Below are 72,089 nucleotides of genomic sequence, written 5' to 3'. Positions count from 1 at the left end.
ATTCCACTATATTTATGGCATATTTCTATTCACGATTGTAAATCTAAGTTGTAGTTTCTTATTTAAAGCGAAACAGGTCATAATGGCACATTGTACCTCCTGCTGTTAAAGTCTATTCGTAACTTATGTACAGGATAAACTATATCCACAACCACTAAAACACTAAGCTATTAACGATATTCTCCCTAACACGGTTCTAGAATATTTCATTATCATCACGTTTAATACCTACACGTCTGACCTTCACAACTCCTACGGCGAAACAACTGCGCAATAATAACAAACTAAAATAACAATCCTTTAACAGGTAAACTTTTTCAATAAAACACACGATAACACCCGTGGCGACGGCTTGATGTTGACGTTTAATACACTAGTCATTATAAAATAAACATTACGAAATTGTTAACAACATTACCATTATTATTCGCTTACAAATATTATTATACAAAATGAAATAAATAATATGTGCTAGGTACACCTAATATATCATTTGTACCTTCATGTTTGCGTGCGGTTTCGCGGATCTAATTTAATGATTATTAAACTAACGGTCTGAAATAAACGAAATAATTATATTTATTTCGCCATAAAGTGATGTACACACATAACGGACGTTAAATAAAATCAATACATGTAACAAAAATGTAACGGGTCGCTGTCTGTACATTTAAGATGTATGAGAAAAATACTATTGGGACATTTATCAACCCAACCCACAGGCCGAAAACGGAACAATAGCGTCTTCGGTGCGGCAAAGCTATCTGCCGGTCCTGCGGTCACCAACCCGTCGCCCAGCATGGTGACTATGGGTAAAACACATGAGTTCACGCCATTTTTGGCGCGAACTTTTGGAGGCCTGTCCAGCGGTGGACTGCGATAGGCTGTAGTGATGAGTACCTATAGTTTGAATGGGGTGTTGTTATTTGATGATAGCTTTCCATAGAGAAGATGTCTTGAACATTCCTTTTTCTCTTAATATTTTTATGAGTACCCACTCATAGCTTTAAAAATATTGTGCAGAATTTACCAAGCATCGACAACTTTAGGCCCTGTTTCACCGGTTGTAGATAACATTATTTGACCGATGAGGGTAAACTAAAGATAATTTTTTTTTTTTGATATATTATTCATTTACCCATTTACCATCGAATTCCAATATATATAAGTGATATTTCAATTCGCAAATATGAGTATAAAAGATGTAGTTTATTTATTAAGTAGCGACAGGTCCTAATATCCTACCTCCTCCTGTTAAAGTATGTTCGTAACTTATTTGCAGGCTAAACATTATCCACAACCGGTTTACAGTTAAACATAACAATATACATAACTACGTATATCTCTTAATAAATATTTTTTGGCACTAAGATTAAATAGGTAACTGTCAGATAAAGTATCTGTCAGCATTTTTATACAAAACCCATGTATAATAAAGGTTAATAGGAATATCAGTTACTTACATATGTAGAATTTTTTTTCAGCAACCCGTGAATCAGGCCTATATGATAATGTTATTAAGATGAGCGAATCATGTTCAAAACGAATTTACAAAAACAACAATCATTGTTTATCATGGTTTAAAAATTTTGTTTACCAAAAACAACACGTAACAGGTGTCAAATCTCAAATTATCTAATTAATAAAAGCATAATTAGAACAATTACCAAGTTTAGCGAACTATCCGCATTGTAATTACAAGCTATTTGATCGACAATGACGGAAGCGCCTTAACGATAATTCCTGCAGATAACGATGAGTGGTTTAGCTGCTACATATTACAATCTGGCCATTAGATTGTGTACAATAGAATAAAATGTATGACCCAAAAAATATAAAGGCTGTACGTAAAAAAAATTATTGTTACATCGGATAATACATAAAACTAATCTGTTTATAGTTATTTTAAAAGATAAATCTTTATTATAGGGACGTGTAAGGTCTATTAAAATTAAAAACTGGGTAAGCATTAAGTAATTTTGTATACTTTTTTAAGAAAGCTCCATCTAGTAACGATTTTTTAACCCAATCACGTTAAAATCCAGTTTAAATTTACAGATAAAAAATACAATAATCGATTTGACACGATATCGATTCTTTTGATCGGTAAATATTGAATACGTTGCTATTGTATTAACTTGAAAGGCATGTTTTACGTTATGTTAAAGGTAAAGTTTATAGTGTATTGTTCTTTTCACTAAGCTCCTAAATATCTGTCAAATATTTCTATTTGCAATTTGTCACTACAAAAATTTTAATTTATTAATTAGGGCGAACTAGGCATCAGTTAGCAAATTTATCTGTTGCTGATCTTAACTTACTACTTAACTCTACTTATGTGTAAAAAAAACTTTCTCGGTAACTGATAAGCCAGATCCTAACAATATTAAGATTTTACAATATATCTTATTAGAAATAAAAAATCAGTAGAAATCATGGGATGTAGTTACTTGTATAGTATTGCTTTGAATTAAAGTTTTTAAACTCAAAAATAACAGTCAAATTTTCTATATTTAAAATTCGTACATTTATTTTAACTTTTTATTGACAGTAATAACTGTCAAGTTACAAACATTTTTTTTAACTTATTCATATTATCATTTTGTCCCAAGGATATTTTTTTTTCTTGTAATATATTATTACGTAAAGTGTATCTAATTAAATTTAATACGTAGGAATAGCGTATAGAAAGACGCATTGCCATGTCAGTGACAAATACACGTAACGCATTTACGCCGCGTCGCGCGACGGCGGGAAGCCTGCGCAATCCGGAGGCCGGGCTGTTATCTCGTTAAGGCACTGCGGCGGGCGGGAACTGGGGCAGCGGCGCTGAAAGCTCGAGCCGCTGGATGCCGCGGCCGCCGCCGGGCGCCGCGCGGGCCGCAGTGACGCATTGCAGGTGCGCGGTGGCCGACCGGCGCGCGCCGCCGCACCCATCGATATAAAACCGACTATCCTTTGCAGATCAAATCTAATCCCGTGCCGTGCGTCCCGAGACATGGACTACGTTCGTAACGTGCATTGAATCGAAACGTAGACGAGACCGAGTGAGAATCGAGAACGGTCATGAGAGTGCGGTTATTCGATTGAACGATTCCGAACGATTCGCGCGGCGCACGGAGTGTATCGCGGTCGCGAGTTTCTCGGCGCCACCGCTCGCGCGAGTGAGGGCGGCAGTATCGTTTCAAACGTCGGTCCGTGCGGTCGCTTTAGCGGCGTAGTCTGTGATTTTTAGTGTAGCTCCGGATAATCCAAGTTAATCTACAATGGTGAGTGTTTTTTCGTCAAAACGAAAGCGACAGTGTCATCGAGGGATCCGTCCGAATCTTCTCCGGGGTATATTTTTCGGTTGTGGTGCATCGGTGTTTATAGTGATGACGGCCTCCATTATTATTGTGATTACGTTTTTTTTACCGCAATGCGGATTGCCATCGTAGCCGAAGTAGTAATGGAAATTTCGAGTAAGTCTTATTAGAACCGTCGGAACATTATTGATGAAAGAAAGGGGGCCGGTCCGTCGAAACGACCGTTACGTCTCGAGAAACATCGGTCGCCATAGTTTTGTTAGGTGTAACCGATGAAATGACGTTACTACGTGCGGTGGCTAATTTTCGGGCGGTTTTTTCGTCGATGTTGTTCAGGGCAAGTTGTGGCGAGTGTTTTTCGATGAGAAGCTACGGGGCCGTCGCGCCCTGCTGACGAACGATCGATGGCCGGGCGCACCTGTCAAACGCCCGTTGACTCATCGCAATGTTAGCTTACATTTTTCATACGCAATTCATTAAACGGGTTCCGTTAGCTTTCCTCGCTACTTGAAGCACGGCGACAACCATGGTAGGTGCTTCTACGTCGCATTAATTTTCATAGCCAAAAGTGCCGGTGTTCCTATGAAGCCATTGACGTTAGCGGGTTTTTAATGTCTTCGAAACCTTAATTTCAAATCATTAATTCGAATTAATAACAATGATTTAGTATATACTACAAGCTTATTATCACACAGGTATACAAAGGTAAGCGTAGTTATATGAGATCTAACAAACGTAATATCATAGTTTTAAGTGTGCTAAAAGTTGTTGCCGAGTTCATAGTTACAAAGCAAATTCAATGTAATAAAAAAATTTCTCTTAGAAGCATACATAAATGCCAGAAATGTTATTATTTGAAATGTCCTTATATTATTATTCTTTATCCTGGCAGCTGCAACATTCCCCTAGTGATACAACAATATATTTTTACGTACCATTGTTATACCATATACCATACTTGAGGAAAATAAAATTCTTAATAAATAATGAAATAATTCTGGGTGTGTACCCTCCTGCAAATATACAACTTCTTAAATAATAATTCTGTTTTGCTTCTTTTGTATGTTTTATTTAATTTTATTTAATGATTTCCGTTAATTAAATATATTTATGTAGAATTTCGCTCATTGTTAAAAGAATTATAGTAATGAGATTAGTATGAATCATTAAAAATAATGTCATGGTAGTAAAATACAATTCACTGGCATTATTGAAATAAGAAACAGACCAACTTATGTTATTACTATTATGTATGGAATGTAAGACAGCTTTGTGAATAACAATATCTAATAATAATAGTAGTTGAATTAGAACATTATTTAAAAAAAAAAATTGGAAAATTCATGAGTGCGAGCAACCAATTTATATTTATAAAATAATCGAGATTTACACTCATAAAAATACAGTTTATAACTTAGTTTTTGTATAGTTAACAATTGAGTTACTTGTCGGAAGATAATTTATAAAAAATTATTGTAAAAAATGTAAAGAAATTTTCAGCCTTCATATTCAAGTTAATAGTTTTCTAACATAATAAAAATTACAGCTTATCTCTTTCAAGTGGTTCTCGCTTTATTTTGCTTTCATCCGTACATCCAAAATATTGTCGACCAATGTCTTTTTTTTTTATTAATTCTTTTTACTATAATAGTATTCATAACAGATTTCAAAGGATATTTAATCTATAGCTTGATGTGTATTCTGAATAAAAGTGTGTATTTTGTAGCATATTAATGTATTGTTATTAAAATATAGAGGCTCAAGGGTAAATGATTATCGTACTTATCATTTTTTGAGAATAAAGCACAGCCTCCTTGGAGGCTTGTTATAATATAAACTTGAAATAAAACTGTTTATTCTCAATTAATATAGTTAATTTTGAAACATATTCTGATACTCATAGTAATATTGCTGCTTTACGAGGGCCACTTATAATGTTATTAAGATATGGTAACCTTACCTTAGTCACAAGCTAGTATTAAAATATGCTTTAAAGTGTCCACAGAGTAATAAAATTATATATTTGCGATTATATTGCCTTTGTTATCAATATAGCATATAGTTTTTTTAAATGGTTATATAGTTATATAACTTTTTGGTAAATAATTTATTATAACCCTGCAATAAAACAATACTTTTATCAATCTTACAAACTGATTGTGATTTAAACATTTTTGAATATCATATCAAAAATTGACCGCTCCAGTGGAGTTCGAACCCACGTCTCCCGACTGACTGTGTCTAGCCAATTATTTGATTGGCTAGAGTGGTCAATTTTTGATATGATATTCAAAAATGTTTAGGATTCCTAATGTGTGGGTAACACAAAAATAAAATCGTAGATATGATTGTGATTTCTATTGAAAAAAAAAATTATCACATATTTAGAATTTTCTCAGTAATGCCAAAAATTTTTGTAATCTCCTTTTTATCTTTGGAAGTTGAATTTGCAGAAAATATTAAATTGAATAACAGATTTTGTCTTCAATTCTTGAATTTTAGTTAATTCACAGTTTGAAAATAGTTCAAACAATATAACTTGAGCTTGAAAACACAATTATCAATATAATTGTGTTTTCAACGAAAAACTAACTTCAATTATATTGACAAGTAATACAACGTAGGTAGACGAAAAAATAGTCAAGTAAATACGCATTATCAAAAATTACTCTTAAAAGTTGTAATCAGACCTCGGTGTAATTTAAACGTGACCACATGATAAACATCGGCCTTCGATTAAATTTAAAATCATCAAAATCGGTACACCCAGTAAAAAGTTATGCGGATTTCGAGAGTTTTCCTCGATTTCTCTCGGTCGAATTGAGTAACCTCCTCGTAATATTCGTTTATTTATTTGGTCAAACATTAAATACAAGCGGAGTATGGGCCGCAAGGTACGTATTCGATACGAAAAACTGACAATAAACTTAATTTATCATTAAAATGTCTGTATGTTTAATTGAAATCTTTTGATACTCTTTGAAAACAGGAAAATAATAGGACAGTATTTAAGCTTTTAAAAGTATTAAGTTTTTATGGTAACTATCAACGTTTTTGCTCGTACGGAACTTTGCGGCTTTCATTTTGAAACTCCGAACCACGGCATCTACTATTTCGGCAGTTTCAAAATGACGGTAAGTAAAATTAGTAAAAGTATTTCAAGAGTGTAAACCTTGCTGGAATTCTTTTGAAATACGCGAATACACGAGTGTCGTGTATCAGAAATTAATTCGAACGTATATTGATTATATTTGTAATGAAAAATTATCGCAGCATGTAGGTATATCGATTGTGCCATTGTAATACTGCAGTACTTGATATCTCGCGTTATCTGAAGTGGTCCGCAGTGTGACGTGTCGACTAACCAAATAGTAATTACTTGTTTAATCTTCGTAATCGTGTTATCAAAAGAATGAATTAATGTATCATTAACTGTTAGGCCTCGTTGTCGCGCTGTTCTGTCAAAATGGTTGTTACAGCGGTAAATATGAGTAGCGATTTCGTTTTTTTCCTCGTCAATAAATAATCTAAATATTGACTGAATTTCCTTGTTGGTGGATTGTTTTGTATTGAATATATTCACGCCATTTATTGTATATATTCGTGTTTCAGGCGGATCAACTGACGGAAGAACAAATCGCAGAGTTCAAGGAGGCGTTTTCACTGTTCGATAAAGACGGCGATGGCACCATCACCACCAAAGAACTGGGCACCGTGATGCGCTCGCTAGGACAAAACCCCACAGAAGCTGAACTGCAAGACATGATCAATGAAGTCGATGCGGACGGTAAGTGAACCGCTATTACCACCTATATCAACAGAATACCTCTAAATTCTAGTTTCTATATATTAAGAAAACGTCTTAAAACATATTTGTTAGGAATTTAACGGTTAGTAAAAAAACGAATCGTTTTCTGAATAAAAACGAGCTAAAATTACCGATTACCTACTCATACATACTCGCATTCCACTTAGTCACTGCTATCTTATCTCTATTTATTCTATTACTCCTTAAAACATTGTTCGATATTTCCTTACAGAATGTTTTTATAATAGCCTATAACATTATGTAGTTCCTTTAAAAATGTTTATCTTCGAAATTTGAATGAGGAGAAAAAATGAGGGTATATCAAAATTATTTATTGTTACTTGTTATCAACTTAATAAAGTTGGTATCATAAAATCAGTTGGGGCCTATTTCACTAGTTGTGGCTATTTGATGTAATATTCTTTTTCACCACCGAACTCTATTGTATTTAGGAGATATTTCTATTGGCAAATAAATATCTAAAACTTTTATTTTATTAATTGAAGTGAAATAGGTCTTAGTGATCTCTTACACCTCCTGCTGTTAAAGATTAATCGTAACTTATTTGCAGGATTACCTTTATCCACAACTTGTGTTACAGGCCCCAAATCTGACGTATTTTATCTTTTTTAAATATCACGTAATACCACCTGTCTGTTGTACGGAGTTGCAAAGTTATCGCCGGTCGATATCGTTCGAAATATTTATTACTGATAACTGTTGTTCATTGGAACGACAGTTATCAGTTGAAGGTTCTAGTTTTAATATCTAAATTACTTTCAAAAAAAAATCTATTAAAACATTATGTAAACCGTTCCAGTAACTAAAATTTGAGCCGTTACTTTTTTATATTGTCTTTTTACATGCAGGTAGTTGATCTTTAAAAATAATTAAAAGAAGAAAAAAAAACATTGAACTACATGTAATTTAGTAATTAGTAGTGTAGTGGTGCTTGAGCCACGTACGCGCCAAACACCGAGTGTTTGCGGGTTCGAGTCCCGCTCGTGATGGATATTTGTACATGTATTTCTTTGCGGTTTGGATGTCTGTCCTTACGGATCTCCCTACCGTAACTCATAGAGTAACCGTAACATATAGACGTGATAGCGATCGTTAGTCACAGTAGGGAATATATCCGCCAACCCGCAGTGGAGCATCGTGGTTGATTAAGATTCAATCCTTCTCCTACATGGAGAAAGAGACCTATGCCCAGCATGGGATGTTACAGGCTGAATCGTGATCGATCTTGTTCTGATCAGGACACTTAAATGTACTCATAGTTGCATATTAGCTGATAGTTCAAATAACTTTTTAAAATAGGAAAATATGACTAGGTAGCTATTAAAACTAAATTTTCCTAGATTTCGTAAAGCGAGGGTGAATATCTTGCAAACGGGGTCAGTCGCAGTAGTAAATCGGTATTAAGTAAAATTCAAGTGAAGAAAACTTTCGCGAAACTCGCGAGCCCGCGATAAACTACTTTCCTATATAATTTGACGCGTACTATCTCACCAACCTCGATGGAAAGTTGGAGGGTATATATAAAATTTATACAGATACTTGTGAAGAGGCAAGTTAATCTTATCGCCGTGCTAATATTGTTGTCTATTTCTGGTCGGAGAGTATTAAATCATCTATTTTCGATATCGTTAAACAAAAGTTTTCAAACGGCTGATAAATCAGTGTGAACTATGTTAGGATCGTCGCAGCTGGCACCGATCCTCGAATCTACCTTTTGCGGACAACGTTGATCACTTATTTCCTTCAACAAACGAGTGGGCGTCCTAATATATTATGTCCATTTACGTAGGCCGTAGTTTACATCGTACTTTATCTGATTGTAAATATTTTTTCAAACTACCCACAACGCCAGAATTAGTTGTTACGTGGCACTCGCAAAATGTGATACTATAATTTATAGTTTAGCTGCCGATGTCATAACGCCTATAAATAGCGAAGTGGCACCGGTAAACAAATATACATATACATACATACTTTTAAATTTGCTTCGTAATAATTTGACATTGCGTTAATTTGAATGTAACTGGCTGTACTGATGTAACTGATGAGTACTTCCCAACGCGTGTTGATTGAAGGTTACAAAACAATATCGCATAATGTTTCAGGAACTGTGGCGTTGAATTAATGTTTGCTGACAAATGTCTTGTATGTATATACAGCTGAGAGGCGTTCTGATTTCGAATCACGTGTTTGTAATTAGCGCTTGATAGTACATAATTACGATCACACGGACTTATTTCATTTTCTCGCTCTTATTTGTGTTAAATTAAGTAAATATTTTGATTGAAATAATGCGTCAGCGTGTGCCGCATGATTTACGCGAAGAAAGACGCTAAATAAACTTTGGTTTAAATAAAATATAATGTTATGATCATAAATTAATGATAATAATTTTATATAACATCCAGCGGGTTCTGTGAGCACAGCCAGTTCTGCGTCTATAAAATACCAGTTACGATTTTCTCACGTTAAGACAATTTCACGAAAGATAATTACATCCCCACGTCCAAAAACACGTTTCATTGCTCGAATTTTGTAAAGGCGAACGACTTTAGTAATCGTCGATGATTTGATTCGAAATCGTATAATTATTTGGCAAACGATGTCATTTAATGGCGTCGGTTTATTTATTCGAAGATGATATTCGATAATGTAAAAAAATATGCATAATATAAAAGAGAAACCATCTGTACAGCAAATATTCCCCACAAGCGAGCAACCTCAACGATACATCATGTGCTGCGAGCTGTATCGAGTCGGTCTCAACTTGACGGTATTTTCGGTATTGTTTACACTATATTGTACGAGCCGTGCGCGACGTGAGACGACCTTGACATCACATGTTATCAACGTGGCGTCAGTAAGAACTGATACTTTATTAATGCGATGGTATTTATAAAGATACGCATTCACCTGGCTGATGTTTTGGCGCTTGTGAGGTGTCTCCACAGCCCGCCCGTTCAGTCAACGTACGGTACTCCGCCAAAACATCGACAATCGGGAAAGCCAGAGCTATATTTGATACGACACCCTCGTATAACGTCTCATACTACTAATGATAATCCCATGAAAATCTATTAAGACGCAGTAGCATTCCTTTTGTTTTCCTAATAATAATCTTAATACGGTATATAATCTTAAAATGTGCATATCGGAATTGGCACCTATCAGAATAAAACTAGCGCCACGCCAAATGACGAATTATTGATTACTTCTCGGTTTGTAACTTCAGAATTATTACCATACTAGCGACCCGCCCCGGCTTCGCACAGGTGCAAAAACTATCAGTGTTATTTTACTATATTATGCATGTATGTATTATACATATAAACCTTCCTCTGGAATCACTATTTACTAAAGAAAACCGCATCAAAATCAGTTGCGTAGTTTTAATGATCTAAGCATACATACAGCAGGAAACGACTTTGTTTTATACTATGTAGTGATTTGAATAATCAAATATCATGTCATGTCAAACTCCTGATGTTCGATCATCCTTGAAGTTACGGAATTTGCTCGAATCGAAAATCATGGGAACGAACGTCACACACTGTTTATTGTGCTTAGGCGCAGTTTGTTTAGATGGGCGTGAGATCCTTAATTGCCATAACAATTTAACATAATTTCTATGTTAAATGTAACACAACACTCGTGAAGATGCAGAACGACTGATACGATACCTGTCCATCATCATTGTCATCGTTGGCTCTGACGTCAGCTGAGGTCGCGCCTACGATCTCTGTGAGGCGATTGTTTACAAACCTGCATCTGAGTGATTATAAATATTTAAAATGTTATTTGCTTTGAAGTTGTTTATTGTAAATTATTTTCCATCGCGGTTTTAAATAATAACATCGCGACGAAAAAAATTTATCAAATCCATAATCGCAAAAATCTCGTTTTATTTATCATTTATTGTTATTATTATGTCGAACATACAAGTAACAAATTACATCCAAATTTTCATTATAGTCCCGTCACAGAGCAATGAAACTAAGGAAATGAGATGTTTCCCGTTCGGAAATAGTCGAGGGCGAATCTTCAAAGACGTTCTGACTACTTGAGACAATCGCTTTGTCCTGTAACAACTAGGCTGTCTATTCAAGTATCGTGTATCTTATGTGAACTATCCTTATTGGATATCTATCCTCAAAAGATTTAAGATCTACTAAAAGTTGCTAAGTAGAACGTGTCCATTGATTGTCAATCTACCCTCATTACAAAATGTGAATTTTAACTTGTAATGATTTATTTTAAGTTTGCAGTTTGGGTTGATTGTAATAATACGTACTTATTTGTATGGTTATTTTGCTTATTATTAAATTTGTTATTAAAATAACGCTAAATACCAAACCGATGCAGATAAACAATATTTGTCGTTTTCCCGCTCAGTTTGTTTGCAAAATACGAGAAATATAACTCGAATGTTCCATTTGTTTGAACATTGTTAGCGTAATCGACGTGTAATTAAATGTCGTTGGAATCACGCCTGTGATAAACTTCCTAAGACCGTTTGCTAATGCCGTTTTGATTACTTTTAAATATATATTTTGTTCTGTACCGACGTCAGACACCTAACTTTTTTTTATTTCTACTTTTGATTTTGTTCTATCAATAACGACAAATCGAATATTTTCAAACCAGCTGGATCGTCAAACATTGTTCTATCTTGTGAAATAGTTTACTTAATTTTTGATTACCTAATAATATTTTGCAACGTATTAGAAAAACTAAAAAAAAAAATATTACCCGCATCGGTGTAAACGTTCTCGACTTTTGCGCTTAGTGACATATTGAGCTACCATTTTTTATTGAAATCGACTTACGTATATGTACATTCAATTTTTAACGGTAATGTTGATTGCGGTCGGTTGCCAACGTTCGATAACTGCGCTTGTAAATTAATTTAAATAAATGAATAGCAGGATAGTCCTTGATAAACAATTGTATTTTTTCCTGTAAAAGAGCTTATCCTGTTTCGATAGCGAGCCAACCGCTAACTGTAGCAGTTTTAGACTATATCATAATGCTCATACGTTCCGGACCCAATATTGAATAATTGTGTTTGCTCGCAAACGAAAAAAAAAACCGACTTCAATTACATCGACAAGTAATACAACGTAGATCGACGAAAAAATAGTCAAGCAACTACGCGTTATCAAAGATTACTCAAAAAGAAGTTATCAGATCTCGATAAAATTTATATGTGACCACATGATAAACATCAGCTTTCGATTAAATTAAAAATTATCAAAATCGGTACACTCAGTAAAAAATTATTACGGATTTTCGAGAGTTTCCCTCGATTTCTCTGGGATCCCATCATCAGATCCTGATTTCCTTATCATGGTACCAAACTAAGGATATCCCCTTTCCAACAAAAAAAAAATGTCAAAATCGGTACATCCTATAGAAAGTTATGCGGTATAATACAACGTAGGTCGACGAAAAAAGCGTCAAGTAAAAACGCATTATTAGATATAACTCGAAAAGTAGTTGTCAGATCTCAAATAAATTTAAATGGGACAAATTGGCACACACCACCTTTCGATTAAAACAGAATTTGTCGAATTGAGAACCTCCTCCTTTTTTTGAAGTCGGTTAAAAATGTATTTAGATATAAGAAAAATTATCGCGTCTGTTTATTCTCATTTTGGTCTGATTCTCCAATACTTTTTTAGAATTGGACAATATGAGCTTGCTAAGACATATACTGTTAATGATCAGTACCTTTGTTGAAGGATTCCAGTTGAAAGCTGTACATCTGAACGTAGTTTATGTTTCATATGTATGTAAATAATCATTTAAACATCGTTCACAACTCGGCGGTCAGTCTTGACAGCTTGAGACGACTTCAAAACAACGTCTGGTCGTATACGTTACGCCATACCTATATCAATGCAGCCGGTCTCAACAAACTGAGCACAAATACTATTATTGAACATGCATACGATCGCTTCCAACAATATTTAAAGTTTACGGTTTATTTTAAATATTTGTAGAAAAACTAATCGGCCATAATTTGACATGACAAGTAGTGATGATGTTGATTTGGCGAACGTGATGTCTTGCAATTAACTTTTGTTTATAATCCTTGGCCCTCGCGTCTACGCTTTTTGTCATTTGTCTTCACTACGACGATACTCAAAATCGATTTACATTTACCAAGAGATGTTCTCACCTTGACGACGCAGCGTCTCGGAGATAGCTTAATATCGGAACGTGAAGTTCAATTTCATTTCGCGATTTATAAAATGTTGACCGTCTTGGAGATCGCTGCGAATGCGTGGGTTAACTCCAGCCGCTATCGGAAGCCAGCTTGCATCGCCAAGTTTCATTGACCCCCTCTTCAGTAATCGAGAACGTTTTATGAGTAGATAACGACTTTATGCGCATGGAGATCGCTGAAATGAACGCGGTGCAGGAATGTTATAGCCGGGAGTCGCGAAATACCCAATGCACTTCTGAGTTCCCAGGAAGTGTAGCGGTCCAGTTGATTGCCCATAAATTCCGCGGATAACATATTTAATGGAGAGTAAAATTTTATTGACCGCCCGAAATCATTTTAAAACAAATGTTTGGCGTGCTTATGAAATCAATATCAATAATGCCACTTGTTGTTTTCTTATGTTTACGCGAATTTCATTATAATGACACAACTTTTTATCACGGTTTGTTAAGTTTTTTTTTTTAATTCAAATAGGCTTAAAAGGTTCTCTTAAATCGTCACTCTACAAATCAAAATCATATTTGTCTTAAATATTTAGTTACATTCTAAGCGAAGCCATCATCGATTCTGAAGTTAGATACTGCAGAGAAGAATCGGCAAGAAACTCCGTAGTTACTTTGGGAGTTTGGCAGAAAGTTGTCATTGGCGTCGAGTGTAATATATTGTTTATAAGCTGCTTCTATTTGTGGCCACATAGTTGTTTTTGTAACGTTTAACCTTAGCTTAAAGTGAACTGATTTTTAGGTTTCGTGTAATTTTAATGTTTATCCCGCGATAAGAAGTCGTTCACTCCTTAGAGTTAGAAGTACGGTCGAACTATTGTAACTCGTGTAACATTGCGGGTCAATGTACAAATAAAGAAATCAAGTTGACTCTTCTATTCATCAACAGCGGACCGTAAACATCGACATTGCTTTAACATATTATAAATAAAACTTTGAAGATACATCGTCACGGTTTGAAACTTTAAAACATCATTTTACCAATTCTTTGCATTTTTTACCTTGGGTAATTGTTTTAAATTTAAATAAATAAATTTTATAATACTTAAGATTTCTTTAGTTAGTTTTTAAAATGAAAATATTTTATATTTAAAATAGTTGTAACGTTTCTGTGGTGTCTAGGAAGAAGGAGATAATCAATTATGAGTTTAATCAATACACCACATTTTATATTTAATGAATATAAACATTTTGTGATGTATTTTGTTTTATTTGATTCGTTGCCTACGAAAATATTGTAGTATTTCGATACCAGTAAAATACAAATTATGTAAAAATAACCGGAAACGGTTCTAGAAACATCGCTCATCGACATGGGAGGAAAGTCAGCTGACGGGGAGGGGCAGGGCGCGATCAATACCGACACGTGGGGCAGGGGTAATTGGAAAGCCTCGATGCTAGCTCGAAAATAAGCTCCACGAGCTTAAGCCAGCGATCTGTGTACCAATGAGATTTATCGAGATTTCGTTCTAGGCGATTCGTATAAAATCTCACTTTTAAAATGATAAAAATCAGTTTGCCATATGGAATTAATGTTAGTATTAAACGGCGTACACTTCGATCGAATGACCGTGCGAGGTACAGGTAACCAATTAGCGTTGAGCGGACGCGAACGACCAATTAGCTGTTGTACGGGTTCGCGTCTCTCGTCTCGATTGACCCTGTTCAACTTCTAGCCCGATGACATACATTGATTTATCTGTATCAGATATTAACATGACGTCATCGATACGAAATTTTGCGAAAAACATTTTGTGTTTGAATTCGATAGGATTTCGATTAAGCGTTTATGAAATCGATGAAATAAGGCGATGTTACTAGTTCAAGTACAATTAGTTCCTTTCAACGAGACGTAATAGCCCGGTGTCGCTTGTCGAGTCTTAAGATTTATTATAGCGAAACAACGTAGCGGACACGCGCATGCGCCTGATTATGCTTCTAAACCGAGATCGCATTATAAATAGGCCGGTCAAGAAACTCCCATCGATCGATGTCGAACGACCGCTCTCACTGTGTCACCATCGTGCTTAACCTCATCCGTCGACGATTATAATAAATCGCGATCTTTCACCGGGAAAACTAGTAAATTATTCAAATAAAGAATGATAAATTTGTTCGAGAGAATTTATGAAGGCAATGTCTGCTTTGACCTTACTCAGTCCATTATCATGCTCTTCACGCTCCAGAGACGTCATTTGTAATCGTTTTGGAACAGCAGGTCATTTGTTTTAGTGAGGAAAGTTCCTTGCCTTTCTACTCATACTTCATGGCCTAGTAACATTAGTATTTTGCCATCCTTCCTTCGATTTAATCATCGTCTGAGCTTTCAAAGATGGTGGTATTTTTAAACCGAATTGTTTCATGAATTTGACTAAATTGTCCATAGAAGTTATCCACATACATAAAATTTTTACTTATCATCATTATCATTACATAGCATAAAACAAAGTCGCTTCCCGCTGCTTAAATTTTTAAAACTACGCGACGGATTTTGATGCGGTTTTTAGTAAATAGAGATTCCCAGATGAATGTTTATAGGTAGGAACACTGATAGTTTTTGTAACTGTACGAAGCCGGGGCTGGTCGCTAAATATGAATAAGTTGGACTAACAAAATCTAATAAGTACAGACAATCGGTTCCGATTATGTTGATACATATATAGCCATCAATAAAATTATTTTCAGGATGTTCTTCCAAAAAATGTCTTCACGCCTCTAGCGTCGCTCTTGTCACATAACTTATACGAGACAGATCACCTATTTATTGAGTATTCAGGGACACAACATTGAATTTAAAAGAAATTAAATGGGAAGAGAAATCGTCAGGAGTTGGGGATGTGCCAAAATATCGACTACATCATGTCTCTAGCATTAATCTCACAGATAGGGCGCATGATTGACCCATTGTCGTCCTAACTCTCCGCCTACCCTTTACGAGTATGATTCACGGATGAAATTAGTTTGGCATTCTAATTGATGTCTGATATCATGATGTAAAATTAATAGGTTATTTATAACTGGTATAATTTGAGACGAAGGCATTGATTGAACCGAGTCCCGTAACAATTACCCTCGGCTGAATTTGATCTCAATATTGCTAAAGTTCGTTGGTAAAATTGATGGAAGTTAAGCAGCCATATGTTTGGTATCCTATCGCGAGGGTAGACACTAGTTTCGGCATGTTCGATTATCGCCAAGCGAACGTGTTGACAAGGCGCTTATCTAACCGCTCCGTGTGAAGTCGCAGCATTGCAAATGAATTTGCATATTCCCCTGGCGCCGTGCCAGTGCGCTTGTCGCGATTACTCCGCCGTTAGGAGCATCGCCCGACTCGAACACTTTTACCCTAAATATTACATGGATCTCACTGCCTTCCACGCTACATCTGGCAAACTGACAAAAATGATTCCGATAGTATAGACAATTTACCTACTACAGCCGTGTTTTACAACATTGCGTCGTCTGCGATGTGTACGATTTTATTACCAATGTACATCATATTTATAGATGGAATGCTTGAAACAACCTAGAGAGAGGCTCGAGAACAATAGAGTATTTGCAAATTTAAAAAATATATAATGTTCGACGGTGTAAAATGATGGTTAACCATTTACAATGTGTAGCCATTGAATTATCAATCATACGCGAAATGAGTTCATAACACGTCACCGCCACGTCCGCCGGAGCGCGATAATTGCGGCTTCCGCGTCTCGCCATTTCTATTGTTACATGCAGCCGTCAATAATTAAGATTCATTACGTGACATCCACGTTCCCGGCCTGGCGCGAATCTCAAACATAGTCTATTATTAATACGATAGATTTCACTTCTTTCTCCCGAGTCCGTTTTTATTGCTCGTCTAAATATTCAATTATAAAGTTTCGTTTGGAGTGACTGCTAAAACGAATGTTTCACGTCTATTCGTGAAAAGAATGACGGCATAACTTCGTATCCAATTATATCAATCGATAGCCGACTCGTCCGAAGCCATGCCTAATTACGCAGTCCATAAGGAATTTAACAGATACAGTAAGCATTGTCGCTGACGCCATCTTGACTCACGCGTCCTTGCTCGAGCCCGCTAAGGCTTCGTCTCGCTTGCAAAATACTATAGGTATAGGTATCAGAATACAAATACATATCTGAACGAGCAAGATCTCGGTCCCTCCGACGTGCCATTGTTATGTTCTCATCGATTACCGAATCAGATTTTGGAATTATTACTGATACAATTTTATCAATAATAGTTGATATCATTTCAGCCTATCACAGTTCACTGCTGGACATAGGCCTCCACAAGTTCACGCCAAAAATGGTGTGAAATCATTTGTGTTGCCCATAGTCACCACGCTGGACAGGCTTTGTCACACCGAAGACGCTGCTGCCCTAAACGTCTACGGCCTGTGTATTTCATTGCCAGTAGTTGGATGGTTATCCCGCCATCGGTCGGCATTATAAGTTCCAAGGTGGTAGTGGAACCTTATTATCCCTTAGTCGCCTCTTACGACACCCACGGGAAGAGAGGGGGTGGCTATATTCTTCATTGCCGTAACTACACAGCAATAATAATTGATAAATAATTGATAGTAAATTCCTAACTTCAATGTTAAAAGCTTTATTGTACAGTTAGGTTTGTAAATTATTTTTTTGTATTCACACTTAGTTCTAGTACGATTTTTTTAAAGCCAATCTTATGAAAGGTGCATTATCTCACAAAAAGTTTTAAATAATCTACCAATTGGAAACCATATTTTTAAAGCTATTATGCTAAAAAGGTGATCACATTGATAGGTTTTCGCTATTATTATTAAATAAAAACAGAAAAAAAACACACTGTATTTACCAAGAAAATGACGTATCGGAATGATCTCATTCTTAGACGATTAAATAGCAATCTAATCAGATCCATGTGTTAGTCACAGTTTGGAATTACTAATCAATTGAATTATCAACGAAAGAACATAAATATTGTAATTTATGTTGAGGTAACAATAATGTACTAAGTTTTAAGTAGTGTAGAAATATTAGGTTTATAATTTCATGACGCAGTTTGATGTAACCGAAGCCGGCCGCAGACCGCGAGGCCTTTGTTCAGGATCCACCGCAACGCTCTAACGTTTCCCGTTCGAATTGTGCAACGAATTAAACAACCGTTATATTTAGCCTTAAACAGATACAACACATTGTAGCGCAGCTGTATACGATGTCTTTTGCTATCTGACAAAATTTATAATGTTTAGTCGGTCCAAGTTAGCGTCGGATAGGAAAATGTCTAGTGTCGCGGCGTCTGGGTTCAAGGTTCTGTCGCTCGAACAATGAGCGGCCACCCAAGCGTTATAGTTATACCAAAATTGGTAGCAATGGTTTGCCAATTCAAAGGAAGTCTGGCTCGTATAAATATAGATCTAATAACGGCTACGCTATATAGGTATTGCATTATCGAAATACGATTGTTATGAAAATTTTAGAAGGAACATATTATTTTTGTATAGGTTCAAACTTGGCTGAAGATTTAATTATTTACATATATTAATATGAATGGATAACAATTTTAATATGAATTTGTGTAGTGAAACCATGTGTCGTAAGAGAGAAAAGCTAAGTGAACTACAATCGTCCAGATGTGGCCTATAATCGAGAGGCATTGCGCGATCGGGAATGCGCTGTGCATTCTCGAACGCTCGTACCCGGTATAAATAGCCCGCGACGACTCGAAAGGTTACCGCGGAAATAGCAGTGACAAACTTAAACAGAACTTATTTTAGCGACGGCTCCGGCGGACATCGGTCATCGATGACCGAGACGAAATGTCGCTCGTTTTTGTTTGTCTTAACGATGATATGTTTGTACAAACAATACAATGAACATTCTCAGTAATAAGGCTTCTCAAGTATAGTTGTTTTCCTGGCTTGTAAGGTAGTAAAGTTCTTATGGAGGGTTCAGGCAAGTTCGGCAACGCGCTTGGCTCTCTGTTTATTAGGTTTTCTCAGGCTAAGGTAACCGTTTACCATCAGGCGAAGCGTACGCTTATCGGCCATCCTTGTGGTAAAAATAAATCACGATGGACTCTACGAAAAAAGTCCAGACTTCAGGGACAAAAAGCTTTATCTTTTGCTAGTCTAACGATAAAGACGTCCTTAGGTTTATACTATGAAGATCGAAAACTTTAGTCCGATTGCTAAAATCGATTAATGTGTAATGTAAGATGTAATAAATAAATAAATTGTTTATATTCACTATCAATTGGGTAGGAACGCTCTTAAAAGCTAAACATTTTCTTTAATGAAGACATTGCAAAGCTGTTAAATTTATTTTGTATATAAAATTGAGCAATTCGTATAACGAGCGATTTATTACTAAATCAAAATCATGTCGTTTCCGTTTTGCAATGAAGTATATTTTGAAATTATGAATTGAGTGATTCAAGTGAATTGAAAGGTGACCGACCGCTGGATGTACGGTAGTAATAATAATAATATGTGTTATAGGTAGCAGCCGGCTGATATATATACACATATAAATAATATTTATATATAAATAAATACATATTTCACACCCAGACTCAAGGTTGGAGTCGACCCCAAAACCTCCGGAGCTGAAAGCAGGGTCACTACAAATTCCGCCAACGGGCTAGTCAATGGTACTATATTTATTACCGATCGTCCGAATGTTCGTTGTGAGTCAGCGAATATCGCTAACTTTTTGCAATTGTCACCGCTGTAAAAATTTATATTAACGCCAGAATTTTTCTTTTGATATTCCTTTACACAGTAGAACTAAGCTAAAAGTAATTTCTCAGCGCTCTAAGCTTTTTTGCCAAAGCGGTTATATTCTTGCAGGTACTCTGTCTGGACGTGAGAGGTCGATAATTTTTTTTTAAAAATCGATTGTCATTCAACCTTCTGTCTTTATAATAAACGGACAATTTTTTCTAAAAATTTCAATTTATTAAATTATTGTAATTTTAATAGCGTTATTTACGTGTTTCAATTCGTGACAATAGTCACTTGAAGTTAAAATGCATTTCGTGTTTAATATTTTTTCAGTTATAATTCATCCAGATATCGCAAAGTTTAATCTAAAGTATATGTAAATAACTCACAGTTAAAGTGGTATTTGCGCAATAAAATTCTCAAACATTTTCTCAATACAAGTGGCACGCTTGACGATAGCATTACAATGAGTAACTCGTGACTTCGTCTACAAGAAACTGGCATACAATAACACTAGTATTCAAAACGAATACTTATATATTCTGTAGTTATGTCTGCTCCATTTAAAATGAATTCATAATAGAAAATATATTGAAATTAAATTACTTATATCACAACAAACGCATTCAATGTTGGATATTTCGTTACGATTCGATTCTTATAAATGTTTTCCGTTTCTGCACGTTTCTGAAATAATTAAAATTATTCACATCGTAATTCATGAGTTCTATACGCGTATGCTATACGATTCTCTATCTTTTCCCATAAATCCTACCCCAACTGACAAATTCCCTTTGTTCGACAGACGTGAACTGTTCGTAATGCTCAATTTAAAGCCTGACTTACTGCTGCGCGATAAATTACGATTGCATTTTTTTTAAGTCGCTCTCTTATACGGTTATGTTTCGCTACTCCGATTAATCTTAGCCATTTCTCGTTATGTCAGTCGCTCGCGCGGTGCACACAAGTCGGGGCAATGAATTACACGTATTAAATCGGTCGTTTTTAAATTTTGTATAATCACTAGTCGATGATACGCTGATTGATTTATATCGACGTAATCGATATTTCTCACTATCGAGGCTCCTTCTGTTTATGCTAACATGTTTTATACAACTTTATCATCGGTTGATTGTATCGTCGAGAAGCACCATGAAAAGAAACGCCAGCGTTTATTCGCGTTTCTTTTGATATCGGGCGCTTTGATAAAAATAATATGAATTGCACCTATCAAGAGGTTTGGAGATAGTGTTTTGCGTTATCCTCGTGTTGAGTTATCCTGAAACTTGCTAATTTTCATTATTTATAATACTGTCGTTTCCAAAGAAATCGAACAGGATAAAAGTAGGAATAGGAGGTAAATACAAATAATAAGTTTTTAGAAACATTATGTACTCGTGATGGTCTTTAAAAAAACAAAAACTTCAAACACTCTTATTTACATTACAGGCAACGGCACGATAGACTTCCCCGAATTCCTCACAATGATGGCGCGCAAGATGAAAGACACAGACAGCGAGGAGGAGATCCGCGAGGCCTTCCGCGTGTTCGATAAGGACGGTAACGGGTTCATATCCGCGGCCGAGCTGCGCCACGTGATGACCAACCTCGGCGAGAAGTTAACTGACGAGGAGGTCGATGAAATGATCCGCGAGGCCGATATCGACGGCGACGGTCAGGTCAATTATGAAGGTGAGTGACGCTCTAACACCGTCGTGGGTGTTGCCACCGGCGACACTATTGAAAAAAAGAAAACACGTTAATTTGGATAGAAGTATTAGAAAAAGAAAATAACGGAACAATTACGACTTGAATACTAACATTGATCTGAAGTCATTTTTAAGAAGATTGAACTAGTTTGACCGTTATAAATACGTCGTCCCACACCCGATGACGCTAACGCTTTGCTAAATGCACTGTTTACTTTTTCTTGAATGCGACTAGGTCGGCAAACAATCTTTAACGGCCCAGATAGTAAGCGGTTAACGTAGCCCATAGACGCTTGTTACACCGAAAACACCGACCCCAAGAGCTTAGACCACCATACTCACAACAGGGACGCAACAATACTCGAGAGCAGTGTTATTTAGCTGTGATCTTCTGTAAGGTTAAGGTCCTCCACCAGGTGGGCTGCTCCAAACAGGAAATATCCTGCCTTGCCCTCGCTCAATGATACATTTAAAATATTTACTTTGATTGTGTATTATTTTTATAGCTTTGTTTTTGAAAATGCAAATGATATGGGTTGGTTTGGAGCGAACGTTTTCACTTTTGTGCTCAGCATGTTTCGTCTGCCGTGCTATCAGAGAGACGATGCCATTAATTTCTTGGTACCCGAGTGAAAGCCACACCTTGTAGATGTGACGTTTACTTGTGATTATGTCTTTAACCGTTGTCGCTATGGGTTATTATTTATCTGCTAGAAACTGCTTTTTATAACGTCACCTCGGTAAAGAATTTTTCACCATAAAAACAAAACTTGACCTCGTAAAGCGTATTTTTATATGGAAACTAAGATTTTATCTAAATGGCTTCGTTTACAGTATTAAGCTTAAAAATACCATGCTCCTTAAAAATCGTACAATCGTTTAAAATAAAAATGTATTTATTATGCGTTTTCATTTTTGTTGTAGTTATTCACATATAAAGTATATTCATAAATATCACACATACAAGTAAAGCCTACACATACTCGCTCTAGTTTACATCACATCAAAACATGCGCTTGTTCCGAGCTACAACGTTTTTTATTACTCGCTATTTTTTTTAAAAAAAAAAGCCACATATTTCGATAACGATAACAGGTGAAGGTTACTGATAATTATTTCAATTTGCAGAGCTTAGCCGATAGGGTATGAAATATGCTGGCGATAGGAAATCAAATCGGGGCAATCAATAATTATATTCCAATACAGAACACAGTTTACGTATTTAAAATTGTCATTTTTATTAATATAAAACTAACAAGAACGATATAATTTGTAGGGTTTTTACTGTCTAGGGTCACAAGTATATTAAAACAGCAAAAGATTGAAACAAGGCTAGGTGTTGTAAACTCATTAAATATAATTCTTTATATAGTGTCTCATATTTGTTCCACAAAGATAATTAACAGCATTAATAAAGTCCCGATAAAAAAATATACTTGGTCAACTTCCAAACCACGCGTATATCGGTTAACAGAGCGCGAGACAATTGTTTGGTGACGTGTCTTCTTGTTTGTGACGTACTGTTTACACTAGTACGAACAGTTATAATAACCTGCCCGTTCACTCGGACAGGAGGTATAAATACCATTAGATGATGTTTGTTCATATGCGCCGAAATAGATTACCAAAACCTTGGAAATATACCACAGGACTAGAATTAACTCGGGTAAATATCAGGTGTTAGGTGGTTTGGGACTTAACATATGCATGCGTGCAAGCTATCCCGTAACATGGAATTAACTGAAACTTCCCGTTCTAGTCACTAATGCATCCGTCTCAGAAATGGGTAATATACACTGAAACACATTCACACGAAAATCTCTTGAATGCAACACAATCCGACTGAGGGTAGTGGCGACGCTTTATTGCTATTAGGATGTAATTATATTCATTATTAATATTGCTAAATGATCTGATGTAAATTGAAGTAATGACCGTAAGGGGTTGTCCATAAATACGTTCGCAAGTAGTGGGGATATTTGCTTAGCGCTACGAGATATACAAAGGGGTTTTTTTTTGTACATCTTCAAAAAAAAAAACATCAAAGTATTAATCTGTATGCTATTTTAATCGCGTAATAATTTATAGAGGGAAGTTCTAATATTTGTGGCGTACGTTTTGGGAGTCATTGAAAGTATGGCAGCGCTACAAAGGGGATTCCCCCTAAAAGGTAAAGTTCCGCGTGACGTATCGTATCGTATGGACAGCCCGAGTCGCCGCTGTCCGCATCGCTTCAGTCTCAACGAGCGCGTTCTCTCTCTTGCAGACTTCCATGCGCTCGCGCAAATGATATTCGCGCGCGGCGACGGGAGTCGCTAGCGCGCGGCCCGCCCTTGTCCTTTCGTTACACTAACTAACCGTTACCATGGACTCTGCGATACCAATGCGATCTCGAAATATTTCCTAGTAGTGTGTAGAGAAGGCCTACGCCGCCGCGGCCCACTAGGTACTGACAGTGCTATCTCGATGGTTTGCTGCTCGTATCTGTTCACCTTGACAAGCTCGCTCCCCCGGCCCGCCCCCTCCCTGTTGTGCTCCCTGCCTCCCCGGCGGCCCGGTGCATGTGTCTAATGTCTGTATAGAGCTCTCTTCTAGAAATACCACCTGGCGATCCGCCGGTAGCCGTAACCGCTTGCCGCGCTTGTACCGTACGTAGCTTGTGCATCTTCCGAAACGAGCAGCAAACGTAACGCGAGACCGTGAGACGCGTCGTATCAGAGGGTGGTATTTCACAATCCCTTTGTAGTGGCATGACGAGGTTGGACGTTTCCTCTGGTTTGTTTACTATGGCGCGCCGAGTACACCCCTCCCCCCGAGGGTCGAGGCGTGTGCTCGGCGCCCGCTTTAAACTTCACATCACGATCAATTAGCGATTATATTTTGTCTAACAGGTTACTCGTTTTAATAGTGCATCCTCTGTCTGTCGGTCACAACTTTCTGTGTTAATATTATATTCATCGTATTAATACTTCATCTTAGACACGTTTGCGAGGGTTCTGTGAATATTTTATATTTTTATTCGTCGCTAATGCCGTCCTCTCTCTGTTTCAGAATTCGTCACCATGATGACGTCGAAGTGAGCCGCCGGCTAGTGTGTGTGTATAAAGCAGAGAATTTTAATATACGTTTTGTTTCATGACACACAATATTACCATCGTATTGGACCTGCATTTCTCTAGTGTTTGCGATAAATTAATATTGTCATCGTTTAAGTTAAATGGTATATATGCCGGTGGGCGCGGGCGCGGCGCGCGTCCGCCCCCTCCCTATTTAGACTTTAAAGTATTCCGTTAATTTTACTATGTAAGGAAGAAAACTTCAAGTGTAGCGGTACAAAGGCGAAACGAGTAGGTGTGCGTCGCGTTGTGGTGGATATCGGTCCGCGAGTGTCGCGAGTGCCGCGCGCCGTCGCGTGCCGCTGGCGTGCCGGTCGCGTGCCGGTCGCGTGCCGGTCGCGTGCCGGTCGCGTGCCGGCCGCGCGCCGGCCGCGTGTCGCGCGAGTGTCGTGTGCGGTGCCGCGGGCGCAGTGCTAACTCCGCATCTTTCCGATACATTTAAATGTAAATTTTTTTCAAGTATGAGATATTTATAAAGTACGTGAAGATTAAAAGTTTAAAAAACCCAAAAAAAAAAACATACCGTGGCCGTAGCACGGCGGGACACACCGCCCTGTACATTAATGATCGTAATAAATGTTTAAATTTAACTAACTCTGTAAACGAATAAATTAGATTTATTGGTAATGCATTAATTGTATCTGTAAATGACTTGATAAATATTATATTTCTATTGTTGGTGAAACTAATTCTATCGAATGGAATGTACTCCGCTCTGTTATTCTCTTACCACATTTGATTCATTCTGTTATTAAATTTTACAAAAAGACATACTGAAAATAAATGTTTCTTCATTTTTAGGTCAATAAGGATCGGTGTTTTATTTCCTATACCTATACAACATCCTATCTTGTCCCAAAAGATAAGTTAATTAACATTAAATCGTAACGGAATTAAATTTAATATTACAACACTAAAAATGCTTAATACTGTTTAAATATACTCTATTTTACATTATTTGAGTTAGTTTAATTTACGATAGCTAATATGTAGTTAAAACTAGGTGTAAAAACATTTGTAAATGCTTAATTTTTGTACAATCGTCCTACTTATTGATATATTACAAACATACAATATAAACTGTGATTAAGTTTGCTAGGCAAGACAGTCTAAAAAATCTTATGATATAGCTCATGTAGAGATAAGGTTTTATACAAATATTTGATGACTGGTTTTGCTCTCGAGAAATTAAATTAACATTTAACCCTGAAATGCATACTGTAGCATACAAAGTACATAGTATTCTGGTGACTGAATAACATGCACCTTCGTCTCAAAAAATATATCTCCTATCCATCCAGAGAAGACTTAAATTAACTTCTTATGTTGGCACTGCTGTTTTTTCCTTTTTTTTCAATTAATGATTGCTAACGTTTATTTTAATTTATCAAGATAAGGGAACATTGTATGAGATGTTTGTTATAGGGGTGATAAATTGGTATTTCAAGTTACGAGACGAAGATAGAGTGGTTCTAACGATAAAGTAAGCTCGTACTTAACCAGCTTAAATGGAAATTAACCAGGTGTTGCTATAAAATATAGGCAGACATGAATTTTTCAAGTTTTGAACGAAAAAATTAAAAACTTTCGTCGATCGTCGTCGACGTTGTATTACTCGTCGATCGTCGTCGACGTTGTATTACTCGTCGATGTTAAAAACACAATTATTTTTTTAATTACTTATGTAAATTAGTACCATACCAATTTTTTTCTTGTAATTTGAATTTTTTGTATCTTGAAAATTATTAATCCTTTCAAACCAAATCATTAATATAACGTAAATTCTTTAAAATAACTAAGTTTGTCCCTATTTAATAATAGGCAAATATATCGAGCACCAACTTTCGAATAAAATAGAATTATTAAAATCGGTATATCTAGTAAAAGGCGTATGAGGAAGCACACAAAAAAATATAGTCAACGTAGTTATATAGCTAGTGTCCGACCGAAACAGGTTTTTTAGCCGAAGCCCAAATCAAAATCAAAATTGCGGCCAAGAAAAAAAAAAACCTTCAAAAATTTATTTGCACATATCATAACATAGTTTGTGTTATAATATTCTCCGTTGTTCATCATCGTCATCATCATCATCATTTCAGCCTATCGCAGTCCACTGCTGGACATAGGCCTCCACAAGTTCGCGCCAAAAATGGCGTTAACTCACGTATTTTGCCCAGTCACCACGCTGGGCAGACGGGTTGGTGACCGCAGGCCTGGCTTTGTTGCGCCGAAGACGCTGCTGCCCGTCTTCGGCCTGTGTATTTCAAAGCCAGCAGTTGGATGGTAATCCCGCCATCGGTCGGTTTTTTAAGTTCCAAGGTGGTAGTGAAACTGTTATCCCTTAGTGGCCTCTTACGACACCCACGGGTAGAGAGGGGATGGCTATATTCTTTACTGCGGTAACCACACAGCCAAGTTATACACGAATTTACTTTAAAATGTCGTAAAAGCGGATTTGATTATTTTTGAACATTAGATCCCGCATTCTGATAAATTAATTTGTAATCTTTAAGTTCATTATGTACACACATCTAGTCACGTTCAGTATTAAAAAAATTGCGTGATGTAATTTTTCAGAATAATAGTAAATGAACGACCTCGAGCATTTTCAACTGGTATGACGAGTGATTACACATATCGCCTTACAACTATAAATAGGTATAAATTTTGCGTTTAAATTTTTATGCAATGAAGTTATAACAACTGGTCCTTTCAGTTTTTATTTAGTTTATTCCATCACAAATAAAATTATTAACAATAATTTTACTAAAGTAGGTATACAATACAATAAATTAAACAAAAATGTAACAACGGCATTTTAAAAGCTTTATGTATTGTAGTGTTTACATTATGTGCTGTGAAATTGGGATGTTGAGATAGTTTGATTTAATTAATTATTATTTTTATTATTGAGATGGTAAACTATTTTTATACTGCAAATAGTTTTTAAACACGTCTAAATCATAGAAATTTAGCAATAATGTTGAAATAGTACTACAGTAGTTTAGTGATACAAAATAAAATAACGTAAACAGTGTTATCGGGTTTGTGAACAAAATCAAACGCACGTCGACTGCGCGTTAAAAAAGGATCCTACATAGACAATTAAAAAAAAAAACAATTAATTTTATAATGGTGCTAAAATACCAATTTTTATGAATGTTTAACAGGTATATATTATCTACAAAAAAAAAATGTCAATTATTACATTATTTTATTTCGTTTAATTTAGAAATAATCTCGTACTTTTGTGAAATGTTGGGCTTTATTATCGGCAAATGAGTTTAGGGTTGCCAGATCGTCAAAACTGGTAGTCAATTCTGTCTATTCGGCCAGTTTGAACATTTGGGCCATTAATTATACCCAAAAGGATTTTGTGTCTTAGTATGTCGTATACGAAAAAAATTAAGCTCACTCGCTAATTGCGCTTCGGGAATACGAGGTGACTGGTCAAAATTAAAAAGACGGACAACGTTTAATTCTTCCGGACACGTTCAAAAAGCCTGTCGGGCTTTATCCGGACGCCGGGCAACCGTAAATGAGAGGAGTGTTTTTGGTTTGTCGGCAAGCCTGTCGACATTCAGTTGAGCTCATTGCTGTGCCGTCCCGCTCCCCGGCGCGGCCGCGGCGGCGTCCTCCAGGAAGGCGGCGAGGGTGCGCGTTGGCCGGCCGGAAGCGCGTTCGGCGCGCAGGTAGGCGGCCCCACCGCGCCGCACGCCCGACGTGTCGATGTGCAGCCAGTCGCCGCACACGAAGTGCTGGCGGAAATTGATGACAATTATTTTTAAATTAAATTAAATAATAATGATTAATTTTAGGGCATAGAGCAACACGTAGGGGTGTAGCCATGCACAGGCGTTCCCCTCTGTCAAGGTATAAGTCCAAATGGTCCTACGCGTACAATAAAACTAGTTGTAGCCGCACTGATCACTAGACTAAATGTAGTTGCGCGATTGAATCAACGTCCTTCAAAAAATGCCGAATTGTTCTGTTTTTTGCTGCAAAAAGAGATCTCCCACGTCAAATTTACTAAAAGATGGCGTTTCCTTTCATATGTACCTAAGTCTTTTTTAATCACATTATTACTGTATACTTCTTTTAAATTTTTTTAAACTTAAAGATTACAAATATTATCGGTCGTGTTTGTTTACCAACACAGACCGCTCGCCCTCATACAATATGCGGATCGGTCGAGCGACTGATCCGAGTCTATTTCCCAGAAAGGTGCTGTCGCAGAGCGATAGTGTTGTTACCGGTTTGTTTGTAGATAGTTATCGATAAAAACGGCAAAGGCAAAGAAGGAGAAAAGCATAATATTTGAAATTCTGATTTATTTATAATATAATATTGTGGGCTTAATTTTAATACATATAGTTTTATAATAAAATTGCATTAAATTAAATATAATACAATCCTTAAGAGTATTAACATATTTTACTAGAATTACTTAGTGTGAACTTCGATCACAATGTTTTATAATTTTTGCAGGTTTCCTAAAGATCCAAATTTAATGCATACATGGAAAAAAATTGTAATAACAGACTAATCTTATTTGCACAAATCATTTCAATACCTCTGATTTCAAGTGTGGAACTGCCAAATTAAGAATGGAAAAATTACTGGCACAAGCATTTCTTTCTTAATGAAAAAACAAAACCCACAAACATGTATTCGTCATATTTATAGAAATCTTGTCCATTTTAAAAACCTTGTTTTTAAAATGATATAAACATTTAGTTTATTTTTGACATTATAATTATTGTAGTACACAACAAATATAGTCCATCTTTATAATAACACCTTACCTTTGTATCACTTTAAAAACCTAATTTTCCTAACCGAGTAGTTGAATTAATCGGTAATGCGTATCGACAGTTGTCACAACCACGGCTGTAAGCAACTTGTCAGTGTAGTTGCGGCGTGTCATTATACTGTAATGATACAGAATGTATCTATGTGTGTGAAAAATGTAAATGTGTTTTTAATTTAGTATGTGTGAGTTTCGTAGTGACAGACGATTATTTTTGTGTGGGAATTAGATAAAATGTGCGTGTATGTGATTTCCCCCGCAAAAAATGGCAGACAGTTTTGTATCGGTAAAAAACGCTATGGCTACTCCCCTCCATGTTGCTCTTTGTTTTAGGGCTGTTTCATCACTTGCCGATTAAAGTATGATTTGTTAAACAAATTATTGCAGTGTCTAACATACCACGCTTTATTTCGGTTTGACCGTAGAACCTCTCATCAAATTAATAGGTAGATAGTTAGAACTTGCCTTAGTAATATAATAAATTTTACAGAACGGCAAAAGCGCTTTTTTGCTTATGTAAATTCAATGATGGCCCCTACTCCAAATTTAAAGCAGGATATATTCCCTACTACGAGTAACGATCGCTTTCACGTGTATACGATAATAACTGGAACCGACAGCTTATCGTGCTCTCCGAGACGTGGTGAGGAGACCCACAAGGACTGCACAAACACCCAGACAATGACAAACATCTGTATTTTCATGACATTTTTTCCATAGGGTATTTTTTTCACGCCTGCAACACCAGGACCGTGGCGCATTATCGACCCCGAGCCTTTACTCTTCCAAGGAACACTGGCTATCTTACCACAGTAACAACTACTTGAAATCAATATTATTTAGCTGTGATCTTCTGTAATCTTCAGGTACCTAGTTCCTTAGTCTGGCTGCTGCAAATTTTGAGCAAAGCATTTCGTGCTAAGCCCTTCCTCCATAAATATCACATTATGGGTATGAAATATCACATGAAGTAAGTTGTATAAATCTAAGTATTAAAATAGTTGGCATAAAGGTAGCACGGAGGCTATTTAGTACATATACAACAAGGATATATATTCACCCTCAGAAAGGCCGCTCCTTTACAGATAGTAGCAGTCCCTGAGCCTTTGTTCCTCAAGTCCACGGCTGGGTCATCTGGAATATTATGAAATATAGATTTGTAATACAATAAAACATGTTTATATAAAACTAGCGTTACCCCACTCCACCACGGGCTTGTTAGCCATACGTTTTATAATATCTATCGAAATGAGTCAATTTCCTTACAAAGTCTTTCTTAAAAGTTTTTAAACTTAGTCAATCTAACAATACGATTCAGTCTGACATCCCTCAGCTAGGCATTGGCCTTTTTCTCTACGTACGAGAAGGATTGGAGCTAATCCATGGTCCACCATACTGCTCCACTGCGGGTTGGCGTATATGTTCCCTACTATGAGTAACGATACCGTATGAAAAATATCTCATAAAGCGCATAAAAACATGGAGACATGCTGAGCAAATTCTCATAACCGACTCGAGACCGATACACAAGTACAAATATAAAACGGGGCATACACTGAAAGGTTTAATATCGAAAAAGGTGTTAAGACGGATGTGTAGCGTCACCGTGGCAGTTCTGTCTGATTGTTCTGATTGATTGGTTTAATGGCTTTCAGTTGTGCCAGAGAAGCACGGTTGATTCCGCCAATGTCACGTAGAGTGGAGAACACACGTAGGAGATTGATTGATCGGTGCAGTTGAGATAACAGTCTCAATTTAATTTCTGTCATGTTCATGGACAATTGTTTGACAGATTTAAAAGAGACTGAAAGTAGGTTTATAGTGAATGAGTTACTCGTCAAATGTCTTCTCTATACTGATGACCACGTATTACTTGCGTCTTTGGTCGAGGAGTTGCAGGAGATGGTAACTGCTATGAGTGAAGTTTTTGTAAAAAAGTGAATGAAGATGAATGTAAAGAAGACGAAAGTGATGGTGTTTGAAGGAGATGAGGCAGTGACAGACTGCAATATCGTGATTGGAGATTGTGAGTGTGCTCACCGACCAGCTGCCGGCGGTAGTACTCCCACAGCGGCAGGCGCCAGGGCCGGTCGCCTGTTGGCCAGCGGTGTGCTACGTGGCGTGTAACGGTGCGAGTGTGCTCACCGACCAGCTGCCGGCGGTAGTACTCCCACAGCGGCAGGCGCCAGGGCCGGTCGCCTGTTGGCCAGCGGTGTGCTACGTGGCGTGTAACGGTGCGAGTGTGCTCACCGACCAGCTGCCGGCGGTAGTACTCCCACAGCGGCAGGCGCCAGGGCCGGTCGCCTGTTGGCCAGCGGTGTGCTACGTGGCGTGTAACGGTGCGAGTGTGCTCACCGACCAGCTGCCGGCGGTAGTACTCCCACAGCGGCAGGCGCCAGGGCCGGTCGCCTGTTGGCCAGCGGTGTGCTACGTGGCGTGTAACGGTGCGAGTGTGCTCACCGACCAGCTGCCGGCGGTAGTACTCCCACAGCGGCAGGCGCCAGGGCCGGTCGCCTGTTGGCCAGCGGTGTGCTACGTGGCGTGTAACGGTGCGAGTGTGCTCACCGACCAGCTGCCGGCGGTAGTACTCCCACAGCGGCAGGCGCCAGGGCCGGTCGCCTGTTGGCCAGCGGTGTGCTACGTGGCGTGTAACGGTGCGAGTGTGCTCACCGACCAGCTGCCGGCGGTAGTACTCCCACAGCGGCAGGCGCCAGGGCCGGTCGCCTGTTGGCCAGCGGTGTGCTACGTGGCGTGTAACGGTGCGAGTGTGCTCACCGACCAGCTGCCGGCGGTAGTACTCCCACAGCGGCAGGCGCCAGGGCCGGTCGCCTGTTGGCCAGCGGTGTGCTACGTGGCGTGTAACGGTGCGAGTGTGCTCACCGACCAGCTGCCGGCGGTAGTACTCCCACAGCGGCAGGCGCCAGGGCCGGTCGCCTGTTGGCCAGCGGTGTGCTACGTGGCGTGTAACGGTGCGAGTGTGCTCACCGACCAGCTGCCGGCGGTAGTACTCCCACAGCGGCAGGCGCCAGGGCCGGTCGCCTGTTGGCCAGCGGTGTGCTACGTGGCGTGTAACGGTGCGAGTGTGCTCACCGACCAGCTGCCGGCGGTAGTACTCCCACAGCGGCAGGCGCCAGGGCCGGTCGCCTGTTGGCCAGCGGTGTGCTACGTGGCGTGTAACGGTGCGAGTGTGCTCACCGACCAGCTGCCGGCGGTAGTACTCCCACAGCGGCAGGCGTCAGGGCCGGTCGCCTGTTGGCCAGCGGTGTGCTACGTGGCGTGTAACGGTGCGAGTGTGCTCACCGACCAGCTGCCGGCGGTAGTACTCCCACAGCGGCAGGGGCCAGGGCCGGTCGCCTGTTGGCCAGCGGTGTGCTACGTGGCGTGTAACGGTGCGAGTGTGCTCACCGACCAGCTGCCGGCGGTAGTACTCCCACAGCGGCAGGCGCCAGGGCCGGTCGCCTGTTGGCCAGCGGTGTGCTACGTGGCGTGTAACGGTGCGAGTGTGCTCACCGACCAGCTGCCGGCGGTAGTACTCCCACAGCGGCAGGCGCCAGGGCCGGTCGCCTGTTGGCCAGCGGTGTGCTACGTGGCGTGTAACGGTGCGAGTGTGCTCACCGACCAGCTGCCGGCGGTAGTACTCCCACAGCGGCAGGCGCCAGGGCCGGTCGCCTGTTGGCCAGCGGTGTGCTACGTGGCGTGTAACGGTGCGAGTGTGCTCACCGACCAGCTGCCGGCGGTAGTACTCCCACAGCGGCAGGCGCCAGGGCCGGTCGCCTGTTGGCCAGCGGTGTGCTACGTGGCGTGTAACGGTGCGAGTGTGCTCACCGACCAGCTGCCGGCGGTAGTACTCCCACAGCGGCAGGCGCCAGGGCCGGTCGCCTGTTGGCCAGCGGTGTGCTACGTGGCGTGTAACGGTGCGAGTGTGCTCACCGACCAGCTGCCGGCGGTAGTACTCCCACAGCGGCAGGCGCCAGGGCCGGTCGCCTGTTGGCCAGCGGTGTGCTACGTGGCGTGTAACGGTGCGAGTGTGCTCACCGACCAGCTGCCGGCGGTAGTACTCCCACAGCGGCAGGCGCCAGGGCCGGTCGCCTGTTGGCCAGCGGTGTGCTACGTGGCGTGTAACGGTGCGAGTGTGCTCACCGACCAGCTGCCGGCGGTAGTACTCCCACAGCGGCAGGCGCCAGGGCCGGTCGCCTGTTGGCCAGCGGTGTGCTACGTGGCGTGTAACGGTGCGAGTGTGCTCACCGACCAGCTGCCGGCGGTAGTACTCCCACAGCGGCAGGCGCCAGGGCCGGTCGCCCTCCCGCGCGCCCGCCGCCGCCAGCGCGCCCCAGGCCCGCGCGCTGTTCCCGACGACCGCCGCCGCGCCGCCGCCCGTCGCTGCCGGCACGCCCTCTGGAATGTCACTTCATTTATCTCCAAATGTACTTCGTATGTATAAAAAAAACATAAAGAATTAATACATTTTTCGGAATGATACGAGGGTGGGTCAATAAGTCCGTGACTTTTTGAACTTCCCGTGTCAACCTGCACCTGTCAGTTACCTTCTGTAACATTTTGGAAAAGAAAAAAATTTACAGTATATGATGTTGACTTAAAAAGCCGACCGATATGGCGGGATAACCATCCAACTGCTGGCTTTGAAATACACAGGCCGAAGACGGGTAGCAGCGTCTTCGGTGCGACAAAGCCAGTACTGCGGTCACCAACCCGCCTGCCCAGCGTGGTGACTATGGGCAAAACACATGAGTTCACGTTATTTTTGGCGTAAACTTGTGGAGGCCTATGTCCAGCAGTGGACGGTATAGGCTGTAATGATGATGTTGGCTGAACGGAGATTGGAAAAGTGGAAGATTGCAGAAGCCATAGGGATAGGCATAATGTATGATTCACTGGTTTCGATTTTGAATGATCACGTATGTACGAGAGAGCTATCCGCAAGTTGGGTGTCACAAACATACTTGAGTGAAAACTTAGATGAAGTATTATATGATGTTGGCTGAACGGAGATTGGAAAAGTGGAAGATTGCAGAAGCCATAGGGATAGGCATATTGTATGATTGATTGGTTTCGATTTTGAATGACCATGTGTGTACGAAGGAGCTATATCCGCAAGATGGGTGTCACAAACACACTTGAGTGAAAACTTAGATGAAGTATCTGGTATATGTTAGTGAATTTACCATAACTCACCAGAAACCGTTAGTAGCCAATAAAGTCTTAGCGACTATTTTTTAAGACGTATGCAGTTTAATCCCCGTTCATTACATTTAAAGGGAAAGGGCAATCAATGGAGAGTATTATGCCAACTTCTTGAATCGATTCAATAACAATTTGAAGAAAAAACGACGGTATTTGGCCAAGAAGAAAGTTGTTTTCGACAAAGACTATTCAAGGGTGAACACGGAACGTATACGTGATGACTTTCTATCGTCATTTAAAAAAAATAAGAAATGTTATGAAAAAATATTTAAGGAGTGTGAACGTCACACTGAGGAAACTCAGACCTCCTCTCATCTCGTATCTCGTCACGCTTATTCGTCACGCTTATTAACAAACACATTTTAGGGAAGACTTTAATGACCATGAAAGTTAAAAGTTATCAGGAATATGTAAAGTCATTTCTACATTCATAAAACTATATGCTCTAACAAAGTAAATATATTTTCTAAACGACAACAAATTCTCAATAAAACATATTTTCTGTCGGTACGTACGCGTGAGACAAGCGACGTCGACGACCAAGGACGGCTTGTACACGGTCTGCCCGTACACTAGCGCGTCGGCCAATAAAAGCTGACTCTCCAGGTCAGTGTCTTCCACCTGTCATTACAAAATTTCTTCTGAAATTCTTCATTTTGGCGTGTGTCTGTGTGGCGTGTGGTGTGTGTGGCGGTGTGTCGGTGTGGCGGTGTGTCGGTGTGCCGGTGTGTCGATGTGCCGGTGTGTCGGTGTGCCAGTGTGTCGGTGTGCCGGTGTGCCGGTGTGCCGGTGTGCCGTTGTGCCAGTGTGCCGGTGTGCCGATGTGTCGGTGTATCGGTGTGCCAGTGTGTCGATGTGTCGTCGGTGTGTCGGTGTGTGTTTACCTGCACGTGCAGCCCGTTGAGCGCAGGCAGCACGTCGCCCGGCTTGAGACAGCGCCCGCTCACGAGCTGCTCGCACAGCGGGATCACTGCTCGCACGTGTAGCGGAACCTGCGGACATCAACTTACTAGCGATCTCTTACACTATCATTACTTGATGTTTAACTCATATAAAATAATTATGTGTGTATTGATTACTTAACTAACATAACAAGTTATAAACGAAATCGATCACTAATACCGTACCATGCAAATACCTTAAAAATGCGGATGCGAAAACCATCTCGGGCGACCGGGAAGCCGGTTTACCGTCCGTGACCTGGGGGCTACCATCGCTGGAGTGGATAAACGGTGTACCGGGATGCGGTAAGACAACTCGCATAGTCAGGGACTTCGATGAGGACACGGAGGTCGTAATTACGACCACAGTCGAGGCGGCCAAAGACCTAAAGGAAAAACTGGCGCACCGCTATGGCAACAAGGCCAAGCAAAAGGTGCGCACTATGGCATCCGTGCTGGTAAATGGTTTCCGTGAGGGCTCAAAAATCAAACGCCTAACGGTGGACGAAGCCCTCATGAACCATTTCGGAGCCATAGTAATGGCCGCCCGACTATCGGGAGCAGAGAAGGTAGTCCTCATTGGAGATATAAATCAGCTGCCGTACATCGACAGGGACAACCTGTTCGAAATGCGATACCACAGACCAAGCCTGTTAACAACCATCTCATGTGAATTGTCATGCACGCATCGTAACCCCAAAGACGTCGCCTTTGCCATCAGTGAGGTTTACAAGACCGTGTACAGCTCAAGCACAAAGATCCGATCTTTGCGAGTGGAGAGCCTCACGGGCGCGCGCATTCCTGTAGGAAGGGACCGGACCTTGTACCTGGTCTTTACGCAAGAGGAGAAGAGATTGCTGACTGACCAGGGATACGGGTCCGGTGAGGGATCGCGCGTCTTAACCATCCATGAGGCGCAGGGCCAGACCTATGAGGACGTCATTGTCCTCCAGACGAAGACAAGGAGGCTCAAGATTCACGACAGCGTCTCGCACGCTGTAGTCGCGGTGACTAGGCACACCAACACCTGTGTCTATTACACCGACGATCGTGACGACGCAATTGGTCGCTTTGTGGCGAAGGCAGCGGAAACTTCTGAAAAAGACATCCTCGAGCACAGCCTCAGGATGGCGATTCACCACAGGGATGCCGCCGTCATTGAGGGTGTGCTCGAAATGTTAACATTGTAGCACACCTTATTTGTAGGAATAAATTGTAATTTAATGTAAGGAAAAAACTTAGGAGTAAGTAAAAAAAAAAAAAAAAAAAATACTAATAATAACATAGGTTAAGTGTATATTGTAAGTAGGCCAAGTAGGCCATAAGTGTACATATACGTTAGCTAGACAATAAGTGTACATATATTATAGATAGCAAGTATGTTTATATATAAACATAGATAATAATAATTATTATAATAGTGACAACAATAATTAAAGTAAGGCGCAATATAATTCTATGTCTTTTTGCATGTAAGATATCAATTAAGTTTAGCATAATTTTGGTCGGTGGACTCACGTCTGCATTAGGGATACTAAGATAGAATAATTAGGTCTCTTAATGTAAGCTGCAGTAGTGTAACAAGTAAACGATCAGTAATAAAATTAAAAATCGGAATAACAAAAGCATGGGCACTTTAAGCCTGTGGACATAACTTTATTTATAAAAAAAAAAAAAAAAAAAATACCTTAAAAATTTCTCGTACCAAATACTAAGTGAATTTTAGTTGGAAAGAATCACAAGTGATTTTATACAAACGTTGACGTTAAGTTAAAGTACTGACCTTCAATTGTGCGAGTGCCCTGATGGCGGCGAGCACGACGGCCGCGCCCGCCGCGCCGCGCGATCCGCGCAGCTTGTGTGCGGATCGTAGACATAGCCCGCCACTAGAATGTTAGACATTCTTTTGCAAAATTGAATATAAAAGATTTAATAGAGACCCTTGTTTGAACGGAAAAGATAAAAATGCGTAAATGCACAACTACTGAATAATTGACTTAGTGTTGTCCATTTAAAAGTAGGTTTGGAACTTATATTGTTTGTGGTCTTACTATCGCGAGTAACAATCATTACCAGGTGTTGCATTCACAATCAGATTGGCGTTAAAGGCAGGAATTTCGAGCCATAAAAAAAACACAAGGGAATTTCATCTTTACTTACTCGAACTAGAAGATTGTCCTATCCAAATCCAATGTTTTAAGAAAAAATTAAGTAACTTACTTTACGAGCTATGCGATCATCCTAGCTAAAAATTATCTGGTTACCATAACGCTATTAAAAAGAAAAGCAAAGAAGCCGTTGATTTTAAATGTTACATACCTGTCGTACGTGATCCCGTCAGCGGCGAGTAGGACGGGCGAGTGGCTGGCGCCGCGCCACGCGCACTCCAGCAACAGCGGCTCCTCGCAGGACGCGGCGGCCACGCCCAGCACACCGCGCATGCGCTGCGCCTCCAGCCACTCGCGCTCGTGCACTGTCACCGTCACCCCCAGAGGGCACAGCGTGTCCAGTGCGGCCTAAGCCCATATGTGTCGCAAGAATGAGTATTATACATGGCAATGATCGTGCATAATCGACGTCACGCATAGAGGGTCCAGAGTGTCCAGTGAGATCTGCACCCACGGACGTTACAAGAATGAGTATTATACGGGGGTAATTATCATGCACAATCATCGAAACCTCCAGAGGGCACAGAGTGTCTAGGTGTGGCCTAAATCCACGCCAAAATAACGAGTTAACGATATTGGGGCAATTTGAAAAGAAGAGTCATGAACAACTGCCTACTATTCACTAACATACGCCTGTCAAACCTGGAAATTTACTAGGAAAATAAAAAATATGATCATAACAAGTCAAAGAAGTATGGAAAGAAGCATTATGAAGATTAGGAAGATCCCAAAAATCCGCCACAATGCCCTAAGACAGAAAACCAAAGTCATCGATGCTCTCAGTTACTCTGACATGTATCCAGACTTACTGAGAGTCGCTGGACCAAAAAGACATCATGGTTGGGACCATCGGGCCAAGGAAAAAGGGGTAGACCAATTGCACGCTGGGCAGATGACGTTACAAAAATAGCTGGTACCCACTGGATGCAAGTAGCAGAGTATAGAGAACATTGGTCATCTCTAGAGGAGGCCTTTACCCTCCGTTGAGAGGGGTTCTTGCTATTGTACATATACATCCAAAATTCAATTTAGAATATTCACATAATTTATTAAAAAAAATTAAAATACATTTTTTATAAAATTGTCTAAAATTAATTTTGCATGCACACTGTTTAAATTGTTAGTATTTACTGTAATGCAGGAAATAAAAGGCTTTTTTATTTTATTTATATTGGGGCAATTATCTTGCACAATCGATCCCCCAACCTCTTCCGCTCAACTTCCTTTCGCCTCACCCGATCACTTTTTTCGTCACGCTCTGATCACACGTTCACCAGCTTACTCCACAAGACAAGCGTGCGTTAAGAAGGTTTACTTCAAAAACAAAATAATATGTTTAAATATTAAATTTACGTTATACCTGGGCAAAGTCCACTGGTGTCATTTTGTTAGCGGGCATGTCGGACAAGTAGCGCGCCCAGTTCTGGGCTTGCCCGTACACCGAACCCTTGTCCCACTCCTCTTTACCCTCTGAACCGTACAGGGACAATTGGATCTCTTCGTGTTTGTCACCGGAAGATTTGAACTCTTCAAATCTAACGACACATGATCAAACTCGGTGGTTGAATCGTGCTATATTTTACAAAGCTTATAAAAATATCTATTTTATTTAATCATTCTCTTCGATAGCTAATTAAAAAAAAATAGAAAATTTTAGTAGATTTTCAATACGAGAAACCCCAAGAAACTTTTTACTAAATTTAAACACAAATAATGTATGAAGTATCCTAGTCAAACGCGCTTTTTACAAGTTACAACCATGTCCTGGACGTCCAGAAAGGACAAAAATTAAGAACGTGTTCTTTACGCCATTCTAAGTAAAATACAGAAAACCCCATTCTAAACCCCAGCTCTAACTCTAACGATAATTATAAAAATAGTAATAAACTAAATCTAAGAAAAAATCTCACACGCAAAACCACAGAAAAATGTAAATCGGGACACACAGTACACAAGCACAAACACCCAATCCACGGCAAACACGCCTATACAAATGGTTGTTATAGGCTCCTCAATTTTTTTTTTTATGTCACTAGGTCGGCAAACAAGCGAAAGGCTCACCTGATGGTAAGCGATTACCGTAGCTTATAGACACCTGCAACACCAGAAGCATCGCAAGCGCGTTGCCGACCCAATCCCCCCAGGAGCTCTGGTCACCTTACTCACCAACAGGAACATAATACTGCTTGAAAACAGTATTATTTTGCTGTGATCTTCTGAAAGGTCGAGGTACTACCCCAGTCGGGCTGCTCCATATTTTGAGCAGGAAATTCCTGCTGTGCCCTACCTCAGTTAAAGGTTCAGTTAAAGGTCAGCGTGGCAGACAAATAATAAAAACTAAAAACAGTTTTTTTAAAGATCATCAACAGACATTTTGCCGATTTTTCTCTGCAGAATCTGCATTTCGAATCGGCGATAACTTCACTATTATATTAATTAAGATACGTAATTTGTAAAATGACGATTCAAAAAAGCTTTTAGAACCTATTTGTATATTACAGCAATATTTAAGATTTTACATTAACATGGTTGTTTTTATTATACCTATACTAGCTGACGTCACAAACGTTGTTTTGCCATATATGTTATTAACTCCCTTAATCCCCCCCCCCCCTAAACTTAGGGGTATGAAAAATAAATTTTGGCCGATTCTCAGACTTACCCGATATGCACACAAAATTTCATAAAAATCGGTTTCGGAGGAGTATTGTAAGGAGTGTTGTCATTGTGATACGAGGTTTTTATGTATAAGAATATATATAAATATCGAGCTCCACAAAATGAAAATAAATATTAGATTTCGAAATGAGCCAGAGCCAGTCCTCACCTCCAGGCGGCCAGCGCCGCGGCCTCCGACGCGGCGTGCGGCTCCCGCGCCGCGTCCACGGCCACGCGCGCCACCCCGCGCTCGCTCAGCGCGCACACTCCCGCGCCGACCATCACTCGCACGTTCTCCTACACGTTACTTATACCCTGGTACTCGCACTCAATGACACACTTCAGCCTATCGCAGTCCATTGCTAGACATAGGCCTCCCCAAGTTCGCGCCACACATCCCGGTCTTCCGCAATCCTCATCCAGCCTACACCGGCAATCTTACGTAGATTGTCGGTCCAACGGGCCGGAGGACGTCCCACACTGCGTCTGCCAAGACGCGGTCTCCACTCTAGGACCCGTCTACTCCAACGGCCATCGATCCTGCGACACAGATGACCAGCCCACCGCCACTTCAACTTGCTAATTCTGTGGGCTATGTCGGTTAATTTCGTTCTCTCGCGGATAGTGTCATTTCTAATGTCCTTGAGAGAGTCCTGTCTTTGAGAGAGACCCCAAGTATAGCCCGTTCCATTGCACGTTGAGCGACTTTAAACTTGTGGACCAGTCCCTTCGTCAGTGTCCACGTCTCGGCTCCGTATGTTAACACAGGCAGGACGCATTGCTCGAAAACTTTTGTCTTCAAGCATTGCGGAATCTTCGAAGTGAAGACTCGACGGAGTCTGCCAAACGCCGCCTAGCCCAACCGAATCCTCCTATCGGCCTCCTTCTCGAAGTTGTTGCGGCCTAGTTGGATAGTATGGCCTAGGTAAATATAATCCTGAACAACTTCGAGAAGGGTACCATCGACCGATACCGGTATCGGTATGACTTGGTTGTTAAACATAACTTTCGTCTTATCCAAGTTCATACAGAAACCGACACGTCGGGAGGACTCGTTTAGGCCGGCCAGCATTTGGCGAAACTCATCCAGCGTCTCCGCAAAGATGACAATATCGTCGGCGAAACGAAGGTGAGAGATGAATTCACCGTTGACGTTGATGCCTCGTTCCCCCCAATCCAAGGTCTTAAAAACATCCTCTAGTGCAGTGGTAAACAGTTTCGGTGATATTACATCCCCTTGTCTTACCCCACGCCGGAGGGAAATAGGTCTTGTTCTTTGGTCATTAACATGAACGGTCATCGTCGCCGCGTCGTACATAGATTTCAGTATCTCAATATATCGCCAGTCGATATGACATCTCTGCAGAGAGTCCAGGACAGCCCAGGTCTCGACAGAGTCGAAGGCTTTCTCGTAGTCCACAAATGCCATACACAGCGGTTGGTTATATTCTTCCGTCTTTTGGATAATCTGCCGAACAGTATGGATGTGGTCCACGTGACACGTGGTCGCACTCAATGACACGGTATTATAACTTAGGACCGATCGAAACTTCGGTTTCGGTTTTGGCCAAAACGAGCTGAAACTTTCGAACCCGCGAAATTTTGCGGATAGTCGTACGTTTTTGGGCTAAGGCACCCCCTGCGTCGCCGGCTTAGATCTCAAGCAGTAAATATACCTTCTTATCTTATTCTCAAGTAGTTATAACTTTGCTGTGTGGCTACGGTGATAAATAATATAACCAACCCGTCTCTTCCCGTGGGTGTCGTAAGAGGCCACGAAGGGATAACACAGTTCCACTACCGCCTTGGAACTTAAAAAGCCGACCGGTGGCGGGATAACCATCCAACTGCTGGCTTTGAAATACACAGGCCGAAGACGGACAGCAGCGTTTTCGGTGCGACAAAGCCAGCCCTGCGGTCACAAACTCGCCTACCCAGCGTGGTGACTGTGGGCAACACACAGGAGTTTGTTGGTGTTATTGGTGCGAACTTGTGGAGGCCTATATTCAGCAGTGGACTGCGATAGGCTGAAATGATGATGATGATGAATCACTGAGAATATTATAACACAAACTATGATATGTGCAAATAAATGTTTAAACCGCGCCAGACCACCACGTGACGTATCCACGTGAGTTTCTGTTTCTTCGGCTAAATAACCTGTTTCGGTCGGACACTAGCTATATAACTACTACATTGACTATATTTTTTTTATGTGTGCTTCCTCATACGCCTTTTACTGGATATACCGATTTTAATATTTCTATTTTATTCGAAAGGTGGTGCTCGATATATTTTAGGATGATATCGATGTGACGACATTGACGACATTGGTTGTTTTTTGTTTACCAACAAATTATTAATTAATCTATAATAGCAGTACTTTAAGCCATACAATAAACTATGCATACCTTTGTCTCATCCAATTCCTCTAGTTTATTATACCCTGGATCTTTCTTTCCAAGACACGAGATGGCCACTGGACCGAACTCGGGGACAACGTCTGTTACGACGAATGCCTTGCCCAGCCTTAGTTCACTCGACAATCTGGAAAAGAAATTTTCTTTTTTTTTTTTTACTTGGATTTTCTAAAGAAACGTCTAAATAGCCATGAATCCGACCATTGTACTACACAATTTGTAACTATCTTAATGCTTTGTTGAATGTGTATCATACAGTTGTGTTGTACATAAGTATATAAAAAAAATTGTCGTTACTCTGTATATCATATTTTACAATTTGTTTTCAATTCAACATTCAACTTGTATTTAAAAAAGTAACCCTTCACTCTCAGCTACCCCTAGCAGGATGCGAATCCTGTGTCGGGGCTTCGGAAACGCAAACAACGCATAAGCGCAAACGCTCAATCAAAACCACCTAATATTTTGTCACTTACTAGTGTCGAACCCGCGATCGCTAGCGCAACTGTCAGTTGCTCTGACCGGTCCGCGAACGTGTCGTCATCAGTAAAAACTATTCATAAGATTTTTAAAAAATACTCATCTACTAAACTAGTTATAATTATAAACCTAAAGATATGTTTAGGCCGCATTATTGCACTGCATAACAATAGATTAATTGACATTAAGAAATTGAAAGGTTACGATATTGTTCGTTTCATAATCTTAGATCTCTGATAAAAATTGAAAAACAATTTTATTAGACATTTGTTAAATCAATCAGTGACAATCGGCTAATTTCAGCTTCGGATCGTTCGCGAGCGTTGTCTCAGGCACACTAACTATCGTAGGGTTGCTGGATCTTATACTGAGCGCGTCCCTCGGGTGGCGGATAGGGGAACATCACTCGCACATAATCTCATTAAATCATTGAAAAGATTTCATTACAATATGTTTTATCCTTTAAGTTTTTAACATAAGTAATTTGTCACTTGCTTAAAAGTGTACAACAATTTTCGACTGTCGATTGAAAGCGCTTTGTCGAACACTGCGTTACACAGCGTCGCTTTTTGTGTAATAGGAAAACAACCAGAGTATGATCTCAAGATACTTATACCTTTCTTATTTTTAAAATCATAAATAAAAGTAGCCTAAGTTACTCCTTATTACATCAGCTATCTGCCAGTGAAAGTCCTGTCAAAATCGGTCCAGCCGTTTCAGACATTAGCCGGAACAAACAGACAGACAAAAATTGTAAAAGATGTTATTTTGATATACGTACCATCTATACATCTATACGCGTTTAGTTAAAAGGGGTTATTTTGATACATATTACAAACAGACTCTCCAACTTTATTTATTTGTATGATACCTAATGTGAAGTTCGATGGTGAAACCGAAAGAAAATTTTATCGGTTGGAATACTACTATACGTTGGATAACTGATTGAAACTTTTATCGCCGGCCGGTGAAACAGACCCTTATTATATAAGTACCGATAGCTCTTTTCGATTTTTAAAAACAAAAAAAAATTCTTGCAACAAAATATGTATATTATATCGTAATGTAAATTGTGACATTCGAGCGTTTAATGAAACAACTTTTTTCGGATTTTATCGCGGTTTATTATTAACTTTTGATTCCCGACGTTTCGGATACTTTACAGCAACCATGGTCACGGGAGGACTGAGGTGTCAGACGTCCCAACGTTACAAAGTTATTCGAAACTACCCGACATACATCAATATCTTATTTAGTCCTATCTACGCAGAAACAAAGATTTCAATCTTTGTTTCAGAGAGCACGAGGGATCTGCGATGAGCGACACCTGGAGACCGAACTTCAACATGTCAAGCAAGTACTGCGAGACAACAAGCTTCGGGTACCGCGTCCTCATCGCAGTGAACGTGTGAAACCAGCCACCGTCGAACGAGTACCTGCTGTGCTACCTTTTATGAAAGGGGTCACTGACAAGATTGGCTTCATCTTAAAGTGAGCTTCTATAAAAACTTTTTTCAAGCCGCCAAAAACGATAAGTCAATTTTTACCATCTGTCAAGTGTCATATACCCTTACAAGATGCAGGAGTATACAAGCTTGATTGTGACTGTGGTCTCTCTTATATAGGACAAACAAAACGATCTATCAAAACTCGCGTTAAGGAACATATAGCTGACTTAAAACATCGTCGCTATACCAAGTCCGCAATCTGTGAACACAGTCTAGACACAGCTAGCCATTATATTAGATTCGATAAACCACAGATCCTCGCAAAAGAACACCAATTCCAACCAAGGATGATCCGTGAGGCTATTGAAATTAAAAAACATCCAAATTTCAATAGAGAAGATGGCTGGCAATTACCACCTGCTTGGGACCCCATTATTAATATAATTAAATCAAAAACCAAGCATAATTCACCACAGATTAAAGACTCAATTAGCACATTCTGCGTAGATAGGACTAAATAAGATATTGATGTATGTCGGGTAGTTTCGAATAACTTTGTAACGTTGGGACGTCTGACACCTCAGTCCTCCCGTGACCATGGTTGCTGTAAAGTATCCGAAACGTCGGGAATCAAAAGTTAATAATAAACCGCGATAAAATCCGAAAAAAGTTGTTTCATTAAATGAGTAAAATTCGCGTAAACATTAGAAAACAATATTCGAGCGTTTACTTAATAAACAAACTATTTTAGTAAACATTTTAAAAATAGTACTCGTGATTAAAACATTTTTAGAATGTAATTAAATTTTACTCATTTAAATATCTGCAGATTTTTCCACCACTTTTCTGGTTGATTTCTTCAGCGGCGGGTGTCAGCTCGAATTTATCTTTTTCTTCATAGACACCCAAAACAAGGCCACTCTGTTAATATTCAATTTATATTAGTACTAACCATATCTTCTTCTACAATAAGAACTAAATATGTATACATTATTCATTAAAAATCTTACTTAACTAGTTTAATGAAATAGTTTTTAGACAAAGTCTCAAAATTACTCAGTTTAACTGTACAAACATACTGAAAGATTAAATTACAATTATACAACTGTTAAGTTTAACTCAGGTAGGGCACAGCAGGAAATTTCCTGCTCAAAATATGGAGAAGCCGACTGGGGAAGTACCTCGACCTTACAGAAGACCACAGCTAAATAATACTGTTTTCTAGCAGTATTGTGTTCCTGCTGGTGAGTAAGGTGGGGGGATTGGGAATGGGGTCGGCAACGCGTTTGCGATGTTTCTTGTGTTGCAGGCCTCTATAGACTACGGTAATTGCTTACCATCAGGTTAGCCGTACGCTTGTGTGCCGACTTAGTTACATAAAAAAAATACAATATTTGTTAAGGTTAATTATGATAAAAATTACCTTGTTCCCATGACTACTGGAGTCTTGTATTTCTTTTGTAACATCTTTACCAGATACAGCTCCACACTCAGTGCTGGCAGCTCTGCTATAATACCCTAAAATTCTACCAGGATTCACCCTCCCCAGATTTACACTCGACAATAATTTTGTAAAACCCATCATAAAAAATATACTAAAACACAAACATGATAAAAATTTAGCCAACTAGATTTACTGGTTTTTTTGTAAATTTCTTTTTTTACTTTAATAGAAAAAAGGTTGGCATGGAAATTAAATATGTTAACATTGTTTTGTACTTATTTTTTACTAAAAATAAGGTTTAAAAAAAAAAACGAAAAAGTATAATTGCAATTATAACAAAATGTATGTCCATTTATTTTTTAAATATTAATATTACAATAAAAAATTGGTTTGTATATTGCTTGTCTATGACAAGAATAATCACTATTTTCTAAAATCATCATTCGTCACTCATTAAACATTACTCTATCGTCACCTTTTATTACCAATATTAATTTTGAATGTCGTTGTTTTTGGTACATGTCGTATTGTCAGAGATATCCTCGTGTCTCGTGCAACCAGCGCACCTTTGACGTACTTATCTGAACACATATGTAAGTTCACTATCGAATCATCTAATAAATCTTCACTCACTTCCTCTATACTATGCAAATAGTAGCTAAACAGTTTATCTTGTAAGACAAGTAAGCTTCTAGGTTCCAACAGAAATGAGAACACTGGTTTCAACGACATACATTCATCAGAAGCAGGTTGTAAGAACTTTAATACTGTATGTGAACCGACAGAAATTGTCGTTATCGTAGGATAGAATAACGATCCATCTAAATGTGGAAGAATGCCTTGTCCTGGCAAGTATTCATTAACCAAAACGTGGTTTGGTCTTTTGCCATTCATGAGATTTAATTTGTGTATTTTGTCGAGATATGTCTGCAGCCATTGAGGAATTTCTTCAGCTATCATGCCTTTATTGTGAGGGATGCCACCCCAGTTCTGCAACCTTCTATTTGATAGTTGGGTCCACTTTGGTTTCGGTGCAGCATATATGTATGATAAAATGTATTTTTCCTCCTCGGGGGTTATAAACCCTGACACATAATATGCTGTTGGGTCCACCTGTAAAATACACAAGGTTAGGTTAGGTTAGGTTAGTCTGGCTTAACTTGCCTGAAAGATCAAAGAGAGAGAAAAGGACTTGAACGAAATATACACAATATAGACTGGTCTTTAGGTGTATGTATTGGGAATCCACGTTTACTAGGGCACTGTGGAGATTACGAAACAGCTACCAGAGGAAATAATAACAGCCAAAACCAAAAATCTATTTAAGAACAGATTAGACGCATTTATGAAGAAAAAAAAAACTATTATCTTTCAACACTAATAGATGTAGTTGGATACAGGCAATTACCAGTTATTATAACCGCTGACTAAATAAATAAATAAAACAATAATTAAAGATATAAACTACATCTTTTATAGAATGAATTCTAATTTAAAAAAAAAACAGTGATGTTGCATTCAGAAAATTAAAAAAAAAAGGTATTTTTTTGCAAGAAAAAAATTTAAGTAAAAATAAAGAATACAACTCACAGTTTCTACTCTGTACTGTTGTATAGGACACTCGTCGCTTATCATAATTATTGTATTTTATCTGTAAATAAGGAAATTATCAATTAAATAAAACTGAATGCTGATAAGTTTTATTTTCTTTCTTATAATAAAACACATAAATATTAAAATAAATATATATTTTTAAACATTAAAATCAGAAATGCTTACAATCATTTAGGAATATTAAAAATAAAATATTAAATTGTCACTTCATGATCTGTTTGATTTTAGTTTTGATCAAAGGTTTTGTTTTGAATTGAACACTTCTTCAATAGATACGACCTACCTAATCCCAAACTTATTTATATTAACATTAGAATCAAAATAGATTTTGATAAATTATATCAACAATTTAAAATCGACGGTCGCTTTTCGTTTACTACAATGCAGTATGCACAGGACATCAAAGAGTATATAAGTAAAGAGGTGTCACTCCATAGACACGGTCGAGCTCCGGGTTCAAGGTTTTGCTATACTTTAAGTACCAACTTTGTGGTTGAGCTCTATTTTTTTCGTTAAATTGGTAATAATGAAGCATAGTGTTGTTACTGTTGTCCTACCGGAAATCGATAATAGTGTGGAAAAAGGTCGATAAATTAGTCGATAAAATTATCGACACTTTTTGGGCACAGGGTTCTTAATTTTATAAATTTTATTTAAAATAAAAGGTTTTTTTTGTAAATATATAATGTATATTTAAAACTTCTTGGTATATACTACACTACTACTAAACTTCTTGGTACTACTACACTTAACCAGCGAAAAAAAATCTACATTTTAAACAAAAATGAAGGTAATTGTTACAATTAAACATTACAAACATATTATTTTGCCCTGATCACTAGTGTCTCGGTAGACATCACCTATCTATTATGTCATCGGCTTTATAAAATAAATATTACAACAAATTATTTAACCTAATGTCCCTAGTGTAGGCCGAGAGGAAAAAAAGCCGGACAAAACTCTCGGTAGTTTTTCAAATTTAAAGTTGTTATACAAAAAAGTTACATTATTGAAGGCATGTCGATCACAACAGCTAACAAACAAATTTTATATTTTCGTAAACATACTGCGATACATCCCACAGCTCTCAGCACACTCTAGGTACTCTTCAAGTAGGAGAAGGATCGGAGCTTAATCCACCATTACAAAACAAATTACAATAGTAATTATCAAACAATAACAAACACTTTTACAAAACAAATAATAACAACTATTAATTATCAAACAATAACAAACTAAATGATTTAAAACATAAAAAACATGTTAACAAAACAAATTCTTAATTATTAATCTTAATTAATATTTAATTATAACATAGATGATTTACAAACGTAACATAAACTTATTTATAAATCAAATTAAAATAAATAAATATAATATAATTCTTATAACATAGATGATTTACAAGCATAAACTTATTTACAAAACAAATTAAAATAAATAAATATAATATCTTATAACATAGATGATTTACAAGCATAACATAAACTTATTTATAAAACAAATTAAAATCAATAAATATGAATAAATATAATATAAATCTTATAACATAGATGATTTACAAGCATAAACTTATTTACAAAACAAATTAAATATAATATAATATCTTATAACATAGATGATTTACAAGCATAAACTTATTTACAAAACAAATTAAAATAAATAAATCTTAATATATATAAATCTCATGTCACAATGTTTGTCCTCAATGGACTCCTTAAACTACTTAACCGATTTTAATCAAATTTGAACACCGTGTGCAGTTTGATCCAACATAAAAGATAGGCTATATTTTATTTTGATATATTATGTTATTATTCAGAAAAGAATAAGGTGATACGAAGTTCGCCAGTTCGGTCAGCTAGTATAATATAATATCTTATAACATAGATGATTTACAAGCATAACATAAACTTATTTATAAAACAAATTAAAATCAATAAATATGAATAAATATAATATAAATCTTATAACATAGATGATTTACAAACATAACATAAACTTCTTTATAAAACAAATTAAAATAAATAAATATAAATAAATAAATATCTTATAACATACACACAGTCATATATTCCTACGTTAAGCAACTTAATGCTTGTGTTACAGGTAGCAACTGACTACATTTTTTGAAATAAATAAACAGAAATAATATATATATATAAATATATAAATACACGTAGTACATTCAATCTCAGGCGGGAATCGAACCTGCAACCCGTGGAACAGTAAGTAACAATAACAAAAAAGATGATTTAAAAGCATAACAAACATTTACAAAACAAATAGTTTCTAATAGTAATTGTCAGCCAATAACAAAAAAGATGATTTTAAAGCATAAAAAAAATATTAACAAAACAACATAAATAGTAACAAATAGTAATTATCAAAAATTAACAAACAACATGATTTAACACTTAACGTAGCATAGTCACAAAAAAATCAACTCTTAAAAAGTGATACAAATGAAATGATCTCGCAAAACAGTAATTATCAATCAATAACAACCAAGACGATGAATTTGACCCATAACATATTCACAAAAATCTAAAATTTTTAAACGTTACATATGTAACGATCCGACATACAGTAAATAACAAACAAACATAACATAAACATATTTACAGATATTATCTAAGTAAAAACAATTCTGAAAAGCGTTATATAATGATCCTAGGCATACAGATAAAAAACATAATGATTTACAAACATAATAAGAACATATTTAGAGTAATCTTCTAAATTATTATTTTTGTATTATTAAATGTTTGTAGTAGGTAATTCCATAAAGTACTACCGATTTTAAAAATTCTTTCACGGGATGCTACAATTCCATGTACGCCATTTAATGGTATGTGGATAAACGAACAGCGGATTATGGGAGAAAACGAAATAGCGAAAATCGCGTAATCTATGTGGGCGAAGCCACAGCGGAATTTTTTTTTTTTTGTTTCTAAGCTAAAATATACACATTTAAAAACTTGGAAAACAAAAAACATTGCAAAGACATTAGATGTGAAGAAGAACTGCCAACATGGATGTTTTCTACAAACATTGTTTTATAGTACTGACAATATAAATATAAATATTCAACAAGAATCTTAAAAGTTTTTATCTAAGCTTTGTCTTGATCACATTATTCTAATTGTATATTTTTGTCTTTACATGATTTTCTAATGAATAAGATTTTCTAATGAATAATAAACAAAGATTATGAATTAATTGATTTGTTTTTTTCTATAAAATGCTCATTACTTAATTGCAAACTAGTCTACTGCTTTATATTTTTAATTTGTAAGTCCTGCGATATAATAGCTTTGAAATGAATTTGGCTCTTGTTTACAAAATGACATAAAGGTTTAGAAGGAAAGCACAATGAGCTCGAATCTTTCCAACATTCTTTAAAACTAATATAATTGTTTAAGTCGTCTACTGGTTTATCAACTTTTAACGAATCTTTACATTTCTGACATTTCGTTCTATCTAATAATTTTGCAGCTAAATAACCACTAACATATACTACTGGCTGCTCCAAAAAGTTACATAAATCATTTTCATATAAAAAGAAATCGATTTCATTGGGCAAAGACAAAACAGGATAAAATATCTCATCAACAACTTGAATGTCATCATTATTATTTCTATTAGGCATGTCAGTGCGGACCCCGCTAATATCGTTATAAGCTACAAACAATTTATTTGTGTCTTCCTCACAGTTCGCATTTCGACTGCCAAACGCTTTAAGCTTAATTTAGTTTGAGTCAAATGACTCAGCAGGATCTTCTCACGTTCAGTTAATGAAGAATCTGAAATTTAAAAAAAATCCTGTTATTATATATACATTTTTTTGTTGAAAGTATACAATATTATGTATAATGTGATCTATTCCTTTAATTTCATAAATTTTTACTTAAAATAATATTATAAAATAATTTATTGCTTTTATTATATTAAGATACATTTATTATTTTTATTTCAATATTAAACAATGCTAATATTGATATATTTTATTAGTGATCGTTACAGTTTAATATGTATTTAATTTTGCTTTAAATAATAACACAAGTATACGACAAAGGAATGCCCATTTCATGACACAATTGGAATCATTGAATGTAATTATTATTTTTTTCCCTTTTTCTTCAATTTACTTGAAATATTATAACAATAAAATATACGTATTTGATTACTAAGGAAAGAGCTATATCTAAATAAATTATTTTGTCATTCTATTTTTTAAACTATACTATACTTTAATAGTATAATATCGAAATATATATATATAAATGTATAAAATATAGATAAATGAAACTGTTAAACATTAATGTTAATGCATATTTAACAAAACTAAGCAAACTTTTGATTTATAAAATGTAAATTATTGAAGCAGTATAATTAAAAATTGATTTGACTCTCATATGCTTGATATTAGTCAAATGTGTACCGGGCTATTCATAGGTATAATGAAATAAATAATTTTCCCATAGAAAGAGTGTGTGCTTCTATTAATAACTGGCCTCAACTTTTAAGTGTATTGCAGCCAATGGAGACCACTTCGGATTAGCTTTATTTTCATAGAATTATATTAATGTATTAAACTAACACACTGTAATAGTAATAAATGTTATGTGCAACAGAATGTTTTTTTTTTCTTTATAACAATATTCAGGGCATATATACATATATTGGCATTATATATTAGCCTGCAGTGTATATATATATATATATATATATATATATATATATATATATATATATATATAGATATTATGGATAGATACTAACTACTACTATTTACATAGTCTACCACATAACTACATTAATAACTACCACAACTTAATCCCTTGTAGTTGAAGTTGTAAATTATGATTTGAAAATAATTTCAATAAAAATAATTTAAAAAGGAGTAGGCTACAAAGAACTATATTGAATTACGTTCTTTGCTACATTAAAAGATTGTTGAAAATTATACCTCTATTTCTATTAGGTTTTCCCACAATTCTTTCATAGTTGCAAACAGGAACTTTTTCTACTGATTCTTTCTGGGAAACTGTAATTACATTGATAAAAGTGAACAATAATAAATAAATATCTTTACCACATACACACGGTTGTCTTTTCCTAAGGTAAGCAACTTAACACTTGTTTTATAGATAACAACCAACATGCATATATATGTATGTATGTATGTATATATATATATATATATAAATTATAACATAATTATGTATAGTAATACACCCAGACTCAGGCAGGAATCGAACCTACAACCCCCGGAGCAGAAAATAGAACCAGCACAACTGGAATAACAGGCTACTCATCTAAATGTATAAAATTCAATTTTGAGACAAATAAACATTTAAAAAAAAATTAATACATAAAAAGGTTTTAGTTGCTTATAATTATCTATGTAGTAACATATACAGTTAGAGAAATATTTTATATAATAAAGTGAACTTGTGTCATAAAATTAAATGCTAGTTAGCTATATGCTTATAGTAGACATGTTACTTGTTAATGTTTTATGTAATCAAAAATGTGAAATTTTCATTTGTTATTCTTACCTAGTGTTTTTTCAAAAGTAAGTCCTTGTGGTGCCTGCGAAGTAGAGGGCAAAGGGAGAAAGCTGTATTCAGCATCTGAAAAATAGTAGTACAATATCTAAATATATCTAGTATCTATTATTTGTTAATTTTTTTTACATTTTCCATTATTTACTCACACTTAAATTATTTGAATTTTATTTTCTACTAGCTTCTACCCCCAACTTTGTCCGCGTGGACTTTGGGCTAGCTGGGGAAGGTCTCAGAAGGAAAAAATCCGATTTTGAAACATTCTTCATTGGTGCTCCACTCTTATTGGTCTTTGCGTGATAATATATAGCCTATAGCCCTAGCCTTCCTTGATAAATGGGCTATCAAATACTGAAAAAAATTCAAATTGGTCCAGTAAGTCCAGAGATTAGCACGTTCAAGAAAACAAACTCTTCAGCTTTATACTAATAGTATATTTGATATGAAATTATTTTTATTTTAAAATTAAAGTTAATGATTACTTATCTTGTTATATAGAAGATGAAAATGATTATTTTCCGAAGGTGTTATTCATAATCATTTTATAGAAAAATAAAACTAAAAATCTTATACTGCATTGGATCATTTGTATCATATGTTGTGAATCGTTGCATATATGTGTTAAAAGATATTAAAGATTCTCACAAAGTGTTTTACATATATCTCTCATTTTATCAGCGATATGTATATCAATCAGCCTTAGATATCTGATATCTAAGGGCCAATATTATCTAGGTAAATGTATAAAAAATAAATTAAATATATGTCAGATGATTTTTTAGAACATTGACTAACAATAATCTATTATATGATATTTATTACAACTGAGATTGTACTGCCATTATCAGTACAAAATATATTTAAAAATTATCTTTTTCTATACAGTACAATTGTGAACATTTGTAAGACTTTTATATAATCTCATCTTTATTTTTTTTTTTAAATTTCCAGCACATACTTAGTAAGACAGAGTTTTCGAAACAAGACATTGTTTTCAAGAAAACTTTTTGTCATTTATTAAAAATGTATAAGACTTGCAACAGCAAGTTATTAAAATTACAAGTAAGTTCATTTAATTAACAATAAAAATCTTAATTTTATCCATCATTAAAAATATATTACATAACCAAACATGAACTAACAAGATGCTATACCTCTTAAAAACACTTGTTACTTCTAATAACATAACAAATAAATATAGTTGTACAGTAATAAAGTAGTTTACTCACTTTTAGATAAAATATTTTCATTCCATTGCACATTCTCTGAATTTGTTATATCTTGAAAACTAGAAAATAAAAAAGAATTTATCATAAACATCAATTAGCATATTATGAACCAGAAATAAGGCTAGACAAATAGCTAAACAAGAACATCGAGAAAAAATAATTGTAATGTAATTTATAATTATCATAAACATATAAAAAAAATTTGCACCTTTCAAGACTTGAGATTTTTCTTTTTCTTCACCATATAAAGGAAAATCTACCAAAAGACTGTCATCCAATGGTTGTCGCAAATTTAATGTTGGAATAGCATTTTTAATTAATCTATTCCCCTTTGTAATAAAATACTTTTTTTCAAAGTGATATCCACACAAATATTTAATTTCATGCAATTTTTTAACGGGTATGTAAGCAGTCTTCATTCCCAACTGCTTTGACCCAAGAATGACACCTGAGAGTAGAATTTTAATCGTCAATTTAAATTAAAAGTTTAAATTTTACATAGTCTACAACTAGTTTTCTAGTATACATAAGTATGTATAATACTTTAATGTTACTTTATTACTACAGTTAGCTATTTACTGTTATAAAGATTTTAAGTAGAATTTATTTAAATATTGTATTGTTCTATTGTTAACACCACAGAGCATAGTAATATTTAGCATAGTTATACCGATCTGGATCAAGTGGAAACTTCTTCAAAAATACGTTAGCTCCAGTCCAGGGGTCCTCTTTAGACAAATAGTACATTTTTGATATCTCACATTACGTTTCACTGTATTTTCTAAAGGAATGAAAACAGAAAAATATAGTATAAGTAATAAAAATATAGGTATAACTATAAAATACTATTATTTTCTGTTGATATAGATATTAAGAACTTATTTTCAAAAGCAAAATTACTTCGTTCGACCAAAAAGACCAATGATTCAGGTTCAAATACAAACCCATAGTAAATCCCTAGAAGCGACGAATAATATTCTCACAATAAAGTATTAGGGCTCAGAAAATATATATGCAGAAAAAACTAAAAATCCAAAATTCCGGGAGTGGTTACTCGGTGGTTGCAATATAATATGGCGGTTAGGAAATAATTGTTCGAGTCAAAATTTGACAATTACGACGTTTCCGACGTTTAGATTTTTTCATTTTGACGTACAATTTTGCCAATTTATATAAAAATTCAAGTTTGGTATACAAAGTATAGCAAAAAAAGTGTCGCCCTACTGCAGGACATGAACACAATACTGCCAAATATTGACTTTTGACATTGACATTGACATGTGTTAGACGGTTTAATCCAGTGATTAAAGAAAAATTTTATCTATGGTTTAATCGTGGTTTAATCTTTAATGTAATGGACCAGTGTAGTGTCTGAAATCAACACTCGAGAGCAGTTTCATCTGTCCTAATTAATATTTATTTAATTTACAAACATAACCTTTCAATAAGTATTAGTACCTATTTTTACAATTCGCAGTTAAATAAATAATTATTTTATAAATAAATATTTATAATAATAATTATTTTGATTAATAAAAGCTATTTCAACAAACCAAGACTAAACTTTTAAAGTAAGTTTTATAGAATCAATCAAATATAAACATTAAGTAGCCGAGCCAAATATATTTGTGGCTGAGTCTGAGCAGGCGTTTTATCGAAGAATAATTTAAGTACTATAAAGAAATTTAAAATGTATGTAATAACATTACTCTTAAAATAACGTTTATTAATTCAGAGGTTATTTTATGTAAATCTAATATATAAAATCTCGTGTTGCGGTGTTTGTAGTTAAACTCCTTCGAAATGGCTTGATCGTTTCTCATAAAATTTTGTGTGCATATCGGGTAGGTCTGAGAATCGAGCAACATCTACTTTTCATCCCCCTAAATATTAAGGGTAGTCTTTTATTTTTTTATTTTTAGATAAATTATTGAGGTTCTCATTTCGACTGTATTTTTTTTTTTTATGTATGTTACATAAGAACTTTTGACCGGGTAGACCGATTTCGACAAATCTTTTTTTAATCTAAAGGTGGTGTGTGTCAATTGGTCCTATTTAAATTTTTTTGCGATCTAACTACTACTTTTCGAGTTATATCTAATAATGCGTTTTTACTTGCCGCTTTTTTCGTTGACCTACGTTGTATTATGCCGCATAACTTTCTACTGGATGTACCGATTTTGATAATTCTTTTTTTGTTGGAAAGGGGATATCCCTAGTTTGGTACCATGATAAGGAAATCGGGATCTGATGATGGGATCCCATAGAAATCGAGGGAAACTCTCGAAAATCCGTAATAACTTTTTCCTGGGTGTACCGATTTTGATAATTTTTAATTAAATCGACAAAATGGTGAAATATAAATTTTATCGAGATCTGATAACTACTTTTTGAGTAATCTTTGATAACGCGTAGTTACTTGACTATTTTTTCGTTGATCTACGTTGTATTACTCGTCCATGTAATTGAAGTCGGTTTTTTTTTCGTTTGCGAGCAAACACAATTATATTCATTGTATTGGGTAAAACACTACCAAACGCGACTTTTTCAATTATTCAGCAGCGTAATACAATAACGTTGGACAGTGTCGTTAATGGAAAGCACTTCGTCGAATACTGCGTTACCCAGCGTCACTTTTTGTGTAATTGGAAAGCAACCAATAAATCGAATACCATATCGAATACAAAATACAAACATTGATATTTGATAGACTACGTGCAATTGAGAAAACAGTTTGTATAAAAAAACTACTATTGGTTAAATTTTTACAATAAATTTTACTTTATTTTTATCGAACAAAAATAAGGAAAATTAGTGCACAGTTGAAAACGCGGATTAAGAAAAACTAGTGTTCTATTTCGTAGTTAAAAAGTTTTCAAATTTTAATTGTCTGATAAATATTATGATATTTGCGTTTAGTTATTGTAAATTAGGTAACCTATATTTTAAGCGTAAATTAAAAAAATATTACCAGTTTATTAGATAAAAAACAAAGTTTAAATAAAATATTCAAATACTTATTTTTTTCTTTTATATTAATGCTTTGTCTTTTATTTTATTTTTCAATGCTTTTAAGAAACATTTCGTAATGACGTTTACTTCATTGTAATGCGATAACAAAACATATACAGCTATCTTTTTGACAGAATCGGACAGGCGATATAATGTTATTTGTTAATAATTTTTTTGTAAATATTTTATAAATGGGCGACTGTAGAATGTGATCACGATGGGCGGGTGCATAGGAATAACTAGAAGCAGGAGCGGGCCCATAGAGGAGTCGTCGGGGACCGTGTCGCGGCCTAATTCGGGTAGGTCAGCGAATGTCTGTCGCCGTGGAGAGGTGCGAGTGGGGCTGACTAAAGCCACCTTTGTTTTAGGCGGTCTGCGGAAGAATCAGTCCCTGTGCCACGAGACGATACGGTGGAAATCAGACGTGCCGTTGACGGAAGGCCAGTTGAGAAGTAAACGAGATGAGTTTTGGGACACCGCTCCGGCGTTCGAGGGCCGCAAGGAGATCTGGGACGCGTTGAGAGCAGCAGCGGTGGCGGCCGAGGCCATGGACTTTCAGCTCGCTCAGGCGATACTTGATGGCGCTAGTGTTTCTGTGCCAAACGGCTACTTGACAGAGAGCTACGATGAGTGGGGAACCAGATATCAGGTAATAAATAACTCAATTATTCCGTTTATAAATACAAACATATTTATATGTAATAAGACAACACAAGATAAACAAACGCATTACAATGTATTTTATGCTGTTAATAAGTCATATGTTTTAAAAATTGTTCATACAAGTCGACAGTAAATCATTGTATTTTTTGAACTATATGATTTAATATCAATACAAATCTATGACAATTGTTTCATCATGTGAGGCTCGAAATGAGGGGCTTGGAAAAAAGTCATGAAATATCACCAAGAAGAGGGGACTGTGATGAGATATCACAACCCACAACCTCAATGTCTGTCTAGACATTTTTATCACAATGCTTAATTTTCCAAGTTTTCATCACATTATATCTGTATGTACTTATGTACAGAATTGGTTTTGATACAATTTTATTATATGGGGGTATAATGATGTATCACTTTCCACAATTACTATTTTGCATATCGGTAGATTTTAAATTGTTACTCAGATGCTCACTGAGGTTTCAAAATACAATAAGTGTTTTATTACCAATTTAATTCAAACAGTCTTGCATATGTACGGAAAGTTGCTGAATCTTTGCATCACGTAAAAAATTTAGCTTACAGCTTTGTCATGCTTCTGGTGTCGCAGCTATCTGTAAGCAATGGTAATCGCTTACCATCAGGCGAGCCGTACGTTTGTTTACCGACCTAGTTGTATAAATTTTTTTATATTTATATATACTTTATTGCAATCAGAAATACATATAGGAATATAAAACAATAGTAAGGTTTATTGCAAAGGTGGAGTTATCTCTGAAAGAGATTTCTTCCAGTTAACCCATGGTCATGAGTAAGTGTTTCATGTAGTGAGGCAAACAGTGCAAGAAGTATTTATTTAAAAGAAGAAAAAAACATCAATAAAATTTATAAATAAAAGATAATAAAATTTATATATATTAAAAAAAAAAATTAATATGCTATATACTAATAATATAACAATAATAAAATACATATAAAGATACATACCGAAATACTAATATACTTTATACATAAACATATACATACTCACTATAATATACATATAAGTAAATACATACATATTCTATACAGATCCGCTTTGTTAAGACCACGTCAGTCCGATCGCCTTCAGTAGTGCTGTCACGAAACGTGACACGTCCCCAAGTGTGCTTAGGACGGCCATTTTTCCTTTTCCCAGGTGTCAATTCCAGGGCTTACCATAAATGTGGTCGGATGCTCTTCTTAGGGTGTATCCAATCCAAGCCCAGATGCACTTTATGACTAATTCTTTATTTAAAAATGTTCGGACCACGTTACCGAGAATCTGCCTAAGACATCTGTTGATGAAGATCTGAATGCGTTGCGTGATGTCTTTGTTAACCCTTCACGTCTCGCAACCGTACAGCAATATAGTCTTCAAGTTAGACATTTAGCCACGAAATATTTCTGAGTTGGTTTGGTACACCTGTAGCGACATCTATCTCGCCATATACGAACTAAACAAAAACTGACGTATCCTACATCGCGATATTGAAGTTATCCGAGTGATTGAACATATATACAAGAACCCAACAACAACCGATGGGCAGTAGCCCACCAGACGCAACACACATCTGGTCGGAGAATACTCCCTTTTCAATGGTGGATGAGGAACTACACCCTGTTCCTCATCCCTCTATACCCATTAAAAAGTTATGCTATATAATACAACGTAGGTTGACGAAAAAATTGTCAAGTAAAAACGCATTATTAGATAGCCACGCTAAGGTTGACCTTTAATTCATATGCTTGAATTTTCGCCAAAAAGACCGGTCTCTCCCCGCCATAACCCGCTGACCGTTGGGGCAACGTGGTGAATTAAAGCCCGACCTTTCTCGTGCATGAAGACAAAGGTCCCGCAATCGAATGTTACAAACTGAATCAATCGAGAAGATGCAGTGAGAGTGGTTTGCCCAGGTGCCGATTTACTGCCTATCGGCTCCCATCAACATGGTGAAGGAGGCCCACGGGCGCGAGTCCCCTGCGGAGTGCTCGGAGCCGGTGGAGGGCGGTGCGGCGCTGGCACTGCGCCTGCGACTGTCCACCGGCGGGCCCGACCGCGACCTGCCCGTGAGCTCCAAGAACACCATCGCACACTGCAAGGCCAAGCTTCACGTGAGTATACCCTCTTTACTCCCATCGTACTGTCACCTCTCTGTGTCACAGTCCATTGCTAGCAAAAAACTCTGCGCCTGCTCCTCTCCACCGCCGGGCCCGACAGCGACCTATCTGTCTGCTCCAAGAACACCATCGCGCACTGCGAGGCCGAGTTTCACGTGAGTACTTGTACTCTTTATGGGTAAACTCTTACTGTACCACTGACATAGACCGCGCAGTTTTGCGCCCCAGTGAATGTACAGACCAAGTGCACCACCGGCCGCACCGGTAGCTGTCTGCTAAAGACAACTGCAGTCGGACATGTCGGGTGAAAGTGCCCGATACCCATACACTTGAAGTGCACTCCAGGATTCTGACGTCGAGCTCAATCCGACAAGAAATCTACCGGCCTCAGCAGAACCATGTATTCCTCCGCTCTGTGTCGCCTCTTGAGACGCTCGGTAATTTTTTTATAGAGGTTTTCTTCCTCCCCACCGGATAGCGAGAGAATGATTACCGAGCCAGTCTTGGGACTGGCCTACAGGTTTTATCTGACGGCGTGTTTAGGAGCACCGGAGAAGTCTTCCCTCCTGTATGCGCTCGACGGTTCCACTCTGTTCTAGGTCAGAGCAGTACCGGGAGCGCATTCCCTTCGAGTGAGTCGTTGGTCGGAGTGGTGTATCCCGTTGCCTAGGGTGCGCCGCGAAAAGATCACCGACAATTGGCACCCCCTAGTGGCATAAAACTGAACCCACTGATAAAATGTTTGCAGGCGCAGGAGAACATCTCTCCGTGGCGGCAGCGCTGGTTCTACGGCGGCAAGCTGCTGGGCGACCGCCTGCTGGTGGAGGAGGCGCGCGTGACGCCCGGCTACGTCGTGCAGGTGATCGTGGCGCCAGACGACGCCGCCCCCGCCCCCGCCCCCGCGCCGCCCAGCTAGTCGCCAGGAGGTGAGCACACACACACACACACACACACACACACACACACACACACACACACACACACACACACACACACACACACACACACAGCCCGTGTATACTTATGTGCGCCAAGATACACGTATAGCTTTCGAGTGTAGGCAACTTGCGCGCAAACGCCCACGAAGAGTGTGTCAAACGCACACACGTACAAACTTACATATGCGCACACACGCATATTCACACACAGCCCAGGTGTGCAGATCTGTACTAAGATACTCCTATAACTGTCGAGTGTACGCAATGTGCGTACACAATTACACATACGTACTAAAAACGTGTACGCACATGTACAAAGTTTGACACGCACACACGTGAATGCAAAGATGAGCGTATGTGCATACTTATCCAGGCCGGGATGTACATGCACACATGCCAATAGGTCATTATTAAAATAGAACAAAAGATGAATTTCCTTCTCGTTAATTATTCACATGCATGCCTTATATTGTTACACAGATCTTCGCAAATAGATACAAAACTAGTTAACATAATATAGACCAATCAGTAAAATATACAATTTACAGTAAATATAAAATTATTTTAAAAGTTAATCTAATTTTTTTTAAACTCTAACGAATAGTGCTTCTACATAGATATATGTATGTGCACTTCTTAAATTCCTCAAAAGATGTTTAGTAGGCTTTTTCCTCTAAGTAGGAGAAGGACTGGAGCTTAATCTACCACGCTGCTCCAATGTTTGTTGGCGGATATATTCCCTACTCTGAGTAACGATCGCTATCAGGTGTACATGATAACAACCTGGACTGACTGACCTGACTTATTCCCGCCTAAGACGCCTAATTTTATATCAAAATGCAATAGAATTCAATTTTCTTCCAGAAATTACGTCCTCACCACCGAGACTGGCGCTCATTCTAAATAGTACTATGAGAAGGATAACCGGATATAAAATAAAAAAAGATAAAAAAAATTAAATTGCTGGATCTACGCGCACATTTTCTATAAAAAAAGCCGATTTTACCAAAAAGTTTAAATAATATGTAATAGTGAAGCTTAATTTTAATAGTGACTTTCATCATAAATATATTTTTAATATCATCTTCAAGTAACAATAAATTAATGAAAGATCTCTTTTCGAGATCTCTCTGAAACAGAAAATAAAAACAAATAAAAACGTATTAAATTAATATGTATATTGTATTATCATAATAAAGTTAACAATATCAAAAGCATATATTATAATTTAGTCTTCGTCCGTCCGTTCTCCACTGCCTTTTTATTATTACTTCTAAGAATATGTAAATTTGTAATTTATTTTGCTAAAAATGATTACTGATTTCTATTTTGTATAATCTGTTCTGTTAAAAAAGCTTTTTCAGCCAAATGTTTAAATTATTAACTCGGAATAAGATTTTTAATGTTACCCGTCTCTAAGCATATGATATAAATTGACATCTGAAATATATACACTAAAATAATTCCACACTGTTTACGCCACGATTTCGATCGACGGTCGGCGGGGCGGGGAACGAGCCACTCCCAATCTAACACCGTGGCGAAGAGTAACAGCGATCCGGCTCGAAGGACCACTGTTACTCTTCGCACTTGTTGCGTATACACATACCATAACATTTTTACTATAATTATTTAATACTACCAATGCCCCGCGGTTCCACTCGATAACTTGAGAACAAAAGCCATCATAATACATAGTCTATAGTCTACACTACGCCTTCCTCGGTTAATGAACACAAAAAGAATTTTTCAATTTAATTCAGTAGTTCTTAAAATTAGCGCGTTCAAACAAACAAACAAACTCTACAGCTTTATAATACTAGTATAGATTAAATCTCAGTGAAAGTATATCCAGCAATTTAAATTTTTGATCTCTATCACTTGACATTTCTAAAAAAAAAAAAAACAGAAATGTCGGAATAAAAAAAAAACATAACATATTTGAGTATTAACGACATAATGGACCTAAATACTTGTAGAAATATTTAGAGCTAACAATGTCGCTGACATGTAAATATAGGCTTACGATAAGGTTGTACTACGCTTTATTACATGCGCATGTATGCGGACATGCGGAATGAGTTTTCTACTTATATTCGAGATCTTTTGCAAAATTGTATTTGGAGTGTCTTTAATTCTTTGTGTATAAAACGCTTGGTTTTTATTGTCAGCACTTTTTGATTGTTTCTAAATTGCTGATGTACCGTGACTGTTCAAGATCTCAGCAGATGTAAAAAAAAATTCTACTTCAAAATACTTATTTACATAAAATATGTAGGTTATGAAAATTTTTAAAATGTATGAAAAGCACAATTTATTTATAATTAGATGTAATAATTCTGTATAATATTTGTGTTAAAGCGACCATTCACCGTCGGATCGACGCATAGACTGTATGCGATAACTTTGAAGTTGAATGTATCACGCATTTATACTTGTGTTCGAGATCTGCGATTGTCTTGACGTGAATGGATTTCTTATTTCTTTTTTTTTTTACTTGAATAATTGTCAAAAAGCCCCAATTATAATAATTGTTGTTGTGTACTTGTATTTATATATTTAATAATTTATTAGACATTTGTTACTTGTCTATTTCTCGGACTAGAACTAATGTAAAAATTACTTAGGACCGTTGTTTCACTAGTTGTAGAAAAAATTTATCCTGCAGACATGATACGAATAGACAGACATGGATAATGCTATTTGACAGATGACGGTATCCAAATTATCTGTTGGAAGTTTATGATATATTATTGTTTTTACCAACGAATTCACTATATTTATGAGATATTTCTATTTGCAAATAATAGGCCATTCAAACTCCTGCTGCTAAAGTCTATTCGTAACTTATGTGCAGGATAAACTGTATTCACAATTGGTGTAACCGGCCGTTATTATATTTAATGTATATATGTAAAACCTATTTATTATAAATCATACAGAAAAAAAAAACAATGTTTATTTCTTTCTATTCAGTTGAATCATTCAATTGATTTCATTTAAAATTTAATTTAAAAATATGTTTTACATTTACAAAACTTATAGTGCAACAGAATTAACTTAATATGATGAATAAAATTATATAAAACTTTTTGTCCGCCGCGGTCTTACACGCGATCATTTGAGGAAAAAGATAGCCTATAGCCGACCTCGGTAAGTGGGTTATCCAACACAAAAATAACTTTTCAATGCCAATCAGTAGTTCCTGAGATTAACCCGTTTAAACAAACAAACTATTCAGCTTTATAATACTGTATTGATAATTGAGTACTGGGTGTATGACGTCACCACATTTTTAAAATGGCACCTTCTTTGTTGTTTCTTAGACTTATTTCGAAATAATTAATTATATATTTTTTTTATATATACTTTCGTGCGCACAGATGTGTGATATATGTACATATATGCCTTAAATTTTTTTAATGTGCAGTGCGAGTTATCTGCGGCCTTTTAATGATTATTTAGTGCATTATGTATTATTTTGAAATAATTATTTCATAACGTTAGAATTTAGAAATCATTTTTTTTTTGTTCTTTTGTTTTCATATTTTATTTGTGTTAGTTATATAATTTTGCAAATATATGGAAAAGTTATGGTGGTTACCAATTTTTGTGTGTAGCGCCATCTGTATTTGACCATAGTATAAACTCAACTCTAATATTTTGAAATCAAACGTTTTATTTAAAAAAAAATGTGAAATAAAAGAATTCGTACTATTATAGTAAACTAGCTCATATCACATTACTTGATCTATAAACTAGCGGACCCGACCAACAAAAATGGCGGATTGCGAATAGGTTAAAACTTTTGTTACGAAAAAGTTGCCATTATTTGCATAATTATTGAATATATTTATTTATTACAAAATACGTGAAATAGGGCTTGATTTTACAAATGAACTGCAGTTTGCAATTATATTTTAAAATTGTTAATGCTGATGGCGAAAAAACCATTTCCTACTAAATATAATGCACAATATCATTCATTACTTTCTCAATCTGTGTTCAAAATATTTTATTTCACTGCCGTATTTGTAGCTGAATGTTATATTATTATATTTATATTACATTATAAAGATTTGTTTTGACATATTTATTAACTAAATTCAATATAGTAAACTATATTTAAAAACGTTCATTTAACTTGCAATGTATGCAAGTTTGAATGTTTGTTAGGGTCGAATTTTCTAACTCAATTTTGAAGCATACATCTACAACCGGTCGAGCTGAGATTTTGTATACACGTTTAGTTTGGATGATAATGCACAATAAGTTGTGTGACGTCATTCTAAAACCATCACGGCAACACCCAAGATGGCGGATTAGTTATTTTTAATCTACTCCTACAATATGGATATCAAATAAAAGGGCTCGCTGAGAATAGCTCAAAAATTAAAGTAGCGCTACTCTAAATCCAATATAGTGAACTTTTAAAGATGGCGGAATAAGTTTTTTTTTTTGCTTTCTGGTATCAAATGAAAGGACTTGGTGAGAATACCATAGTGAGAAACCTGTCCAGCGATAATTAAAAAGAAAAAAATAAATTATTTCAAAATAAAGTTATTTATAAAATGTGCAAAAAGAATAAAATAACCTTTCCTTTAAAACTCTTACCATCAACACAACGTCATTAAACAATGTATATGATATATAAAAGCGAAAAATTTATAGGCCACGGCTCTGAGGCTATTTTTATAAAGATGTTTGGAGGTATAATAATTGTTTTTATCGCATTAGCTTTTATTTATTTATTAATTTTCAATCTTCAAATTTTCAAGGACTAATTATTTATTATATAGGCTTGTCATAAAGTATGTACACAAGCGGGAGGTATTAAATTGAACCAGGTATATTGAATACCATTTACAAGCTGTATAAAAAAGCAGTCAAATAGAAGCTGTAATTTCAGTACAGTTTTAAAACTATTTATTGCCCAAACTACCGCTACTATTGACCGATATTATATTTATAGTTTAGCAATGGTATGTAGTATTCATGGTTAAATTTAATGCCATTCGCTTGTGTCCACCTCCCTATAGAAAAAACCTCATCAAAACATAGACAAATGCAGACCAAATTCTCATACCGAGTTATAAGAATCTATCAGATCTCATAGACTCTCATAACCCTGTATGAGAATTTGGTTTGCATTTGTCTATGTTTTATGAGATTTTTTCCATAGGGTTGTATCAGGGAATATACAGACACAATTAAATTAGATTCTGTGTAATATTGCATTAGCTGGGAGTCAGATGTGGCTGATTTATTGTCAGCAACACATCTCTTCAAGTTCGGTATCAGTTTTGGGTGTGACGTTTTAAAGCCTATTTAATCTTTTTAAAGAAACGGTCTATAAATATCTTCATAAACAGTTTTTCTAAATTTTCAAACGTAGCGCTTCGAACAAAATGTTTGGGAAACTATAGTACATACTCTTGATAAGTCTAAGTTTAGTTAAACCCTATGAAAAAAATCTCAAAAAACTTGGACAAATGCTGACCAAATTCTCATACCGAGTTATGAGTCTATGAGATCTCATGCTGAATGCTGAATCTTAACTTTATGTATCCTCCAGTGATTTTTTTATGTTTAAGTATTTTCAGATAGTTTCGAATATTCATAAACTTCATACCAACACAAATAACAACTAGGTATACATATAAATGTATAAAATTGTGCCTTTAAATAATTTACATGTAATATATAATGCATATTGTTTAGATAAAAAAAAAGTAACGAATGGATTTTGGCAAACATTCATTCTGTTATGTGTTAACAGCCTAAAAGTGTGTGCTTCTATTTCTTTAACTCTTAACCTATGGCTAACATCAGACCCTTGTATACTTAGACATTTTGCGTGAAAGGCAACAACGTATAAATGAAAATATATTACAAATTAAATTTAATTCGTTTATTTAAATTTTTCACACATATTTTTCTTGAGAGTTTTTTATAGTTCAAGATTTATAAAGTAATTTAACATGTTTTTTTATTTATGTTACATAGACTTATTTAACGATGACGCAGTAGTTTACTTATAAAAATATATTTCAAGTTTACACAATTTCTTCAACTGCTCCACTTAACTACAGTTCTCATTGTGCGTTCCTAAATTAAGATCTTAATTTACGTCTTAAATTCTGATTATCACTTAACAAAATCTAAATTTAATATACATCAATGCCATCTCAAATTATATAATTAAAATGTAAAAAATATTACTTGTTTTTACAATTTTCAGAAGAGATTTATTTAATAAATCAATTATAAAAATATTTCTTGTATTGTAAAGGCCATTATTATTTGTCTATTTACAATAATATCACTACTGTAAGGAATACATTATTATAGTATTAGTATTATTATAATTTAAAATATTTCGGGCTAACCGGCTAAATTAGAAAATATATATCTGTGTTAACATAAAGAGGCTTCACTTTTACATAATCTATGTAATTTATTTTTAAACTTGGTTACCATAAAAAGAAAGTATTCATTTACATAAATACACAGATTATATAAGATTCCTCGAACATATCTATGTAATGACATAATTATGTAATTCTATTATAATAGTAATTATATATACTATGTTATTTCATGTGTGCATGTCATTACTTAGGAATTATTACATGGTGCTAAGAGGTTCATTTCATTACCTGTGTTATATGACACATTGTGTTTGTATACACCGAAATTATTTATAATGTTTTATAGAACTTCGAGTGTAATTTTACAAATAATAACTAATAAAATACTACTTACTATATAAAAAAATATATGAGCAACAAATAAGATTACTTGCGTGTATCAATATCAAGTGTCATAGCTTTTAAATTCTTTGAGAATTTTTATCATAAAAAGCCTATTATGTAATTTTTTTTCCTAAATTATTGTGGAATTATAATTAAGTTTCTCATTAATTCGCTACTCTCGAATTCGTAGTTTTTTATACTATGTCGTGGTTTCCAAAGCATTTATTGTATTTATCAGTGATGTGTTAGGTTGAATGTGTGAGAGTCCACAAACGTTAAATGAACGGCGAAAGAACTAAATCTACGTTAAAAGTAATATTCGATAAAGGTGTAGAAACTTTTTTCTATATTAATACAATTTTGCCTTATGTTCATTTAATCATAGTGACTCTTAAAATGTAAGACTGTTTATGTTTGATTTTGTTGGTTTCGCTCAATTTCCGGTGCAATTTGGACCAAAATTATATATATTTTTTTCTCATTGATTTCGACTGCATGTCACTTCACTTCGCGACTAACAAGTACGGGTACAATCCAAAATTGTTATATATCGCCGTTGAAGGGCCTTAATAAACATAAATATACATAAATGTGCTCGATGTCTAAATCTCAGTATTTGTAAGTGTATATAAAATAATTTATATATAAAAATATCGATGGAAATTTAACTTAAGGGTTTTTTTTTTTCGTTTTTTCTTTTCTTTTTATAACAGCGTAGTTCATAGTAGTTGATGTTTTATATTGGTTTTTCATGTTTTGGTAAGTCTTATAAATAATTAATAAAATACCTATCGATATATATATATATGAAGATTTTTAGCGTTTTCGTATGTTTTATTTGATCTTTATTTTGAATACGTTAAGGTTGGAATTGCTTAGAAATCGTTAGTAAATTTGTAAATCTGCGATGTGGGGAACGTAATTATGACCTTTTGCATTTAATAAGAAATGCTTAATATTTTATAGTTTTGTATACTAATATAAAAATATTTGGTTAAAGCTTGTATTTCACAAGTCTGTAGATAGATATATATTATGATTGTAATAACAAATTCACGTTTACCGCAACAATATTGTATATTTTGGAATTAAATGAACCATAACGTATCTTTGTTAGTCGTCGAGTTTCGTCAAAAGATGGCGCTGTTTGACGTAATTTAAAATTTCTGCTATATTTGTGATTGACAGACAATAAATTGATATTATTTCTACATATCATATAATTTTAAAAATATTTTATTAAACAATCTTTTACGGCTTAATATACAGTTTAAAAGTTTTTGGTGTCACCTTTTGACGATATTCGGTCCGGCCTTGAAATACGAAGGCTTCTATGACACCGCTATAAAATTTATAAGTTTTTAAATAAAATATGTATAGCAAGTTCTCGATTATTAAAAATTACTGTTAATGTAATAGTGTTTGTTCGGTGTGATAGAAGCCCTCGTAACCCGAGTATGCCATAGGCAAGCGATTGCCTTAGTTTTGTAAATAAACAACTGTAGAGTGTGTAAGCAATATTAGCATTTTAAATTTTAAAATAAAATCACTGTGAATAACTTTATAAGCTGTTTTATTTATATTCACATAAAGTCATAAGGACCTGTCACTCTGGGTAGCTTTTTTTCTTAATCTAAATGTAGGTAATCAATTTTTATTTACTTACAACCAACTTGTTTTATTGCAAAATTTAATAGCTTGAGACTACATTATATATATATATATATATATATATATATATATATATATATATATATATATATATATATATATATATATATATTATATATATTATATATAATACTTTTTTAAACTTTATTCACAATTCCACACTCGCAATTAAGAGTAAAAATAAAAACGTGACAAATAAGATATCTAAATAGCATTAATAATATCACACTAAAATACAGTGTATGTGTGCTGCAGAATCGCAAAAAGGTATGTAACTCAGTACTAAAAGATTAATCCTAGAAAGGATCATCTGATTTTCAGTTACTACCTGTTACTGTGAGAGGACAATGCTTGGTTATACGTTGTGGATTACACAGTACTCCCTAAAAACCATAGACATCCCAAAAAATTTTTTTTTTATTCAAAGAGTTGCAGTCCATAAAGAAAGAAATTACAGCACCACCTATTGAGCTCAAATATGAACCTAGACCATTCACCTACAAACATAGAAATGTACCAAAAATAATTGTGTTTGCAGGCAAACGAAGAAAAACCGACTTCAATTATATCGACAAGTAATACAACGTAAAAAAAAATGTCAAGTAAATACGCATTATCAAAGACTACTCCAAAAGTTGTAATCAGATCTCGATGAAATTTAAATGTGACCACATGATAAACATCGGCTTTCGATTAAATTAAAAATGTGCACCCAGTACAAAGCTATGTGGATTTTCGAGAGTTTCTCTCGATTTCTCTGCGATCCCATCATCAGATTCTGGTTTCCTTATCATGGTACCAAACTAGGGATATCTCCTTTCCAACAAAAAAGAATTATCGAAATCGGTCCATAAACGACAGTTATCCCCGAACATATATAAAAAAAACATATACAGTCGAATTGAGTAACCTCCTCCTTTTTTTGAAGTCGGTTAATAAAAGAAAATTTATTTGACTGCTTAGAAGAAGTTCAGTGGAGTTTTACACGTGTCCTGTCCATTTGTTTTGAAGTTAAGAAATAACATGTTAACTGTGGAACCCTAATGAATATCACCACTTCAGCCTATGGCAGTCCACTGCTGGGCATAGGGCTCCCCAAGTTCGCGCCAGACATCCCGTTTTCCGTAATCCTCATCCAGCCTACTCCGGCAATCTTACGTAGATCGTCGGTCCAACGGGCCGGAGGACGTCCGACGCTGCGTTTGCCAAGACAGTCTCCACTCTAGGACCCGTCTACTCCAACGGCCATCGGTCCTGCGACACAGATGACCAGCCAACTGCCACTTCAACTCGCTAATTCTGTGGGCTATGTCATCATGTCATCATGAATATCATACTCTAAATACATACTCTAAATCGGTCGATAGACCGATTCAAAATCAAAATTATCTTTATTTAAATAGGCTTCAGAAGCACCTTTGAATCATCATTTTACAAATTAAAATTTTTATTATTTTTATAAGTGAAGCTACCACCGGTTCGTATTGCAGATTCTGCGGAGAAGAAACAACAAATTCGACCAAACTCGAAACGACGGTAACGACAAAGAAGGAATGCTGACGCAGAGATTTAAATTAACATTAATTTAAGAAAAAACTGCTAAAATCCAGTGGCGTATTTTAAGATTCAGCGCCCCGGTCAATAAAGCTTGCCGCCCCGTAAATTAAGGGAAGAAGCAAAAGCAGTGTATGTGTTAGAGATGTGACTTTTCGAAAAAAATCGATTATTCTCGATGTAATTCGGAATTTTTTGGCTGACCTTTTTAGGCCACCTATTCCGTATAATTTTCATATAAGTAGATTATTTTTTTACATTCTTAGTCCATATGCTCGGCTTGCGACGCCCATCGCGGAATGTCGTTCCAGGACCATGGCCCATTTGGTCCGAGGGTAAATTAGGGTTTTGTTTAGCATTTCTTTTTCATCTTTTATGTCCTTTTTAATGTATAAAATCTTTACAATGGTCTCACGACTCGCTTGTCTAGAGCGCGCGCTGCCTTTGAAGAGAATTATAGGCATACT

The 72,089-nt window shown here is 36.6% G+C and overlaps 4 protein-coding genes and 2 long non-coding RNA genes across 7 annotated transcripts; 2 read left to right on the top strand and 4 right to left on the bottom strand.

Annotated features, from left to right (window-relative positions):
- The first annotated feature begins 2,979 nt into the window (after positions 1-2,979).
- Positions 2,980-25,713, top strand: LOC123658447 (calmodulin). Of its 2 annotated transcripts, none has more exons than XM_045593868.1 (4): positions 2,980-3,269; positions 6,918-7,092; positions 21,528-21,770; positions 24,839-25,713. In XM_045593868.1, exons 1-4 carry the CDS (start codon positions 3,267-3,269, stop codon positions 24,865-24,867), a joined length of 450 nt encoding a protein of 149 aa, XP_045449824.1. In that variant the 5' UTR covers positions 2,980-3,266; the 3' UTR covers positions 24,868-25,713. The 2 variants fall into 2 exon arrangements, with proteins under 2 accessions (XP_045449824.1, XP_045449825.1); XM_045593869.1 differs by lacking the exon at positions 2,980-3,269 and adding an exon at positions 3,574-3,834.
- A 2,780-nt stretch (positions 25,714-28,493) lies between these two features.
- Positions 28,494-46,612, bottom strand: LOC123658607 (cytosol aminopeptidase-like). The gene is made up of 12 exons (XM_045593977.1): positions 46,454-46,612; positions 45,842-45,951; positions 43,094-43,229; positions 40,852-40,979; positions 39,385-39,559; positions 38,176-38,372; positions 37,640-37,742; positions 35,800-35,907; positions 35,431-35,536; positions 33,959-34,108; positions 30,774-30,847; positions 28,494-28,661 (listed from the first exon to the last, which is right to left on the bottom strand). Exons 1-12 carry the CDS (start codon positions 46,610-46,612, stop codon positions 28,494-28,496), a joined length of 1,614 nt encoding a protein of 537 aa, XP_045449933.1.
- A 181-nt stretch (positions 46,613-46,793) lies between these two features.
- Positions 46,794-48,492, bottom strand: LOC123658415 (alpha-ketoglutarate-dependent dioxygenase alkB homolog 6). Its single transcript, XM_045593840.1, has 3 exons — positions 48,435-48,492; positions 48,065-48,125; positions 46,794-47,587 (listed from the first exon to the last, which is right to left on the bottom strand). The coding sequence occupies exons 2-3, from the start codon at positions 48,107-48,109 to the stop codon at positions 46,946-46,948; spliced, it is 687 nt and encodes a 228-aa protein (XP_045449796.1). The 5' UTR covers positions 48,110-48,125; positions 48,435-48,492; the 3' UTR covers positions 46,794-46,945.
- A 5,160-nt stretch (positions 48,493-53,652) lies between these two features.
- On the bottom strand, positions 53,653-55,092 carry LOC123658539. The gene is made up of 2 exons (XR_006743905.1): positions 54,891-55,092; positions 53,653-53,727 (listed from the first exon to the last, which is right to left on the bottom strand). It is a non-coding gene; the product is annotated as an uncharacterized LOC123658539 (long non-coding RNA).
- A 177-nt stretch (positions 55,093-55,269) lies between these two features.
- On the bottom strand, positions 55,270-55,593 carry LOC123658174. The gene is made up of 2 exons (XR_006743845.1): positions 55,561-55,593; positions 55,270-55,338 (listed from the first exon to the last, which is right to left on the bottom strand). It is a non-coding gene; the product is annotated as an uncharacterized LOC123658174 (long non-coding RNA).
- A 2,401-nt stretch (positions 55,594-57,994) lies between these two features.
- On the top strand, positions 57,995-62,642 carry LOC123658457 (ubiquitin domain-containing protein 2). Its single transcript, XM_045593878.1, has 5 exons — positions 57,995-58,201; positions 58,271-58,551; positions 60,501-60,698; positions 61,453-61,630; positions 62,507-62,642. The coding sequence occupies exons 1-4, from the start codon at positions 58,120-58,122 to the stop codon at positions 61,618-61,620; spliced, it is 729 nt and encodes a 242-aa protein (XP_045449834.1). The 5' UTR covers positions 57,995-58,119; the 3' UTR covers positions 61,621-61,630; positions 62,507-62,642.
- The last annotated feature ends 9,447 nt before the right edge of the window (positions 62,643-72,089 follow it).

This window comes from Melitaea cinxia, chromosome 12 (genome assembly GCF_905220565.1).
Source record: "Melitaea cinxia chromosome 12, ilMelCinx1.1, whole genome shotgun sequence".
In the NCBI taxonomy this organism is placed as follows: domain Eukaryota; kingdom Metazoa; phylum Arthropoda; class Insecta; order Lepidoptera; family Nymphalidae; genus Melitaea; species Melitaea cinxia.
This window is presented reverse-complemented; position numbering and strand designations above follow the sequence as displayed.

Excerpts from the sequence above, each read along its gene's own strand:
- LOC123658447 (XM_045593868.1), top strand. Across the intron at positions 7,093-21,527 it reads CAATGAAGTCGATGCGGACG|GCAACGGCACGATAGACTTC; the intron begins GTAAGTGAACCG and ends TTTACATTACAG. Across the intron at positions 21,771-24,838 it reads CGGTCAGGTCAATTATGAAG|AATTCGTCACCATGATGACG; the intron begins GTGAGTGACGCT and ends TCTCTGTTTCAG.
- LOC123658415 (XM_045593840.1), bottom strand. The coding sequence starts at position 48,109 with ATGATAAGCGACGAGTGTCCTATACAACAGTACAGAGTAGAAACT. Across the intron at positions 47,588-48,064 it reads AACAGTACAGAGTAGAAACT|GTGGACCCAACAGCATATTA; the intron begins GTGAGTTGTATT and ends TGTATTTTACAG.
- LOC123658607 (XM_045593977.1), bottom strand. The coding sequence starts at position 46,612 with ATGGGTTTTACAAAATTATTGTCGAGTGTAAATCTGGGGAGGGTGAAT. Across the intron at positions 45,952-46,453 it reads CCAGTAGTCATGGGAACAAG|AGTGGCCTTGTTTTGGGTGT; the intron begins GTAATTTTTATC and ends GAATATTAACAG. Across the intron at positions 34,109-35,430 it reads CGACGTCGCTTGTCTCACGC|AGGGCGTGCCGGCAGCGACG; the intron begins GTACGTACCGAC and ends GTGACATTCCAG.
- LOC123658457 (XM_045593878.1), top strand. The coding sequence starts at position 58,120 with ATGGGCGGGTGCATAGGAATAACTAGAAGCAGGAGCGGGCCCATAGAG. Across the intron at positions 58,552-60,500 it reads AGTGGGGAACCAGATATCAG|GTGCCGATTTACTGCCTATC; the intron begins GTAATAAATAAC and ends TGGTTTGCCCAG. Across the intron at positions 60,699-61,452 it reads ACTGCAAGGCCAAGCTTCAC|GCGCAGGAGAACATCTCTCC; the intron begins GTGAGTATACCC and ends AAATGTTTGCAG.